Source organism: Emys orbicularis, chromosome 6 (assembly GCF_028017835.1).
Source record: "Emys orbicularis isolate rEmyOrb1 chromosome 6, rEmyOrb1.hap1, whole genome shotgun sequence".
Lineage (NCBI taxonomy): Eukaryota > Metazoa > Chordata > Testudines > Emydidae > Emys > Emys orbicularis.
Genome location: NC_088688.1, coordinates 38,168,616 through 38,240,704, shown reverse-complemented (window position 1 = coordinate 38,240,704; position 72,089 = coordinate 38,168,616). Strand labels below are relative to the sequence as shown.

Below are 72,089 nucleotides of genomic sequence, written 5' to 3'. Positions count from 1 at the left end.
AGCAACTACCACTCTCCAACCACCTACCTCTGAAGGCAGTGCAGAAGTAAGTGTTGCAACACCATGGCCCCCCTAAAATAACCTTGCAATCTCCTTTTGGGTCAGGACTCCCAGTTTGAGAGATGCTGGTCTCCCCCATGAAATTTACATAGTATAGGATAAAAGCACACAAGGCCACATTTCATGGGGGGAGACCAGATTTCATGGTTTGATGCATTTTTCATAGCTGGGAATTTGGCAGGACCCAAGATATAGATAATCTTAGCAGGTTGCTGCCCTGGAACACCGCATATGTGTTCCATCTTTTACATATTTCATATCCCCCTGTCTAGTCACTAGACTCTAGTGGGTGTCTGATAAATTTGAAGCAACCACCCTCAGCTGCTGGATGAGAGAATCTTTCTTATGCTACTGCCATATAGTGTCCAAGATGCTGTGAGTAGGGGGGTATCTCCACAACACTATACCTCTCACGCTACCTTCCAGGTTACTGCTGAATATCTCCAGTGCTCAATTCCTCTTTCAGCCATTTAAAAAAATATTTCTATTTTATCCCTCCTACCCCACAAATAGCTCCAGTACATACCTCTCCTGCTCATCACTTTCCTAAATAGCAAGTACACATTACAATTGATTATTGTTTTAGTGCTGTCCACAGGGCTTCAAATAGCATAGAAAACAGTGAACACCCTAGGGTGCTCACAAGCTACTTAAAGGAATACTACCATATTCCTGTATACTACAGTTAGCTGAAGTAGCTAGTGTTTTTAGTGTTGCTATGAGACTCGTACAGTGGCAGTGTGGCTTGGTACACTTTAATGGTGTGGCGAACTCTGCTTGTGGCTAGAATATCTCCACCTCCTTTCTGTTTTAATTCCAAAACTCCATCACAGACATGCCAGCCCTCAGTTTGACCAAGGGTGTGGAAACATACAAAATGGTTCCTAATGTTGTATGTTATTGCAAAAACTTTATACCTATAATGGCAACACCTTTGCTTTAATAAACTCTAGTGATTATGCCAATAATGTTGATGATCTTAATTGCACTAATTAATATTTGAAACATTATTTTAAATATTAATGCTATGTTAAATTTACTTGGAAAAGAGCTACAGAAAGGGCACAAGAAAGATTTTTCTGAGGTAGAGGCATTTCCTTTTTGTTTTGAATAGTCAGTGAATGGTATTTGAAAAGATGCAGATTATTACTTTTGAGATGCATCCACCAAAATGTGTCTCGTTTTCTTTCAACTTTCTTACTGTCATGCACAGAAATCTCTGATGGAAATAGCAAAGGGTCGAATGTTTGAATCTTTCTGTGATCCGACTTAACTGCAAGTGTAATGAGTAAGATTCACCATTAATGAAATGATGTGTACTCAATTGACAATCGTTCGCACTTGTTCACTTTGACACTGTAATAGAAACTTTACTTATTTTACAATTTCAGTGTTTTAATTGAGCAATTGTTGCTATTAATGCTGATCACTGACACCTATATTTAAGCATTTGTATGACCCTGTTTTGCACAGAAAGGGAGTTTCTTTGTAATTTGGTGCTGTCTCTTTCCATAAAGAGGTTTTTATGGTCTGTATTCCAAACACAATTAACTACTGCACCAAACATCCCCATGGAGGGGAAAGCTTTGACAAAGATGTGTGCAGAAGGGCCAGTAAACAGGGCTTCATAGATTGAAGGACTTTCAGGCTAGACAGAAACATTAGATAATCTAGTTTGATGTCCTGTACATCACCATACAATTTCATTCAGTTACCCCTGTCCTGAGCCCAATAACAAATTGTCTATGACTAAAATGTATATTCAAGAATGGCATCCACTCTTGATTTGAAGACATGAAGAATCTACCATTTCCCTTGGTAGTTTGCTCCAGTGGTTGATCACTCTCATTAGAAATTGGGCACAAATTTTTAATTTAAATTTGTCTGGATTCAGCTTCCAGACATTGATTCTTGTTTCACCTTTCTCTGCTAGATTAAAGATCCCTTTAATGCCTAGTATTTTGGCCTCGTGAAGGTGCTCACACATCCTAATCAAGTCAAATCTCAGTCTTCTTTTTGATAACTAAACAGAGAGCACTCTTGAACTTGCTCACTGTAAGGCATTTTCTCAAGCCCTTGGATCTGTGCCCTCTCCAATTTTTGATAATCCTTTACAAAATGTGGACACCAGAACTGGATGCAGTATTTCATATTGGTCTCACCACTGCCATAAATAGAGGTAAAATCACCTCCGTGCTCTTACTCATTTTTCCTGTTTAAATATCCAACAATCACATTAGCCCCTTTTTTTGCCCCTGCATTGCACTGGGAGCTAGTGTTCAGTTACTTGTCCACTTTGTTAATGACTTGGATACCAGAGAGGAAGATGGGGAGTATGCTTATACAATTTGTGGATGACACCAAACTGGGGGAGGTTGCAAGCACATTGGAAGACAGGATTAGAATTGAAAAGGGCCTTGATAAATTGGAGAATTCATCTGCAATCAAGATGAAAATCAGTAAAGACCAGTGCAAAGTACTACACTTAGGAAGGAAAAATCAAATGCCCAACTACAAAATGGGGAATAACTGGCTAGACAGTACTACTGCAGAAAAGGATCTGGGGATAATAATGGATCACAAACTGAATGAGCTAACAATGTGATGCAATGGCAAAAAAGACAAATATCCTTCTGGGGTGTATTAACAAAAGCATCATATATAAGCTATGGGAGGTATTGGCCCATTCTACTGGGCATTGCTGAGGCCTCAGCTGGAGTAAGGTGTTCAATTCTAGGTGCCACACTTTAGATAAGATGTGGACAAACTGGAGAGAGGTGCGGGGTGGAACCTTATAACAGCCTTCAAATATATTAAGGGCTGCTACGAAGAGGATAGTGTTCGGTTGTACTCCATGTCCACTGAAGGTAGGTCAAGAAATAATGGGTTTAATCTATGGCAAGGGAGACTTAGGTTAGTGTCCCTATGTAAGCCACCACTACTCCCTGGCTCTAAGCACATGCTGCCACATTCAGTCTGGAGGTTTAGTTAATTGTTTTGTAACAAAGGATAACAAAACAAACAGAAGGCAGTCTTAACTCATTACCCAGGCTTCAGGGCCACCCCTCCCAGGGGACTCTGGTACTCTAGCTCCTGGCAGCTTCCTCACCTCTGTCAGCTCAGCTCCTCTCTTGGAGCTGCAGCCACAGGATTGTTTCCTTGAGCTCCTGGCCACCTTGCTCCAGGGACCCACCGCCAGCATTAGCTCTACTCCAACATGACTTTGCTCCCCAGCCCTCTTGAATTAGCTGGATTAGGGTCTGCTATTCCAGTGCAGAGGTGCTAGGCTCAGTCTATCCCCAGAGAGCAGTTACCCTGTGACTGTTAGCTATTACAAAAAACTTTCTATCAGGATAGTTAAATACTAGAGTAGGTTACTAAGGGAAGTTGTGGAATCCCCATCATTGGAGGTTTTTAAGAACAGGTTGGACAAACCACTGTCAAGGAGGGTCTAGGTGTACTCACTTCTGCGTTAGCAGGAGGGCTAGACCTTTCCAGCCCTATATTTCTATCCTTCTATGCTCCTATATTGGGGGTATATATACCCCACATTGGGATAGAACTGGGTTAAGCAGTTTTGGACTCCCACACCACTGCAAAGCCTGCACTACCTAGAAGAGTTTAAAAGAGAGCCAGGTAGCTCAGTTAGGGGAGGAAATAGCACAGAGCCTAGTGGAATAGCCCAACAGTTCATGTGCAAGTGTACAGCAGAAGGTGGGTCCACAAGCAGCAGCTACCCCAAATCCCAGAGCAGGGATTAATTTATCCCTAAGGATTAAGGAAACCTTCACTTGGATTGTTTGGTACTGCGATCATGCCCTGGGAAAGTAAGTAGTAGGAAGTGTCCCGTGAGACAGCCTTGGAGCACCCTGGGTGCTTGATATTGCTGCCACTTGTAGAGCCCTTGGTCAGCGCCTAGTGGAGAGGGAGGACCCAGGTTCCTCTGCCAAACATCTCTCATGAAACAAGAACAAACCCTTCTCCAGAGTACAGGGGAATACAGATGTTGTGAGATCTGAGGCAAGGGCACACAGCCCACAGGAACCTGGAGGTGGGCTGAAGGCTCTTTGTTTTGTGGGGACATTGGCCAGCTATATCTCGTTGGATTCTGTTATTCTGGAAGAGAGTCAGCTCAACTGGTGACCTGGCTGTAGCGCCAAGTTATTACCTATTGGAAGAGGGACTGCCACAGAGCTGGAGTGAGTGCTGGCAAGGGATACGTGAGACGGGGAGAGCTGGGACCCTGTGACCTAAGTGCTACACAGCACAACAGTAAGTCAGACCCCTAAATCCTTTTCAGAGTCACTGTTTTCCAGTCTCCCATTTGGTAGGTATGGCCTGGATTCCTTGTTCCTAAACATGTTTTGTTTGAATCCAGATCTCTCTGTAAGACTGCTCTCTCCTAATCATTATTTACCACTCCGCCAAGCATTGGGTGATCCACAAATGTGATCAACCGTGAGTTTATATTTACTACCCAGTCATTGGTGAAAATGTTAAATAGTGTTGGACCTAGTACCGATCCCTGCAGAACCCCCACTAGAAAGACCTCCATTCGGTGATGACTTCCCATTGAAAACTAAATTGCTAATTAGCTATTTCTTAAACCTTTTAATGTGTACTTTAATAATGATGTATAGAGTGGTCACGTTTCAATCAGAATGTCACATGGTACTGTGTCAAATGCCTCACAGTAGTCTAAATATATTACATCTATTATATAGTCCTATATCAAACTGATCACTGCAGTATCTGAGTGCCTTCCAATAGTGCATTAAGCAAAGTGACTATACATCTGTCACATGGTGTTTGTTCTTTCATCCTCTCCACAAGGATTGAAGAGTGAGCAGTGGAGTGTCTAGTTCTGGCTGGGTTTTAGGACTTTTTAAATTATTTGAATACACATGTTGCTATGTGTTTATATTTGAGTATACATAGGTCAAAGACAGAGGCCTTGCACTTGGAGCAGAAGGTGGTGAGGTTTATATGGGTCCTTAATTCTTGGGGGCATTCAGTCACAGCCCCTCAAAGTTCTGTCTACTGCACAGACCAGCTTCATCCTTATTGTAGAGAGTTGCTCTGTTGTGCCTGAGGAGTGGAGCTGCTGAACATGATCTTTGTTCAGTTACGTAGGAAATCTTTTAGATATTGTAATGCTGGCAGACTAGATGCCAGCTCATGCCAAGGCCCCTAGGCCTCACTGAACACTGATAGATGAATAGCTGGAAACCAATCTGGCTGACCTGTGTGTTAGCATTGTTAAAATAGGTATTAAGTTTATGAAAATGTTTTTAATGTTTAGACTTTATGAAATGCTTGTAAACTGCTGCAAGCCGTAATCTCACTTATAATAGCCGTATCCCATGTTATAAAGTAATATTGAAGTGTTTGCCCTGAAACCTGTACTCCCTCAGTCAGAGTAGTATTTCACACTTGGTAATGCTTGTTTGCCACAGGAAATGTCATTGCCTGTCCAACAAAAGAAGGACTTGGACATGGCAAGATTTCTAAGAATAAGCAAGGGATCCACAGCTACTTAGTGTGGGTTAGGCCTAAAGGACTTAGCGCTTGCATATTACAGCAGCCTCTAATCTTTTGGAACCAAAGACTGTAACTCATTGTGTGTGTATTGCCTGCTTTGTCCCACTACCCACCTCCAGCTGGGAACTTTGTAAACTCTTATTTCCTTTTCCTAGTTAATAAATCTTCAGATAGTTTATTACAGGATTGGCTACAGGTGTTGTCTTTGGTGTGAGATCAAAGGTGCAATTTACCTGGGGTAAGTGCCGGTACTTTGGGATTGGGAGTAACCTGAATATTTTGTGTGTAAGGGACCACCTACAGCAAAGGCAAGCTTACCTGGATACTCTTAATGGATTACACTGGTCAAGTGCTGAAAGAAAGACTAACTATCTGGAAAACTAGCCCTATGTAAAAACTCGTGTAGCTCCAATGGTATGTTACTGTCACTGAGTCTGATACCATCCTGAGCTCTGTGTGCTTGACTCCAACCCAGGACAGATATCTGCTTCAGTCTGCCTCTGTCAAAGTGTGGTTTTTTTTTTTAATTTTGGGAAATTATAATCTGAAAAGCAAACACTTGCTGGGAGAGGATGATTGCGATGCAAGAGTAGGGGAGAATAGTGGGAAAGGGTTGTGGATCCAGGTGATGAGGAGGGGAGAATTAGGACACCAGGAAGAGGGACAGAATTTTGTTGCCATTTAATTTCCTAGGTTTTTAAACAGAGAAATGTTTGTTGGTAGGAGTTAGTGGCCATTTAGACAGTTGTAGCTCTCACTTAAGTTGCCAGTTGATATGCTACTGTAATGCTTTTCATCTGTAGATCTCAAACACCTTTACATCATTATCCCCATTTTACAGATGGGGAAACTGAAGCACAGAGAGGTAACGTGACTTGCCCAAGGTCACCCAGCAAACCAGTGGTAGAGATAGGAATAGTCCCAGTCCAGTGATCTTTCCACTAGGCTACACAGTTGCTATGTAATTCCTCAGTGCTTCTCTCCCCTGTATATTTTGTTATAGTGGGATGGGAATCATGGTCATACTTTGAAATGTTCACAGTTGCTAACAGGGCCAATGAGAAAAATCTCAACCATGGTCTATGTCCTAAAACACTGACAATTTTTTATTACATGATTGTTACAGTAACTTTATGCGTGTGAGAGGGGACTGGTGTGTCTCTCTTCTCCGCCACCATTTCTCACATATAGCTCCCCCGACCAACATTTCTAGTTCCGCCTCTTCTTCTCATCCTAGTAACCTACTGGTTGGTACTATAGAAGCCATTAACGTGTAAGAGGTTGCTCCTTGCTCTTTCCTGCCCTAAGATGCTGTGTGTAAAAATCACTGTTAGCAATTTACTGGAGGGCTGCATACTACCTTGGTTAGGTAGCCTGAACTGCACACTGAGCTGGGCCCCTCACTCCCACTATCCACCTCCAGCTGGGACTCCTGCCCCTGCTGAAGCCAGGCTTCCCCAGATGTACCCAGTCTACCCCTCCTCCAAACCAAGACCTATTTTTCCATAAAACCATGTTGACTGGAATTAATTATGTTCCTATTCTTTAATTCTTTAGTTACTGAATCCTGTATCAGCTTTTCCAATATTTTACTTGGGATTAATGTCAGGCTAACTGGCCTATAGTTACCTAGCTGATACCTCTTCCATTTTTTTGAATATTGGCACAACATTAGTACTCTTCCAGTCTTCTGGAATTTCCCTGGTATTCCAAAATGTATTAAAAATTAGCATTGATGGGCCAGAGATTTCCTTAACCAACTCTTTTAGGACTTTTGGGTGCAAGTTATTAGGGTCTGCTGATGGGCTGGAAAGAAATTCACTGGCATCATGTGATACAAATACATGTGACACAAAGCACCCCTGTATTCACACCTTATCCACTAGTATAATCTTTGTACAACATATGCCTTGGGAGATATCATTTGACAACTAATAACTCACTGACAATTAATATTCTTGTGATGTATATGCATGACCGGCATTAGGAGTTACGAATATATGCTCGAATGATAACTAAAAGGTGTTCAAACCACATATGGCAGGGGGAGTTGTTAAACAGGCGTATGCTAAACAAAGGAACGTGTATTACCTCAGTTTACATATAAACTGTAAATAGACCCATCAAGCTAACAAGAGGTGGAAGCAAACCATACACTAACAAGTGGGGAAGATGACCAAATAGTGTCTACACCTTGCAAGAGAAGCTTGCTCTGGGTTTCACTTTGCAGAAGAATCCATTTCAAAGGTTTACTGGCCTATAAAGACAGGGAGCTGAACCTGAATTGATTGTATACAATATTACTGTATTAGAAAAGTGTACAGTTTGAGTTCTTTTCTGAATGCTAATGACACACTGTTTAATATAATTGAGAAATGTATGTATTAACACTACATACAAAATCATGGATACTCCTTGATATTAGGCTGTATAGTCCAGACAGGAGGGAAAAATCACAGGAGGACAGGAATGGCTACCTATCTCATATGTAAATTAAGCAGGATGGAAGCCCCATTTACATAGAAATCATACAGGTGCATAGGAAGCCCACAGGAAGGGAAGAACATCATGAGGTTCTTACCTCTTGCAACAAGTTAATTCTTCTTTGGAAGATACAAAGAAGGGCAGGAGCCATCTTTGGCATACATCACTAGACAGGCACAAGAGGCCAGAGCTCTTGCAACCTGAGAAAGATGGGTCCTTCAACCAATGGGGGTTGAAGTCTCTGGAACTGAATATAGGTGAGAAACCTGAGTAGGCAAAGTTCTTTCACACAGGAAGACAAGGGAAGCCAACACCTTGTACTTTTGTGGAAGATCTTGACTGAGGGAAAGTCAGCCATGGCGGGAAGAATGATGATTTTCTCTCACCAATCTTGAATAAAGCCTGTATCTTCCTAGATTAAGTTGCAAACTTTTAGAAGTGTATTTTGTTTTACTTGTAACTCTTTCTAACTTCATTCCTTATAATTGAATTCACTTAATTGTATATATTTTTGTTAATAAATTTATTTCATTTTTACAATAAACCAGCTCAGTGCTGTTTTGCAAGGGAAGGGTGTATTTACTCAGTTAAGTTAATAAGCTGTGGTGTATTTTTGTGTCTTTAGAGGAACAAATCAACCAAATTATATCTCTGAACTGCCCAGAAGAGAGCTGGACATTGCAGAGCACGTGGTTTTGGAAAAATCTGGGACTGGGATTATGTCAGGGTCACACAGCAAGTAGTATCCAAGGCTGGTGGAAGCCAGAGTGGGGCTGTTGACAGGCTGCTGGGGTCAGAGCTGCTGAACCAGGGCTGGGAGCACACAGACACTCAGGGTGCGACCTGCATGCTGGTAGGCTGGTTGTGAGCAGCCCAGCTTGGAAGCTACAACACAGCAAAGCCTTGGGAGGCACCCAAATTACAGGGCAGACAGTGACACAACTCTTCATGGTCTGGATTGCCACCCAGAATGTGACCATACATTATACTGCTTCTTTCCAAACACAAAATGGAAATATTTATTGAATACTTTCTGAATCATTAACTATTTGACAATCTCCATCTGGTAATGTGCTTATATCCCTATACCATTTCTAGAACTTCTTTAGTTTCTAATATTCTTTAAAAAGGTTTTGTTTTTTTTATTGTGCTTAGCCCTCCCAACTATGGATTTTTCCCTGTCTTCCCTTCCCTTATCACTTTTCTACACTTCATAACTTCTAATTTCTATTAAAAATAACAGGAGTACTTGTGGCACCTTAGAGACTAACAAATTTATTAGAGCATAAGCTTTCGTGGGTTGTAGCCCACGAAAGCTTATGCTCTAATAAATTTGTTAGTCTCTAAGGTGCCACAAGTACTCCTGTTATTTTTGCGGATACAGACTAACACGGCTGCTACTCTGAAACCTCTAATTTCTATTGTTATCTATCCATTTCTAATTGCCTACTCCACTTCGACACTGAATCAGGATGGACTTTTAACCAAAGTTTTCTTCTTTCTTGATTGTGGAATCTTTTTGTTCATCCAATAAACTCTTCTTAAAGAACTCCCAGTTTCTCTTTCATTTTTCCCCCCCCTCCCAATTAACATCACTCATAATTTTCCTCATCTTGGTCCCTAGGCAAATACCAACATCCAGTCCAGTGATTAATTTTTTTTATCTGTCATAATGAGGATCAAAATAGCATTCCCTAATGTTGGATGAAAATGTTCTAGAAAATAAATAAATAATATATAATTATATACACAAAACTTCAGTCCAGTTACTACTTGTATATAATTATTAGTAGTAACTGGACTGAAGTTTTGTTACTGGCAGTGTGAGACCTCTAGCATGTCTCCCAAATCCATCTTCCCCCCATAACATCACCATTTCTTTTAACACCTTAAGCATCTGTATGTAATGAGTAACTCATGTTGTGGGCATGCCACCTCCCACACCTACCCACTCTATTTTTCCTGAAGAGGTTATAGTGAATGGTTTCAGTCATGCCAAGTATATATCCGCCTGGAAAAGAGGTGACTAGGGGGGATATAGATCATGAGTGGCATAGGGAAAATAAATAAATAAGGAAGTGTTATTTACTCCTCATAATACAAGAACAAGGGGCCACCAAATGAAATTAATAGGTAGCAGGTTTAAAACACTTTTTTTTTTTTAATGCACTGTCAACCTCTGGAACTCCTTGCCAGAGGGTGTTGTGAAGGCCAATACTATAACAGGGTTCAAAAGGGAGCTAGATAGGTCCATCAATGGCTATCTTCCATGAATCTATTAGCCAGGATGGGCAGGAATGGTGTCCCTAGCCTCTGTTTGCCAGAAGCTGGGATTGGGTGACAAGGCATGGATCACTTGATGATAACCTGTTCATTCCCTTTGGGGCACCTGCCATTGGCCACTGTCAGAGGACAGGATACTCAGCTAGATGGACCTTTGGTCTGACCCAGTATGGCCGTTATATTTTTTCCTCATCAAGGAGAATCTACAATTCCTCTTGTTACCCAGACTGCTAGCATTGATATAAGCAACAGAAAAATTTCTCCTCTTGGCATTCTTTGCCATACCAATACAATTTGTTCTTTTGATGCTTTGAGTTTGGGAGAGTGTTAAGGAGACAAAACTCAATGTGGTGGTAATTTAATACCCTCCTAGCTACTCCAGCTAATCTCACTAGTTGAGAAATTTAGTCCCTACTTGTAAGAGGAGACCTGAGACTGACTTTGTCATATACAGCCAGTCAAAACCCAGCTCTTTGTGTTTTGTTTCATTAATCATAAAGAAATAAGTAATTTAAAGTTGATCACATTACTTTTTTTGGAAATGTCATCAAATTAATCTTACACTGTTGTGTATAAATAATTTTGGCCATTGAATAAGGAGCTGGGAACAACCAAGAAGGAGCTGGCACCGTGAATAATGTACTGGGTATAAGGAACCACCTTCAGCCTCATTTGTTTTAAGTTATTGTAAAACTTTACAAACTTTTGTCCACTTTCCCACAGTTAAGCTCATAAGTGGGGTAAATCTGTAGGCCCAATTATAACATACCCAAGCTTTAACAGGAACAGCCCAGCACATGTTAGATTTTGTCAGTGTCTGATATAACATAGACCAGGCAATGTGTGAGCAGCTGTTAGCACCTTTCTAACCTGTGTGAGACAACCTGAGGGTATGTCATTTGGGTGGGCGGGGGGAGTGTGCTTTTAACACAGGTTAAATTAAAATACCCTTACCAGAAGACTCAGCAACTGGGCTTCTAACTCAGATGAGCAGCTTGAGTTCAAACTCATGCTCTGCCATGCCTTGGACTCGAGCTGCTACCCTGAGGCTACATTTATACTTATGATAGTACACTGTTACATGTGATTTGTTGTTCCATAACCCCCCTATTATGCCAGCTTCCACAGGGCACCCTCCCAAAGTCCCTTCCAAGGACTCCCGCTCCAGTACCCCCCATGTCCCCTTCCAGTAGCCCCTCCATCTCCCAATGCCCTTCCCCAGCCCCCAACCCCTCAAGGTCCGCTCCCAGTACCCCCTCCATCACCCCCCAGTATACTTCCCCCCCCCCCCCCGCTGCACAGGTGTTGTGCTGGGAGCCAAGGCGATGTATCGGCCTCTACGTCCTGCCCTTCCCCCTCCAATCAGGGAGCGATGAGGTGTCACGTGCTCACTCTGCAGCCCAATGAGAGGGTAGCACCGTGGGGGCCCTAATTCAAACTCTTCTTCAGCTCCGCCTTCTCCTGTGTATTGTCGGGTTTCCGTGGAGACAGCGGGGCCTACCGGGCCATGGAGCCGCGACTGGTGGGCCCCGGGCCCTACCGGGCAACCCGGCTGGTAAGTCCCCGGCCGGGTCCCGCAGCGTCTGGTCGTGCCAGGGCATCGAGCTCGGCACAGCCTCCCCCACAGCTCCACTCCGGCCTCGCGCCCCCCGGTCCTCCTGCCTCGGACTGGTCCCCAGAGCCCCCCGATCCCGCCAGCTTCGCGCCCCTCGACCCCCCCGAGCGGTCCCCGGAGCTCCCCTCGGCCTCGCCCCCCCGCCCCCGGGCGGTCCCCGGAGACTGCCCCCCCCGTCCTCGCGCTCCCCGGCCTCGCCCCCCTGCCCCCGAGCGGTCCCCGGAGACTGGCCCTCCGTACTTGCGCTCCCCGGACTCTCTCAGCCCCCTTGCGGTCCCCGGAATCCCGCTGTCTGACCCCCCAAGGGGTTCCCGGAGGCCCCCGCCCCAGCGGTCCGCAGTTGCAGAGACCTCCTGAGGGAGCCCCCCACCCCCAGTTCTTCGGTTTGGTCCCCGAAGCCCTCTCTAGCCCCCCCCCCCATCTGCCTCTTTCCCCCTCCAGTCGCCCCGCTTCTGCCATATCCTGGCCACCTCCCCAGGGCTGCTATTTGGTCCTTTCCTCTACGTGGAGCCTTATTTCTGCCCCTGCTAGCCCAGCCCCCAAATGGCAACTCATGGCTAGCTGGATCATAGCCCAGTAGCTTCACCTCCTGGCACCTTGCCCCAAAATACTGACACACACTTGTACACTCACACCCTGCTTTGCTGCCTAGATCACTGCCCATACCCATTCCTCTTCAACGGGGTCTGTTGGACTGTGAGCTCTTACAGGAGAGAAAAGGAAGAGTGACACGAAGAAGGATGTTCAAGGTTTTATAAAAGCAGACATGACATATAGTGAGCTCTTCCTTACACACAAACTTACACCAGTTTAACTAATGCTGCGTCTACAACAACACAACTGCAGTGCTGCAGCTATGCTGCTGTAGTGCTTCAGTGTAGACTACAGTGATCGGAGTCGCTTTAGTTAATCCACCTCCCTGAGAGGTGGTAGCTAGGTCGATGGAGTTCTTCCAACATTGCGGAGTCTATGCTGGGGGTTAGGTCAGTTTAACTGTTACACAGGCGTGTGAATTTTTCACACCCCTGTGTGACATAGCTTGGTCAACCTAACTTTTTAGAGTAGACCTGGCCTTAGGGCTAGTGTACACTACAGCAATTGAAAGAGCACAGAGTCTGTCACTGTAGTAGCTCACCTCTCCCAGGACATAGTAGCTAGGGTGATAGAAGAATGTCTATGTTGGGGGGGTTTAGGTGGGCATAGCTGTGATGCTCAGGATTTTTGATGACCCGAGTGTCATAGCTACGTCACCCAAAGTTTTAAGTGTAGACTGGGCCTAAAAATGCGTGTGTGTGTTGTTTTAAACTGATTTACTTAAACCAGTGCAAATGCCTCTGCTCCTATTTCAGTTTAAGGGCTGTTTATATTGGATTTTAGTTTAAACCAGCCTGGAATAAGTTACTCTGAAACTGAGTGCCTTCATAGGCTTTTACATTGGTTTCACTACATGGGTTTTTTAACTGATTTTAAGTTAAGCTGGTGTAGCTTTCTCATGTAGATGTACCCTAAGGTATAACTTTCAGAATGTATTAAATGAGGAGTTGATAGAGAATATTTGTTAAATAGAGCATGGAGTAAACTATGTTCAGCAGATTTATTTAACTTGCTTGGGGCATGGCATTGGAGACATAGCAGTGTAGGTATTTTTCATTCTGTCTTTTGCTGTTAGCCTGAGGACTAAAACCACTACTTTGGCAATAGTTGTAACATGATTGATAACCCTGGTATCTGAATATTTGCAGTTTTATTTTGTATCCATTGAAATGAATGCCTGCAAAATGCTCTAACTGTATTGGTATTGATTTCACATACAACATCGTTTCACCCTTAAAGATTATTTTTAGAGCTCCTGTAATTGTATCTTTCTCCCCCCCCCCCCCCTCTCTTTTCCAGTGGAATGAGACCATTGAACTCTTTCGTGAAGGGATGCCATTACGGAGGCATCGTAGTCTTTTCAAAAACTATGAGTGTTGCTTCAAAGCCTCAGAGGCAGTAGACTGGTTACATGAACTGCTCAGATGTAACCAAAACTTTGGCCCAGAAGTGACACGTAATCAAACAATTCAGCTGCTTAAAAAATTTCTGAAGAATCATGTTGTTGAAGATATCAAAGGAAGATGGGGCAAGGAAGACTTTGAGGACGACAGTCATTTATATAGGTAAATCATTTTATGATGTATCCTGGGTGAATGTTTAGTTCTTGTGAAAGTAAGTGATTAATGACATTAGTTAGGGGTTTTGCAAACCCACTTACTTTGTGCATCTACTTATCTCTAAGCATGCTCACCTGTTATCTTTTATTACAGTCCTTCTCTTCAGTAGACCCAGAGATACTATGTTATTCTAATATTGGGAATGTTACTTGAAGCACCCTTGTATCTGAAGTTTTATTTTTTGAGCAACGTATATAAACAGTTTCTAGTCACTCCCAAATAATCTGTAGTATACAAACCTGGTTTTTGCTTACTGCGACCAATATTTTTACTAAATAAATCAAAACATACACTAAAGTCCCCAACTGACTAACACTTATGCATGCATAATTAATCACATGCTTGAGTACTTCCCCTGGTGGACTCCTGACTACACTTCTAGGAAATTTTGGTCCTCATTTGTCATGAGCATCTGGGAAAATCAACTCCAGAGGTAACTCCATTGAGTTTCTTCTGGGTCTCTTGGCCTTCAGCCCCCTGAATGGGGGCCATTTTTTCCAGCACCTTAGGGAGAGAAGAAACAGGTGCTTTCTGAATCCGAATCCTTCTTGCACTGTTAGATATAGCTTAGCATGTGAACAAGACTCCACCATTCCTGTTTATCCTGAACTGCTCTTTGTGTGGCCTCTTTATTAAGTCCCATAAGTTTTTCCCTTTCTGAGTAGTGTTCAATGGAGGGATTCGTTCAGTTGGTCCATTTATGTGTTCCTCCAGCTGCCCAATAGCATACCAGCCCTGTTGGTAGTTCTGGCTTCATTCCTAAGCCATGTACCAAATATTTTGATTGTCTTTTTTAGATAACTTTAGACATAGAGGGTTGATGAAATCTGATGATTTTCAGCATTTGTTACAAATTAATTCCATTTATTACCTTGTATTTTTCTAAGGCATTTGCTTTTGAAGGCATTTAGATGTCTGTCTGTACCTTTCATGGGCTTCCAGCTTTCACATTCATGGGTTAAGATGGAAATAACATTGGAATTGAAGGTTTGTAGTTTGGGGTGTAAATTGTAGATTTTCATTGACCAATTCTTGTTTAAACTGGAAAATGCAGCTGCAAGCTTGCTCATCATGATATTATTTCCTTCTGGACAACCCCCATTGACTTTCACGTTCCTGCCAAGGTGTGTGAATTAATTCACTTCTTGTATTCCTTTGCCTTCTAAAGTAATGCTTGAGTGGGAGTTTCTGGAGTTCTTATTACACTTGTTTTTCATAACTGATTAGTAACTTTTGTCGTCTTTGCTATGCTGGACAGACTTGCAGTCCCTGATTGCATGTTAGTAGAACTATGGCTTAGAAGAGCTACGACCGTCCAAACACTGGGTAAAACTCAAACAAGCCTGGAGATTATTTATTGTTGGGTTAAAAAGAAATTTAGGTCACCAAAAATTAAAAATCACCCTTTCATTGAGACCATTTTAGGAGGATGGGACAATTTTTTTTAAAATTCCTGTTATTGAGGCCCACTTCCTTAGCTACTTGAATTAATAACCAGGGATTTATCTCTAGGAAATATCAAAATGTCTATTTGTTGTGTGGAAGGGCTGAGATTACTCAATGTGGACAGCTGTTCCTTGGTATGATTTCAAACCAGGACCAAGAGACCTACAATATACAGATCCCATGTTTTCATTGTTTACAAATAAAATATTTTATTGTGAAATTTGGATATAAGACTGCTCTATCTTGACCTTTAACCACATTTGAGGCGATCCAGAGCAAGCTGGAAGATCACAAAATATTTAATTTCTAAGACGTATATAATTTTGATTGATAGGACAATAACCTAGATGAAAAGATGGGAGAGGGTTTGGACAAATTGATCTAGATGTGCAGGTCTCTGTATGGCAAAGGGGATATACATCTTCAATTAGTTTAGCTCACAAATGAAATTTTTATAAATTACTGTGTAGATGGCATTTGACTCCAGTTAAGATGCATCATATTTTTGCTACTAGGGATGCACTCTGTTTGAGGGATTGCAGGGAAAGGGGAACATACTTGCACATGTGGTGGTTGTGTCTAGGAATTAGATGGCTTGGGAGGAAATTATTAAAGAGATTCACCTTATAGCAAAATGCCAGCTTCTGAGAGATTCCCCTGACCAGTTTCCTTAATGCTCCAATAAGGTTCTACATTTTAAACAGAAATGACAAATTAATTTCTTTTTTATTGTTAGCAGCAAGACTTTGTATTGCTTGTTATTGGAAAAATGTGACTTCTGTGGAAGTAAAATATGGACTGTCCTTGTAATGGAGAAATTTTCATGCCCAGTACATACACAAGAGAAGCGCCCCCAAAAGTTATTTAGAAATTTGGTCAACTTTTTTAGAGTACTCTGAGGAGGAGGACTCCTCAGCCACCAAGCCAGAATTGCTAGCTAGGTACTTTTGAATATTAACCTGATCCTGATTAACATATTACATCATACTTTACTTATTACTTAATGTTTTATTGTAACTTCACCTTAATAAAGTTTCAAAAAAGGAAGGGAAAATAAAGAGCAACATCATCAGCAAAATCTTGATCTTCTAGTGTACTGCTTTTGAACAATATGATGGTTGTGTTGTATCCATTTATACTTTTTCTCATAATGAAGTTCATGGCAATACCCAACAGTAGATTTTATTCCTGCTATTTCTTGGTGTACCAATGTCCAGCAGGATTCCATCTAACTCTGGACTTCCAGAGCTTGATCACCATCTCTGGAAGAAAAAGTTCTGGATGAAAACACCTTCCAGATTGCGCTCTTTCTTTCTCCCACCCCTCCGTCCCTCCCTCCCATGGTAATGCTATATTATCTTGTCAGCCTGAAGGACACCTACTTTCATGCCTCATTTTATCCCAGGCATTGGCATTCCTTCCCTTTGACTTAGGGTAATCTTTATTTCAGTTTGTCTCCCTCTTCTTCCCACTTTTTTACTTTTCAGGCTTCCACCAAGACCCTGGTAGCATTGCAAGGGCATATATCTATACCCTTATTTTGATAATATTCTCATCCATGCCTTCTCTGAGTCCCAGGAGATTCACTCTCAGGACAGTGTTCTTCAATATCTTTGTTTCCATGGCTTCCTGATGAATCTGCAAAGCTCTCTCCCCCACCCTTGTAATATGGCACCGGGGAGTGATGGTATATATTTAAATGTGGGAAAGCAGGTTGGGAGCCCTGTTCCAGGTTCTTATTTCCTCCCTTGTCTTGGTAAAGGCTATTTTTAATCTGCCAGGCCACTTCATAACCTGTGTGGACATAGTCTCTTGGGCTTGCTGCTTGCCTTCACCTTGTTGGTTTGGTCAGGTCCTCTCCTTCACTAGTCCTTCTCAGACTGAGTGGAGCTTGGCAGGCAATCTCCTTTTGTAACGCTGGTGCCGTGTAGTGCAGTTCATTTCAGGATCAAGGAAAAGCTGATAGAAAGATAGCAGGAGATGAAAAGGGATACTGGAGGGAGAGGAAGACAGACCAGGATCTCGCATGTATCAGGCTGGAGTCCTCACTAGTGCAGCGCTGATGATCAAAAGTTGTCCCCACTTGGTGTCATGATGAAAACCCTTCTGTTATGTGTGTAGTCGGGTGGTAGAAGTTCCTTTCTTGCCTCCCCCAAGTCTTTTTTTTAAGGGCCCCCAAAAGAGGCAATTGGCAGATTCGTCCATCCTTTTCTTATTTTGTCCACCAATTAGACCTAATTTTTTAAGCACCAAGTTTGGTCCATTGATTTCTGAGTCCCCATCTCCTCTTGTTTACTAGTCATATCTTAAAAGTCCTTGGGTAGCATCAGTAGATCCTCTCTGTTTTTAAATTAATTATTTCTTTTTTGTCTCCTTCTTGCATCTTTTCTTAAACAGTCTTATAAAACAGATCATTGTGACAATTCATTAACCTTCACCTACTTTTCACCTGTTAGGCTCATAATTAAAGTAAGCCTGCTAGGTCCCAATTATTACATCATTATCTGCTGAGCCATTTTGTAACCTGCATGGACCTAATGCGTGGGGCCTGCTTTCACCTTTGGCTATTTCAACCATACCCAACTAATCTAGTGCTATTCTCTGAGCTCTCTGGAGAGAATCACTTTGTTCCTCCAGTCTTCCCTTTTGACAGCTTACATCTCCTCAAGAGGGTCTCTATTTCCTACTTTCCTACCGTTATTTCCTTATCACCATTATTATTAAATATTTTATATTGCTCCTTTTCAGGTTGGGGTGCCTATATTGGGCTACTTTTCCATTCAAGAGGTTTGGTCTTTAGCCAAACAAAGGCCAAATATCACTCTTCTATAGCTCAGGGTCTTTTTCTTAGTCCTTTAGGCCTGAGAACTCCATGTTACGAACAGACATGTCTTGATTTGATGTGGCACCAGGGCTGCTGTTGCCTACATGAATAGATGGATATACTAAAAGCCACCTTCCCCTAGTAGAGGTTCATATTTTCTCTTGGTGTGCAGTGTCTCCAGGGCAAGAGCACTACTGTTGCACAATGGCTCAGCTGTGATTCACTCACGCCTGGGGGTGGATCTTTTTTGCCTCTCAGGATGCATAGTTTAGGGTGTGCAGTCCTACAATCATCACACTGATGTAAATCTTCTTTCAATAATGGTTGCTACATCCACAGCCTGTCTGAAATCTTTCTTCCTAGCATGTAAGAGATGTTTGAGAAGGGAAAATTATACACCAATAATTCCCTTTCTCCCTCCCAGCTTGCTCAGAGGTGTGTCTCTTGCATATCTCTTCTAGTCTATCTTGTCTACTAACATCTCTTAGCCCAGGAAGTCACTAGTTGATTAGAAGAAGGCTGATTAGGTGCTCAGATGACTTGATTGCCTGCACTTCTGGTAAATGGAGCCAGAATGTCATCTATTTAGAATCTTCTTTCCTAGGATGAGAGATGAGGAGGAACAAAAGGCATTCATGTTAGTAACTTCTCCTGTCTTCAACTTTTGCTAGTTGATAACTGGCTGGGGTCATCAGAGTAGGTAAAATTCATTTAAGTGTGGTCTGGGGTTTTGTGTCCACGTATTCCCATGGTGGTAACCGCCATTAAAATATTTGTAACATTTTTATTAAAGTTAGAGAAAAGAAGGAAAAAAGTAACATTTGAAACACAAAGAATTAAGACTTTTATTTTAACAATTTCCCTTAATTCCTTTCCTTTAACTCAACAGAATCTTTCATTTGAAAAATCCCTGTTTGACAGTGCTTTTACATAGTATTAATTGTCCTATTTTGGGGGGGGTCAGGGGGGAGGAAAAAAGTTAGTTTATGGTCTTGAGCTGTTGTTGCTGAAGCCTGATCTTGTTTCCTTTAACACAAAACAAATATACACAAACAAAAGGAGAGAGAAAACAGAACAGCAGAGGTAGAAGATGCTGACTTGTTTGCAACTCACTAATGGAGAAATACAAACAGCACATGGTCTTGATAGCCACTCTGAGATCTAACTTTTACCAGCTTTAAGGCATTGCTTTTAACTTGCTTCTCTGGTTCAGGCTTACAGCAGTGTTGCAAAGGTGGCTAAGCCCAGACTCTTATTAGACAGAAGGGAAAAAAGAAAGCTAGGACAGAGAAGAAATAAGCTAGAGAAAGGAAACGACACATGAGGGAAGGATGATAGTAGTAGGAATTTAAGGCTCACATCCTGTGTGGTGTTTAGGGTTTAGCAGAAGCTAGTAGATGTGGTCAGTGGTGCAAGTAAAATTAATTTCTTACCAGTATGCTGCACCAGCTAAAGAGGGGGGCACGTGACCTCCCCACGTGACTCCTCACATGACCCTGTGCTCTCCCCCCTCTCCTCTCCATGATCCATCTCACGTTACTGGGGTGGGGGTCCTCTGTCCTCCTTCCACTGCGCTGGAGACTTCTGAACTGCAGGGCTCTCCGAAACTGCAGCAGCGAAAGGAACAGAACATGGGGCTGCCCAGTGGCCCCACCCCGGCAGCTCCTCTGGCGTGGCTGTACTGCCCCCAGCCATGCCCCCAGCCCTTCCACGCAGCAGCATCTCCTGTCTGTGGTCTGTACAGCCCCACTGGAGGACAGGGCTGGGTGTGTGGGTGTGTGTGAGGCTAGGGGCAGTACAGCCATGCCAGAGGAGCTGCCAGTGTGGGGTTCTCCTTTAGCTGCTGCGGTTCCCGAGAGAGCCCTGAACCGCAGGGCTCTCCCAGGAACCGCAGTGGCAAAAGGAGCAGAATGTGCAGCTCCTCTGGTGCGGCTGTACCCCCCCCTGGGCCCCGCAGCCAGCCCTGTCCTCCAGCGGGGCTGCCTACAGACCCCAGACAGGGGATGCTAGACGCAGCTGTGTGGAAGGGCTGGGGGCGGTACAGCAGCTCCATGTTCTGCTCCTCCTGTGTCTTTCCAGTACAGCGTACCGGCTATAAATATCTTACTGGTACGGTATAGCATACCGTATCTCCCTACTTGCACCACTGGATGTGGTGAGATGATTTAGTTGGCCCTCCCTACAGGCCAACCTCTCTTCAGCAGCAGCAGCAGCAGCATATGCTCTGCACACTGCAAGAGCTCACTCCCCATGTCCCTACCCTAGTCCTAAAGGGGCAGCTCCTGTTTCTGTTATATAATTTATATCACTATTAACAAAAACGACAAATAAAACAATAAACAATATTCAAAACTATTACTAAATATAAACAATATTAACCTATTTCTAAAACGTCCCTTCTAGGGAGCTCACTCACGTATGTTCTTGATGGATTCATTGATATTCCTTTTGAAGACCCATCTTTCTCTGGTATCTTTACCACAGTTCTTTGCTCAAGGGAAGCAATTTCATGGCGCTAATATGGGCTTTTTCTTTTTCAGTTCTGATGTATGTGGCTGGAACCTGTGATGGGTCTACAAGTATTTTGGTCAGGGTGTGCTCTGTGACTGGTCCATGACACACTTTTTTGAGAATAAAGATGCTTACGGATTTGTTCCACATGCTGTCTGCTTTGCTTTGGTGCGTTGTGCAACTATCTTGAGAGCTAAAGCTTGACAAGTTCTGCATGTGCCATCTTATTATTTGCTGTTCATTGTTGTGAAACTTCAACTCTAAGTAACCATGAATCAGTGTGAATGTGGTGGTGGTGTTTCTTATGTTGGAATGAATCTCTGCTTGGGCAATAAGCATTGCACTCCAGTTGGGCAGTAAGGAACGCTAACTCTCTCTAGTTTTCATGCCACTTTTCCCCCTTCCTCCCGCATCTTGAGAGAACTTTTTGAAGTATTTTTGTATGCATTTCTTTAATGCATTTATATAGATTTTAATCTTTGGCAGATTATATGTTTTACCAGTAGCTTTTAATTGGCATAGCCTTCATTCATTTTCTGGTTTATTTTTATGATCTTAACTAGTCTATTTTAGTAAGAATTTCAAAACTCTTTTGAAAGATTAAACCAGGTCAATAGATCTTTGATCTACAGGTGCAACTGCTTACTATAATTTTCATTTTCTTTATGGACCTTGAATACTGTGTGCAGTTCTGATTGTCCCATCTTTTTTTTTTTTTTTTTTTTTTTTTTTTTAAGATATATTAGAACTGGAAAAGGTACAGGGAAGGGCAACAAAAATGATTAGCATTATGGAACAGCTTCCATATGAGGAGAGAGGAAAAAGACTGGCACCGTTCAGCTTGCAAAAGAGACATTTAAGGGGAGATATGATAGAGATCTATAAAATCATGACTGGTGTGGAGAAAGTAAATAAGGAAGTGTTATTTACTCCTTCTCATAACACAAGAACTAGGGGTCACCAAATGAGATTAATAGGCAGCAGCAATGTTCCCTCTAATTTTTTCCACCCATGTGCAGAATGAATTTTATGTGCACCAATATGTGCAGATGTGCGCCACCAGTAGAAACAAAAAAACCTAGCTATAATATATATTTTTAAAAAGTTACCATAAGGATAATTACTCCAGCCAGGAGAGGTTAGGCATTTTAGAAGTCACTACTCAGAGTTAAATTTAAGTGTAAGAGAGAAATAAAAATGCATAAACCAGTCAAAAAAATAAAATAGCACTTTGAAAGAATAAAATTACAGAGAATACTTGCAATGCACATATATCAAGAAGTAACAACAACAATTCAAGTATGTGTTGGGCGCTGAGTGTGAAAGACTGTATGTGTGAGACAGACTCCGTGTGTGTGAGCGAGAGAGACAGAGACATGTCTCTCCCCTCTGCGGCCCTGAGGGTGGTGGGGAGAGGCGCCTCTCCCGTCCCCACCACTGCCTTGGCCGGAGCTGGGGGAGAGAGGCGCCTTTCCCATCCCCTATCTCCTAGAGCTGGAAGGGACCTTGGAAGGTCATAGAGTCCAGCCCCCTGCCTTCACTAGTAGGACCAAGTACTGATTTTGCCCGAGATCCCTAAGTGGCCCCCTCAAGGATTGAACTCACAACCCTGGGTTTAGCAGGCCAATGCTCAAACCACTGAGTTCTCCCTCCCTCCATTTGGAGGTGGGGGAGAGAGGCGACTCTCTTCTCTCCCCCCCCCCCCCCCCAAACCCATATCACCTCACCCCACTGCCCCCAACCTCCACATTCTCCATGCTCACCTGTGTGCGTGCCTGCCCGGCTGGTGCGTAGCCCTTGATGACCTCATGTGTGGCCACGAAGGCGCGCACCTTAGAGGGAACACAGCAGGTTTAAAACAAACATAAGAAAGTACTGAACTTCTTCACACAACACACAGTCAATCTGCAGAACTTGTTGTCAGGGGATGTTGTGAAGGCCAAAACTATAATTGGGATAAAAAAAGAATTAGATAATATCATGGAGGATAGCCACTGATGGACCTATTAGCCAAGATGGTCAGGGACACAACCCTATGCTCTGGGTGTCACCAAGGTTCTGACTGCCAGATGCTGGGACTGGCTGACAGAGGATGGATCACTTGATAATTGCCTTGTTCTGTTCAGTCCCTCTGAAGCATCTGGCATTGGCCACTATTGGAAGACAGGACACTGGGCTAGATGGACCATTGGTCTGACCCAGTATGGCTATTCTTAAGTAGTTATGAACTTGGAATACTTTTTATTTTATTTTAAAGTATGCTGTAAGATTGTGACTCCTTCACAGCTTGTTTCTTCTTATTGCATGAAAACTCAGCTATCCTGAGATGTCTTTTCTACATTGTATCTTATAATATACAAGATAATGGTTCAGGTTAACTAACACTGCATGTTTCAACGTATGATTATATTGATTGATCCATGTTATAGTTAGAGCCCTGCATGGGTACAAAAATGTGGATCTGCATCTGATCCACAAGAATCAACTTGTATCCGACCCATGATCCACAGTCCATCTTTTATCTGCATCCGCACAATACCCGCAGCAGCACGCTATCTCACGGTGCCTCTATGGCTTAATAATTGTGCATACTATTATTGTTTTGTTTTAAACATCAATCTTATTATACAACAGGCATCAGAACAAATAGCCTTTTACATTAAAAATAATAAAATAAGTGTCTCAAGTCAATACTGCTCAAAATCACAAACTGAACTATAAAATAAAAAAGTCTGCCGCCTATTTAGAGTGATTTATAAAGTCATAACACTTAGAGCTCAGTAAGCCCAGTTTCTTTGCACTAGCCACTGTTCTCCCTGTGGAAGCATGAAAGGGGAATACTATCGCAGGGCTACAGTACTTAATTTTTGCTGGGACTTCCTGGGGCTGAGCCCTGGCACCTCTCAGCTTGGCACATCCTCCTCCTAGAGGGGTTGTGAGGGGGCAGTGAGGAGCAATGACAGGCGCTCTGTGATTCCATGACAGTTTTCCCATGTAGGTGCAGGGGTGTATGTGCAAGGTTTAGGAGTGAAGGGGGCACAGGAGGGGGAGTAGGGGAATAGGAGGGGGGTGAAGGTGCTCTCTGGCTGCCCAAACAGTGCTTAATTTGTGCCGTATCAGGTCAGTTGGAGAGGGAGGCAGCTGTTTCTGCAAAGTAAGTCAGTATAGCTTCCCTCTCTGACCTGATATGACTATGAAGTCGGAAGAGGTTTTCTAAATTGCTTGGCTGCTTAAACTGCGGTAATAGGAGCATGTCTTGATCTATCACCTCCCCTTTTTCTAAAAAAAGAACAGGAGTACTTGTGGCACCTTAGAGACTAACACATTTATTAGAGTATAAGCTTTCGTGGGCTACAGCCCACTTCTTCGGATGCAGCCCACGAAAGCTTATGCTCTAATAAATTTGTTAGTCTCTAAGGTGCCACAAGTACTCCTGTTCTTTTTGTGGATACAGACTAACACGGCTGCTACTCTGAAACCTGTCCCCTTTCTCTGTATATGGAGGGTGAGGGAATATGGGATCTGAAAGATGGGAAAGCAGCCTCATAGTCTATGAGATGCAGACAGTTGTTTCACTGCCTTTTGAGACCCTATATTTAGAACTCTGCATAGAGACAAAATTTGTATTTGTGTCCGGTCCGCGATATGCAAAAATGGTCGGCGGATATAAAGTGGATATCCGTGGATTTGCAGGGCTCTCGTTATAGTATAATCACTTTATTTGTATATACTTCTGCCACGTTTCGCTCGTTACAAGAGTATCTCCACTCAACTCATTTCTTAATTAAATCTAATTTATCTTGTGACATTTTGTGACCTAAGGATTTTTTTCCCTGTTGAAAAGACTTTCTTTTGAGTGCTGAAAATTGTCCTTTCACATTCATGTCCTCTTTTCAAATATCTTAAAGTAGTTTTGATTCTGTCTGTAGTTGGATTTTTTTTTAAACAGGATTATAGGTCTCCTTGATAAATGCAATTCTGTTGATATAGTATACTTGGATTTCTCCAAGGCATTTGACTTGATACATCATGGCATTCCAATTAAAAAAATCTTGCATTATATGGATTTAATAGTGGACACATTAGAGGGATTAAAAACTGACTTGCTGACAAATCTGTGTCGATGAGGGGGCCATTTCTAGAAGGCTTTCTTCTTGGTCCAACACTTTTTAATTTTTTTTTAATCAACTGTCTAGATGATGGTATAAAATCTTTGCTGATAAAGTGTGCGCATAACACTGATTAGTGGGATAGTAAAGGAGGACAGATTACTGTAGCAGAGTGATCTGAATCACCTGGTAAAATGGTCACAATCTAACAAAATGCATATTTAGTACAGATAAATGCAAGGTAATATATCTGGGATCCAAGAATGCAGGTTATGCTTAAGGGGTGCAAGACACTGTATTAGAAAGCAGTGACTCATGGCCTGTCTTCACTACAGCACTGCTGGATTGATGCAGCAGCATTGATTTAGCGGGTCTGGTGAAGATGCTATAAGTTGACAGGAGAGCGTCTCCAGCTGACACAGCGCAGTGTAGACACTGTGTTAAGTCAATGTAAGTTACATCGCTCAGGGGGATGGGTTTTTTTTACACCCCGAGTGATGTAACTTACGTCCACTTAAGCAGTAGTGTAGACAAGGCCTCAGAGAAAAACTTAGGGGTCATTGTAGAAAATTGCCTCAGCATGAGTTCCCAGTGTGGTGTCATGGATCAGTTTAGTCCTTTTTGCCTTGCGTGTATAGAGGGGAGTATCAAGTAGAAGAAGGGAAGTGATATTTTGTCTCCGTATGCAGCATTGGTAAGATAGTATCCTAGCAGCAATGTCCTGTTCTGGTTTCTGGGCTTCAAGAAGGATGTGGAAATGTTGGAGAGAGTTCAAAGGAGGGGCCACAAAAATGATCCTAGAGCTGGAAAACCTATTATTTGAGCCTTAAGGAGTCCAACTTATTCAGCTTATTGAAGAAAAAAATTTGAGGTTACCTCATTGCTATGTTTTCGGTACTTACACATGGAAAACATTTGGTAGTGAGGGGTTTTAAATCTTGCTGACAGAGGCATAAGAAAAATTAATGTCTGGAAGCTGAACAAATTTAGTCTTGAAATAAGATGCAATTTCCTAACTATTAGGGCAATCAGACATTGGAAGACCTTACCAGTGGAAGTGGTTGTCATCATTTGGAGTCTTTTGTTGGGGTGGGGGCGGGGCGGCATGTCTACACTGCAATTAAACACTTGTCAGCTGATTTGGGCTTGCGGGGCTCAGGCTACAGGGCTGTAAAATTGTGGTGTAGATGTTAAGGCTGGAGCCCAAGCTCTGGGAGCCCAAGCTCTGGGACCCCACAACGGTGGAGGGTCACAGAACCTGGACTCCAGCTGTAGCCTGAAATTCTACACTGCAATTTTACAGCCCCATAGCCCAAGCCAGAGTCAGCTGACATGGGCCAGCTGGGGGTGTTTAATTGTAGACATACCCTTAGACAAGATTAGGAATCTTTTAAAAAGATGAACTCTAATGCATTTTATTGGGGAAATTCCTCAGCCTGTGTGTGCAAGCAGTTGAGCCAGATAGTCCTGATGGTCTCCTCTGGCCTTGGAATCTGTAACTCTATGAATTCCCCCAGTTCATCTCCTTCCTTGCTGAGCCTCCTCTTCATGGGGAGTACAGGAATGCTTGCATTGCCCTCAGCATGCTCATAACCCTTGCAGCTCTGCATTAAAGACCATGACTGTCATAAAGTTTTATGCTTCAGGGCTTCAACTGGCCACCTGCAGTGGGTAGGAAGGAATTTTATTTCCTGCAATTGACCAGATGTATTCATCAGATTTGGGGTTGGGGAGAAATTTTTCCCAGGTCAGATTGGCAGGGACCTTGGATTTTTTCCACCTTCCCCTGTAGCATGGGGCGTGGATCACCTGGCTTGGGTAGGGGTAGTCAATAGGCGGAATGCAGGCCAAATCCGGTCTGCCAGATGTTTTTGAATTGATCCCCAAATCTTTTTATGTACTACTTATTATTATTTTTATTTTCTTCTCTGGACTCTGGACCTTGACCAAGAAATTTGGACCTTTAAAAAAAAAAAAAAAATTGATTACCCTTGTGCAATGGTCATCTGGTCATATCTCAGCTAATCAATTCCGTGCCATTGTGAAGGCCTCATGATTGATGGCAACTTAGTCTGTTCTGTTTTCTGCTTGTGATACACAACAACTCAGGGCAGATCCGCCACGTAGTGATCGATCTATCGGGGGTCAATTCCTTGCGTCTATTGTAGACGCGATAAAATTCATCCCCGATCGCGCTCTCCATTGACTCTGGAACTCCAGCTCACAAGAGGCGGAAGCAGAGTCGACAGGAGAGCAACAGCGGTCGATTTGCCGCTGTCCTCACCGCCAGGTAGGTTGACCTAAGATACGCTGACTTCAGCTACGTAGTTCGCGTAGCTGAAGTTGCATATCTTAGGTCGACACCCCCCCCAGTGTAGACCTGGGCTTAGTCTCCCGAGGACTGAAATGCTTTGCTCTAACTAAAGTCTTTGGGCTCAGTATAGGGGTATTTGGGTGAAATGTGATGGCTTGTGATACGTGGTAGGTCAGCCTAGTTAAACTAGTGGTCCCTTCTGGCCTTAAACTCTGTGAAATATTGGTGGCAATCTCTTGGCTCTAGTGGGTATTCGGTTCTTACCCTTAAATACCCAATATATTTTGTGTTTTCTGCTTAATATTTGCAGAGACAGAAAGTCAGCTAGGCAATTTTTTGAGTGAAATCAAGAATTTTGCATGATTTCTTCTTGAATAGACACAATCTTTCTTCAGATATGCTTGATATATTTTTTGACTTGTTTAAGCCATTTATGATGTGGAGTTTGGATTTCGAGTACCCAACCATGCTCAGTATGCACTAAACCAACTTTAGCTTTCCATCTTTATTTTTCAGTATATTTAATATCCTGGGAGCTCCCTCTGGTGGACTTGTCTTAATGCTACTTTGCAACTATATATCTTCAGCTATAATGGTGTAGGTAGGGGTGAAAAAGAGGTGGATGTAGGTATGTTCCTTTTTTTAATTGAATTAACAAATACTACACAAATTTTGGGGGCAGTAGTCACCTTTATACTTTTTATATAAACTGTTAAATCAATCCTTTTTATGGTGACTTTCAATGATACAGTACGTAAGACCATTATGGAAAGATGTAAAGGGTAGTCTTCCATTTCTGTTTTATAGGAGTGGAGAAAATAAGTGAGTAAACTCTGACTAAAACTTCCAGGCACATGGTCAAATGCCTAAATTGCTCATGAAATTAAGCCACCAAAAATATGAAAATATTAAGTACAGCCTAATGCAAGAGAATACTTATCATTCTATAATGGCAAATACCCTATGGTTTATACATCAGTATGTCCTCACTGATTGGCACAATTTGAGGCTTCAGTGCTGTTGGGTGTTATAGTTCAGTGTGGTGTGTAAAAGCATTGACACCTGTAGGTTTTGATGTTTCTGGAATCTGAGCAGTTGCATTTAAAGCTGCTCAGAAAAAAAGACCAGCACCTCAGATGGCTGGCTGGCATCTGGGAGGATTGTGGCAGCTCTTTCACTACTGGTGGCAGTGTGGGTGGCACTGTCCCCAGTCACCACTTCAGCCATAAACTGCTCTGGGGTGCTGTCTCCCTCTTTCCCACCCCCTCCCCCATCCATTATTCTCAGCTGAAGGCTTCACTAGCCCCAAAGGTCAGCCTTGGTTTGCTGTATCTAGGGTGCTTGCTATGAATAATTAATCAGATTAGCCTTAACCATCTCAAAGCCTGAGGTGGTCCATCCGTTGGCTCCACGACCCCAAAGGGTGACTTTGCCTGAAGCTGATCTCAGTGCTATCAGGAGGAAGTGAACAAGCCCACTAATACCTCTTACTGTGAGAGAGGTATGATAGCCTACTTTACCCTCCTTCTAGTGGGGAAGAGGGTAGAGCTGGGGTGTGACAAGCTTCCCTCACTGTACAAAATGGTGGTACTGTTGTTTATTCATAGACTGCCAGGAGTTGGCTCTATCATTTTCATTTTCTCCTAGCCAGTGCTTCTGCTTGTTGATCACTCTTCCTGAATCTATGGCTTCAGCAGGGAGGGCAGAAGTGGGAATGCTGAAACAATGGAGATGAAATTGAGGTTGCTTGGAAGAAAGGAGGGAGAGAATTATAGACAGACAGTAAGAAAAGCACCACAGACATGGTAATTTAAAACTCTAAAAATGATGTAGTAGTTGAAATACCAAAATGTTACATTAGTAGTGAGGGTATTAACTATATTGCTTATAAGTCATACAACTAGAGTTGTGAAATTTGTGTAGAGGAGCCTTTTGTTGTCTGTAGTGAGAGTTCGTGCCCTTCTTCTGATACTGCTAAACCATCCCTGCCAAGGCTTTGCCATGTCTCTGGATCATAAAGATTCTTTTGAAGAGGGATTCTGGTGATGGTGGTTGTGACGTTAAACCCCATATTCTTCATGGAAATATGGTTGTGATATGAATATGGTATGACTAAGATATACTTTATGCAAGATGGCTCATGTAAGGTATCATTGGAAAGGTTATTTACTGAATGTGTTTATCCAATTTGTATGCATGTATCATTTTTGTATCTGAAGCTGGGAATATTGACCATGTCTTTGTATTTCAAATGTGCTACATTGGATGAGGCCAAACAATGTTAGTGGCTTATTAAAGAAATGCACACAAGCATAAGGATTATCCCGGGAACTGTGTGCAATAGAAACCTCACAGAGATAGCTCTATACAATGGGAATGTTTGACAGAGGTCCCTGCAAAAAAGTTTTCCAGCAGGTAGTGGGAAGATATAAAAGAGGGACAATGACAACATGAAGAGTCCTTACTCTCCCTACAACAACAACACCTGAAATACCTGAGGAAAAAAGACAGAACGGTGAGAAGTGATGGTCCCAGGCTAAGATCTTTAGCCTGTGTATGAAAACCTGGGAAAGACAAGGCAACTTGTGCCTTAAGAATCTGCCAGCCCGTTTATCACTCAGGGTGAGAATTTATTAATTTGTATCTTTCCTATGTAATGTGTTAAGCTCAGTCTGCGGCTTTTGTTTATTGACAAAGGTAATCTGCTTTGTTCTTTTTGCCATCTCTTTAACCACTTAAAATTCACCTTTTGTAGTTATTAAACTTATTTCTTGTTTATAATTAAACCCAGTTTATGTAATTTCTAACTGGGATGGCAAGAAGTCGTGCACATCTCTCTTCACATTGAGGAAGAGGTTGGATTTTTATGAGCTTGTGCTGTGCGGATTATTCTATACAGTGCAAGACAGTATTATTTTGGGTTTATCTCCCAAAAGGGGTGTGCACATGAGCGCTGGGCGAGTCCTCTCACACAGAAGTGACTTCAGTCTGTGACTACAGCAGGATGTTGTTCTACCTGTGTGTGTGCGCGTGCGCGGCTGGAGAGCCTAATTTGGCAACGCAGGGAGAGAGAACCCTGGCTGGTTGAGCAAGAGAGGCTTAGTGAAATCCCAGTACATCAGGTGGCACCCCAGAAGGGGGATCCAACCTGTTACAGTGGTGGTTTGGGAGTGGGGTGTGCTTGTTCATTTGTTTGGGGAAGCATTTTTGAACATGTAGGATAATCCGTACCCTGAAAGGACTTTTATCTCGCATACTGCTCTTCCACCCCCAGAAGCAGGTGCAGAGAACCTGCAATCTACTCAGCATTGGTGGAGTCACTTGCACTAGCTAGTTGAGCTTTGAAGAAAGCCTTGTCAACAAAACTGAAGGGAAGTGTGTGTGTGTGTGTGTGTGTGTGTGAGAAAGAGAAAATCCCTTTGAAAATCAATGAAAATGTTTGATCAGTTGGAGGAGAGGGTAGTGAATTTTGGAGAAAATTTCTCAGTCCCTCTAGTTAAAATGTCTCCTTCCTGTAGGGGGCAGGCCTAAGTTCCTTGTTAGCTGACACTTCTGTGGGAGCTTCCCCTTGGTTGTAGGGACTGTGCATGGGTGGTCAGGCTTACTGGTTAGTCAGGTTCCAAGCCAAAGGTGAGAGACAGTCGGATGTCAAACCAGAGGTCGAAGTGTTGGGTAGGATGTAGGAGCAGGACCTGGAGTGAGGCAGGTACCAGGAATAGATGGCAATCTGGGTTAAGGAGGACAAGAACCAAGAACAGCCAGGGAGGCAGCAAAGCAGGGCTCAGGAATCATGTAAATAGGCAGAGTCTATAGTAGCAGCCAGCCAGGGATTCCTTTAGTTGCTTGGACAGCTTCCTGTGACTTTCTGGTTTAAATAGAGCTTTCCAGCTAATTGGTGGTGCTGGATGTTTCTCCCAGTGAGGAACGTTGAGGGTGGGGATCTGTATGAGCTAGTTGGCTCCCTTCTCTAGTTGTTCAAGTGAGCTGCTGGGTGGTGGCCATGTGCTGAGCACTGCCTGGGGACCCGTAGGCCTGGGTTCAAGCCCATGATCCCTCACATTAGCTGGACACATCCTTCCAGGGTCCAGTTCCTCACCTACGCTGGCCAGGGAATTGAGTCCCTACTTCCTAGGGACTCTTGAGTTAGCCCTTCTGGGGGTTCTAGGCCCATATTAACTCCACCCCCTATTTCTGAGAGTACTCCCAATTCTGTCCCAAGATAATGGGATAGGCCAGTGTTGAGACCAGCCCCACTACAAGGATCATAAGAATGGCCATAGTGGGTCAGACCAAAGGTCCATCTAGCCCAGTATCCAGTCTTCTGACAGTGGCCAATGTCAGGTGCCTCGGAGGGAATGAACAGAACAGGTAATCATCAAGTGATCCATCTCCCTGTCCCGCATTCCCAGCTTCTGGCAAACAGAGGCTAGGAACATCATCCCTGCCCATCCTGGCTAATAGCCATTGATGGACCTATCCTCCATGAACTTATCTAGTTCTTTTTTGAACCCTGTTATAGTCTTCACAGCATCCTCTGGCAAGGAGTTCCACAGGTTGACTGTGCATTGTGTGAAGAAATACTTTCTTTTGTTTGTTTTTAAACCTGCTGCCTATTAATTTTACTTGGTGACCCCTAGTTCTTGTGCTATCAGGAGTAAATAACACTTCCTTATTTACTTTCTCCACACCAGTCATGATTTTATAGGCCTCTATCATATCCCCCCTTAGTCGTCTCTTTTCCAAGCTGAAAAGTCCCAGTCTTGTTAATCTTTCCTCCTATGGCAGCCGTTCATACCCCTAATCACTTTTGTTGCTCTTTTCGGAACCTTTTCCAATTCCAATATATCTTTTTTGAGATGGGGCGATCACCTCTGCATGCAGTATTCAAGATGAGGGCGTATCATGGATTTATATAGAGGCAATATGATATTTTCTGTCTTACTATCTATCCCTTTCTTAATGAATCCCAACATTCTGTTTGCTTTTTTGACTGCCACTGCACATTGAATGGATGTTTTCAGAGAATTATCCACAATGACTCCAAAATCTCTCTTGGGTGGTAACAGCTAATTTAGACCCCATCATCTTATATGTATAGTTGGAATTATGTTTTCCAATGTGCATTACTTTACATTTATGAACATTGAACTTCAGCTTTCATTTTGTTGCCCAGTACCCAGTTTTGTGTAGTCCCCTACAGTTAATTGTGCATGTGTACTAAGATAGTGCTTAACACCTTCACAAATACATTGTAAGAAAATAGTTTCTCTCAAGGTTCGGGACCACACCTGGAATCCACCAGGCTCATCACCTCTGTCCCATTTACACTGATAGGGACAGTTAGTTTAGCTGGCGTTAGCTTATGGGCTTGGCTTTCCACTATAGGGGCATTCATGATACGGGTGTCATGGCTGCCCATGTGAAAAGCAGACTCCCACAGCTAGCCTGTGGCCTAATGCTCAAGGTAGCCTCTCCCTGTGCAGTTCACCAGCTCCCACTCTGTGGTTTTCCTGGCAAGGGGACTTCAGGTTTATCTGAGTCTGGGCCTAGAGTGTCTGGATTTTCCAATGGGGACCAGCCTGGGGCCCTTAGAGGCTGGTGCCTCAGGTCCTGAACCAGGCCGTCAGGCCTCTGATCCTTCCAGTTAGGTTCTCTTTCAACTCGAGAGCCGCCTTTTATCTTAGGTGGCCCTCATGTGACATTGCTGAAGCTTCTGCAGTCAGATGGTACTCCAGAAGCTGGACTGCATTGGCTATGGTTTAAGTACCTAATCCTGACCCCCGAGACAGGAGTATATGGATGAATTGTACCACCAAAATGAGCTCAGCAATTTGGACTCTAAGTCTCTGGGTTCAACCATTGCCAACAAAAGTCTCTCAATCTCTGGACTGCTACTTGGAGCCTGGCTCCCTGCAGGTATTGTCCTCACAGAACCACAATTAAAAGTTCTCCACTGTGATATCAAGTTAGTCCAATATAGCTGCTTTCTCCTGGGTGTAGTCTTGTGCTGCTGCTGAGTTTAGCCCATGGTACATAATCTGTGCTGGCCTGGTCAGTAAGGCGCTAACAAGATGGCCCACTGCTCAGGTGGCCACTGGGCTGCCATTGCCTGTTTCTTGAATGTCCCCAGGAATACGTCCAAGTTATTGCAAGTCTCATTGGCACAGCCACACCTCCAGGGGCTGTCAGTCAGGCCCTAGAGGCTACATCAGAGCCACTATCTGTTGGACCAACTGCTGCTGCTGTTGTGCCCCTAAATCCTGGATTAGCTGTTGCTGATGGGCAGCCATCTGTTGCAGACGCTGCTTCTGCTGGGCCCACTGTTGCTGGTTCTTGGTCATCCACTTCAGAAGATGTTCCAGATCCATGTCATGTTACATCTTTAGGTCTACTGTATTTGGCAGTCCTGGTCACTCAAGCCTCCCCCAGGAGTGAGAAGATAATGTCCCTATTCTTCATCACGTTGTCACCAGGTTCCTTCCCCAGAGTGCCCCCTGGACTAGGCCCCTGCACTCACCAAGGCCTCTGCTCTGCAGAGCTGGGCATTCCATCACACTAGTCTAGTTGTAAGGGACTCTGCCTCTGGCTGAGCCCTGGACAGTCTGCCCCTTCCGGGGTTGTCAATGAACACAAAAAAGAAACACAAATGAATAGTCCCACAGTCTGAAGAAAGAGCACCTTACCAAACATGTTCCTGTTAAGCTATGGTCCCATAGATTAATATAGGGAAAATAGTCCCCTCAAATAGGTGGATCAGCATCAAGCCCTCTCTTCCTCTAGAGAGGGGCTGCTGGGCAGTGGTCATCTGAAAAGCTCTTGCCTTCAGTCAACCCTTTTTCCAGGAGCTGGAGACTGGAGTTCTGGTCTGCCGTCAACAATACTATGTCCTTTTCCTTTTTAAGTTCCTCCAAATCTGAGGTGTGATGGGATGGCATATCTATATCTATAAAAAATGGAGATATACCTATCTCATAGAACTGGGAGGGATCTTGAAAGGTCATTGAGTCCAGTCCCCTGCCTTCACTAGCAGGACCAACTACTGTCCCTGGCAGTGTCCCCCCCGTATCCCTCAATGGCCCCCTTAAGGATTGAACTCACAACCCTGGGTTTAGCAGGCCAATGCTCAAACCACTGAGCTATCCCTCCCCCCCCGCAACCCATATTAGCTCATTAACCCTGTGTTGCCCAGAGTGGGATTTGTTATACCCCATCACAGTTCACAATTATTGGATCGCTTTTTTTGTATTGGCTACAGCTTTCCTTCTGCTTACCGGAAGGAGTTGGAATCTAGACTTTCTTCCTAAATGCTTCAAGTTTCTCCAGCTCTTTTACCCTCAGGAGAAAGTCCTCCACAGAGAACTAGTCTTACCTCTTAGGCTCTTCTCTTTCTTTTTATATGGGTTTCATGTTTTAAGATTTGATTTATTTGATCATTACTGTAACAAGCCTTTTTTAAATTCAGATTTCCAGATGTTATGAACAGCTCATTGTTTAGTTGCATGGTTGTGACACAAGCGGTAAATCATACAGTCGACTTAATTTATTATTTTTTCTTTAATCTTTATTTGGTTTTTGAAAGTAAAACACATCCAGACTGGACAAGCAGGCACCTTTCCCAAACTCTGTAAAACAAAGTGCATACACTATAGCAGGGGTGGGCAAACTTTTTGGCCTGAGGGGCACATCTGGGTATGGAAATTGTATGGCGGGCCATGAATGCTCATGAAATTGGGGGCTGGGGTGTGGGAGGGGCTGTGGGCTCCGGCTGGGGGTGCAGGCTCCAGGCAGCACTTACCTCAAGCAGCTCCCGGAAGCAGTGGCATGTCCCCTCTCCGGCTCCTACGTGGAGGGGCGCAGCCAGGCGGCTCTGCACGCTGCCCCATCTGCAGGCACCACCCCTTCAGCTCCCATTGTCCGCAGGGCCACAGTACAAGTGAAGTGGAGGGCCGGCGGGGCCCTTGCCGAGCATGGGCCTGTCGCCATTATAAACACGGTACTGTTCGGGCTGGGTTGGGGCCGGGGGGGGGGCGCCTCTCCCCACCGTGGCAGGTCCAGCGCTGGGGGAGAGGCATCTCTCTCCGCTGCAGCCCTGAATGCCTGCACGGTGCTTAATAGGCTGCTGCGCAGGAACGTAGGTGATCAGCAGCTGTGTCTGAGCACTTGGGTTACCCTAGCTCAGGTGTGAGCAGCCACTGCAAGGTCACACTCGAGTTACTGTGTTCTGACTGGTGCTTCGTTGAGCTGTGTGTATCACTAGGATCACTGGGAACATAATCCATGGTTCTTTGTACTGCTGTATGATGAGCTGCTCTGATTGTTTTCCAGTGAATTGTGGGAAAACTTGTCTTTCCTTATGGGAACACAGAGGGATTTGGGAAATAATTGGAGGACTGTCAGCATTCAAATGACTTGCCTTGTGTCCTCACTGCAAAGGGAGTGGGTTACCAGCTCACGTGAAATCCTTACTTGGAGTTTTAGACTATAGCCCAGTGATTCTCAAACATTTTTACTGGTGACCCCTTTCACATAGCAAGCCTCTGAGTGTGACCCTCCCAACAATTAAAAATGCTTTTTTATATATTTAACACCATTATAAATGCTGGAGGTAAAGCGGGGTTTGGGATGAAGGCTAACAGCTCGTGACCACCCATGTAAGAACCATGTGACCGCCTGAGGGGTCCTGAACCCTTGCTATAGCCCCAGATAGCCAGCTAGCTAGTGATGAAAGCACCACTAACCTAGAGAGAAAGTGTTTTGTATGTGAATGAGAAGGATCTGAGGGATAACATCCAAGAAGGAGCCCAAATGATCTCTTCAGTGAAGATGTAATCTAAGAGGTCCAAATGAGTGACAACCCACCTGATTCAGTGAGAAAGCAGAATCCACTTAAACCTTTCCTAGCAGGATCAACATCTCCTAATGTGGAGAAGTATTCAGGCATACTAGATTTATATATGTGTATCCACATACTAAGTAATATAGAAAGACAGGTTGAAAATAGTAAATATAAAATTACCCAATATTTAGAAGCTTTTTTTTTTTTTTTTTTTGAAGTGTTATCTTTCATGTTATTTAGGTTTCCTCCTTCCTCACCACTGAAACCATATCCAACAAGGCCTCCATATAGAAAGGAAGTAATTAAATTTCCAGACTGGAATGTTCCTGAAGCAGGCACTTCCCAAGAACACATCCCAGTGAAGCCTCTCATGATGGTAAGATTTCTTGTTTCCAGTTTCTAAAATATTTGATATTCTGAAAGGAAAATAGGTAATGGGAAGGGATAAAATAAACTAATGTTCTCTTCTTTTCTGATGTATAGTGTTTGGCTGTAGAAAAATTAAAAGAAATAGATTTTTGTATGTTGAGTTTTTGCTTAGAGGAAGCCATTGTTCTTTCCTTTTTAATTATAGTTCATTGGTTGTTTTGATTTTCTCTCTCAAATGGGTTACTTTTCTCCTTTGATTATTTTTATGTTCACAAATTACATTAAATTCTGTACTTGGTAAATTCTGTAAAGGATAAATTCATAAATTTGAGAGGGTTCAGAGAAGAGCTACAAGAATGATTAAAGGAGTAGAAAACATGCCTTATAGTGATAGACTCAAAGAGCTCAGTCTTTTTAGCTTAAAAAGACAGGTGAGTCCATAAGTATCTACATCAGAAACAAATAGTTAATAATGGGCTCTTCAGTCTAGCAGAGAAAGGTATAACACGATCCAATGGCTGGAAGTTGAAGCTAGACAAATTCAGACTGGAAATATGGCATACATTTTTAATGGCGAGAGTAATTAACCATTGTAACAATTTACCAAGGGTCGTGGTGGATTCTCTATCACTGACAACTTTAAAATAAAGAGTGGATGTTTTTCTAAATGATATGCTAGGAATTATTTTGTGGAAGTTCTATGGCCTGTGTTATACAGGACACAATAGTCCCTTCTGGCTTTGGAATGTATGAATCTATATATTTGACATTTAACTTGCATACCAATGTATTGTAAAACAAGAACAAATTTACTTCATTCCAGGATAAAATGGTCATTTTATTGGAATTGTATTGCATGATTGTTTCACTTGAATGTTGCACGTGGTCCCTACCATTTTTTTAACTCTTATAAAGCTACAGTTTTTACGGCTTCCACTTACTTGCTCACAATAAATGTTACTCCTGGGGGAATTCTGCACCACTGTGAAATGCAGAATTTTGCAGAATTCTTTGTTTTCCCCGAAGAATTTCTGGCCACCATTAGGGGCCACTGGACTCTGTGGATCCCAGCTTGCAGTGAGTGGAGCACCCAGACTGGATGGGCTGGAGGCTCTGCACGCTCTTTGATCCTTATTCTCCCAGGGACGGGAGAGGGCCTGGGAGACCCAGCCAGCTCTGGCAAAGGAAGGGCAGCTCTGGCAAAGGAAGGGCAGGGCTGCACCACACCATGTCCCCTGGCGGGACAGTAAAGAAGTTGTGGGGGAGTAAAAGCTCTGGGGGTCCTGCTGTCTAGGCCAGGGGCTGCCCTGCAGCTGGGCTCTGGGGTGGATGGGAGTGCAGGTGTCTGGGCTCTGGAGGCCCCACACAGCTCCCTCCAGCACCCCCCAACTGGAACTGGGTGGTTGTAGGGGTTTCTATAACTCTCTACTCCTGGGGGAATCTCTGTTGCTGTTGTCTGTATTCTTGACATACTTGTTGACCGGTATCTTGAAATAAATTACCAAAATAATTCAAACTGGAGTGATTATATTGTGTTATTTTGACAAATAAAATATGCAGAATTTTCCAGAATTTTAAAATATTATGCGCAGAATTCCCCCAGGAGTAAAATGTGCTGCAGCCATAGAGAAAGGTTGTGTTGGATTGTTTTGCTGTGTGAACTTGGAGGATCTCTGTTTTAATCCTTACCTGATCCCAGCATTTCCCAAACTGCCTCCTCCCCCCCCCCACATCATAAACATGAAACCAATTGTGCTCCCGCTTGCATTTCTGACATATGTTGTTTAAAGGCCTGGGAATTTTAATTTATACATCTTCATATCTCCAACCCTCCTCTGGGCTAATCCTGTGTGTTTGCTAAAGCACACACTCCCCATGCCCACTTTGGAAATGGGTGTAGATTCTGATATGATAATGTCTTTCTTACGTGCTTTGATCAGTGAAATTGTTAACACTGTTGATATTTCAACTATCGTTGGCATCTAAATTATCATCCCTTGAAATTAATGGCACAGTTCAGACCTTATATATAATATAGCAGTCTGAGGTCTGAACTGTACTTACTTGTACTTCCTTAAAATCTGTCCCTCTGTAGTAAATAAACTTGTCATATTGTTTTTATCTAATCCAGTGTGTTCAATTTGAAGGGTCTGGGCAATTCCATCTGGTGAAACAAGTTGTATGCATATTATTCCCTTAATGGAATAATGGACTCTCTATTTGTACTGTCCAGAAGAGGATGGATCGTACAGGACATAGGTTTCTGGGGGGAAATCTGGGACTGGGAATGTGGTGGGGGTAATCCTGTGGTAGTCTTTAAAGCTGGTAAGAGCCAAATTATGGCTTGCTGGTTGGCTGCAGCACACACGGACAAATTTGGGAGTGACTTACATGCTAGAGCAGGGGTGGGCAAACTTTTTTGGCCTGAGGGCCACATCTGTGAATAGAAATTGTACGGCGGGCCATGAATGCTCACAAAATTGGGGTTGGGGTGCAGGAGGGGGTGAGGGCTCAGGTTGGGGGTGCGGGCTCTGGGGTGGGGCCAGAAATGAGGGATTCAGGGTGCAGGAGGGGGCTCTGGGCTGGGGTGGGGGAGTGAGGTGCAGGGGTGAGGGCTTCGGCTGGGGGTGCGGGCTCTGGGGTAGGGCTGGGGATGAGGGGTTTGGGGTGCAGGAGGGTGCTTCGAGCAGGATCAGGGCTGGGGCAGGGGGTTGGGGTATGGGGAGAGGCTCAGGGGTGCAGGTTCCGGGCAGCACTTACCTCAAGCGGCTTCTGGAAGCAGCGGCATGTCCCTTCTCCAGCTCATATGCGGAGGCCTGGCCAGGCAGCTCTGCACGCTGCCCTGTCCACAGGCACTGCCCATGCAGCTCCCATTGGAGTGCTGGAGGGAGCCATTGGAGCACGTAGGAGCCGGGGGGGGGGGCCATGCCGCTCCTTCTGGGAGCCACGTGAAGTGGCCCCTGACCCTGCGCCCCAGCTGGAGCGCCGGAGCACTGGAGTAGGGCAAGCCCCAGACTCTGCTCCCCAGCGGGAGCTCGAGGGCCAGCTTAAAACGACTGGTGGGCCAGATGTGGCCCGCGGGCCATAGTTTGCTCACCCCTGTGCTAGAGGCTGTTTGTGGGCAGTCTAGGTTGGAGGCTATAGCAGCAAGCTATTGTAAAGGGCACCCCAGGTTACAGAGTAGGGGTGACACAGATACTCATTGGTCTGGATTGTACCTGAGTATGTCACAAAGTATATTTGTACTGGGTTTAGAACCGCAGAGAGGTGTTGTTTAACAACATGCACATAGGGATGGGGATTAATGACTCCTGAACTGCAAGCACTGCTCTGACATGGGCTCCTTCTGCAGCTTTGGTCAAATCACTTAACTGAGGCAAAGATGCTTCCCATCTATAAAATCTAAATAATATTTAAGTAGTTACTGCTCACAGATTTTATGAGCATTTGTTAATGTTCATAAAGTGCTTGGAAGAGGAAGCATGCTACACTGTATAAGTGCTATACTATTTTATCATTGAAAAAATTGGTAGGTAAAGGAATGTGCTTTTTTTTTTTTTTTTTTTTTTTTTTCCCTTTTGTAATCCAGAATTCTGAAATGTGGTTCAAACGTCACAGTATAGCAATAGGAGAAGTACCAGCTTGCAGACTTGTGCACCGCCAAGAGTTAACACAGTCAAATATAGAAGAGAGATGGAAATCCATGACGCTATCACAGTAAGTGTATTTGTGAGTCCTCCACCTTTAGGCTAATGTGTATACTGGGTAATAGTCTCACCTTCTCTGCTACTTCTCATAATTTCACCCATTCTTTACTGCCATTAGGCCTATGCTTGCTAGACTAATTAGACTTGCTTATTATTTGACTATCAGCCTGTGATTTGTGAATAATCTCTTTTGTATTTAGCAGCTTTAACAATTCCTCTTTCTATGACACTATATAGCTAATTTTTCTATATGGGTTTGTGTTGTGTAGTGTGGTGAAATCTTTTTCCTCCCTTCTCTTTCCACAATGGTAAAATTCAAACAGCTCTTCTGGGAGCATGAAGTCCTACAAACCTTTAATAAAAAGTGAAGTATTTAGTTTGAGGACACAGAAAATGGAAGATCTGATCAGCTGGGTGAAAACAATTCTACAAGCTTCCTATATATAGAAATACGCTGTAAAATTTTAACAGTGAGGGTAATTAACCATTGGAACAGTTTATCAAGGGTTGTGGTGGATTCTCCATCACTGGCAATGTTAATATCAGTATTGGATTTTTCTTTTTAAAATGATATGCTCTAGTTCAGTAGTCCCCAAACTTTTTACCTTGTGCCCCCCTTACAACCTGTCTCTGCCCTGTGCCCCACAGGAGCCAGGGCCGAGGGTGGGGGGACAGCTGGGGTTAGACGGAGGTATGGGGGCTAAGGCTGGGGCCACAGCTGGGGCTGGGGGTCGGGCCCCGGGTGCGGGGCCAGGAGCAAAGCTGAATGGTGCTCACAGTGGTCCCTTCTGACCTTGGAATCTATTAATCAGTATTCTTTTATGATCGGTAATCCAACATTAATATCCTGCACAATGTAGGGGGCTGTCTATTTTGTATATATGTGTGAATTTTTTATATATATATAATTTTTCCCCTCTGATTAAAAAATATACTGGCTGTTTGACAATGCAGGTGGAACCTAACCGATAATGTTTACAGTGTAAACTGTTAAAATGGCATGTTATTTGTATAAAATGAACTGGATCTACATCAATGAAATGTGCAGAATGAAAATATTAATGATCAAATAATGTACTTGAAATTGCCTCAAGCTTCCATACCCCAAAGACGACAAAAACAAACAGAAAGGGATTAATTTGACCAAGTGAATCGTTCCCCGTATCAGTTTGTTTTTTAATATATACAAAAATCAGATGATGTAAACTATTTATTTTAACAGTTTGCAAAAAGTTTTGGGTCTGGATTCTCTGGATGAAGTATTGGATACAAAACTTGTGAACCCAAAGCATATCATCCACAATGTGTACAATGTCAATGAACAGGGCATCGTCATTTTGGAAGACAAAACAAGTGAGTGGGCTGGAGATTTTTATTATGTTTTTAAGCCTTCCTATGTTGATTATAGCTCTTCTAAGTGATTTTTTTCTTTTAAGGCTGTATTGTTGGCTGTCTTGGGGTCTTTTAAGGCTTGTCTACACTAGAAAGTTTTGTTTTGTTTTGTTTTGTTTTGTTTTTTTTGCTTTTTTTGCTTTAACTACACCTGTATTGTTAAAGTGGAAATCCCTCCCCTAGTGTGGACACATTTATACCTGTAGAAAAGTGCTTATACTAGTATTGATTATTCCAGTTCAGGAAGCGAAATAGGCTATGTTGATATAAGGCACCTTTATATCAGCGTAACTGCATCCACACTAGGGCTTATACCAGTATAAATATATTGGTTAAAAAGACAACCCTAACCAGCGTCTTTATACTGGTGTATCTTTTCTAGTGTTGACCAGGATTAAGTCAGCTTTTGAAGAGCCCTACCAGTGTGAATCAGTCTCTTTTTTTTTTTTTTCCCCCCCCCGATCTACCCACAGGCAGTGCAAGGTTTCAAGATGCAAAGGTACTTGAGAGTAAAGGTGGAAGATTTTCTCACTAACCCATTTTCATTCATCAAGGTCAGCGCTCCCTCATCCTTCTTCTCCCTTCACTCTAGGTGTCAGAGGAGTTTATGCCTTTTCCTACTGACACATCAGTCCCCTACAGTACTTGGGCTTCCCTCTGAAGCACCTGGCATTTGCCACTGTTGGAAGACTAGATACTGGGCTAGATGGACCTTTGGTCTGACCCAGTATGGCCGTTATGTTCTTACAATGTCTCTGAAGCATCAAGACAGTATATTCTTAAATCTTCCACAATTTCCCTGTTTTCGACTGAAACCTCCAGCCAAACCTTATATTTTAAAATTACTGTTAAAATATATATTTTGATGTACTGGGGGAAATGTCTCAGTTGAAATTTAGATATGTTTGCCACTGATTCATAAACTACTTTATTGCTATGTTTCTCCATAAGATTGGAGTAGTATAACTGGTATAAAATTTGGTCAATGGCATCTAAGATAGTGTGTCCTTGGAGTAACCCAATCAACAGTATTTTAAGGTGTTGGAGAACTGTAATCCAAAGTCTTTCAGTAAATGTGGTTTAAACTTCTCTTGTATTATGCCAGACTGTTAATGTATTAACTGTTTTAAATTCTCATCTCTTCTCCACAACCCCCCTTCTGAGCAGAAGAGCTACCTCATTGGGTACTGTCAGCAATGAAGTGTCTAGCAAACTGTAAGTATATCAAATTCTAATAAAAACAAAATTGAAGTAACTCCAGTCTCACTTCAAATTCATTTTATTTAAAGGGTCAGAATTATGTCCTCCGATTCATATCCTAGAAAGTAGAAATGGAAAAGATCTTTAGGATCATCTGGTAAATACTCTTGCCAATGCAACATATTTCCTGGAGTATATGAAGCTGTTTTGCTTTTAACTATTTAGCTTTCATTTGTGACAAATCTCTGCAAAATGGTCCAATGACCTTTTTGTAGGCATGTGGCTAAAATATATATAATTTGTTATAGCAGGTGTTTATGCATATTGAGATTCAGGAACCATGTTATTCATGGATGACTCAGCCCCTAGTAAATTAAAGCAGCAGTTGGAGTGAAAATAAATCGTTACAAAAAAACCCCAAAACAAACAAAACTGACTAAGATGGTGATGGTGATTGTTAAATGCTCAGGGAGAATAGGGAGGCTACGGAAACAGAAATCGCAATAATAATGGGGGATTTCCGCTCTCCCTATATTGGCTGTATATATATCACATCAGGATGGGATGCAGAGATAAAATTTCTAGACACCGTTAATGACTGCTTCTTGGAGCAGCTAGTCCTAGAACCCACAAGGGAAGAGGCAATACTTGTTTTGGTCCTAAGTGGAGCACAGCATCTGGTCCAAGAGGTGAATGTAGTGGAACCGCTCAGTAATAGTGACCATAATGCAATTAAATTTAACATACTTGTAGGGTGGAAAATACCAAAGAAATCAGCACTCTAGCATTTAACTTCAAAAAGGGGAACTACACAAAAATGAGGAAGCTAGTTAATTGGAAATTAAAGAGAACAGTCACAAGTGCAATGCCTGTAAACTGCATGGAAATTATTTAAAAACACCATAAAAGAGGCTAAAAGAAAATGTATGCCCCAAATAAAAATAAATAAATAATTACATAAACAATAAGAGGACCAAAAAGGAAAAAAAGAGCCATGGCTAAACAATAGAGAAAAAGAGTCGTCCGAGACAAAAAGGCATCCTTTAAAAATTGGAAGTCAAATCCTACTAAGGAAAATAGCACAAACTCTGGCAAGTAAAGTGTAAAAGTATAATTAGGCAGGCCAAAAAAGAATTTGAAGAGCAACTAGCAAAAAGCAAATGGCAAAAAATGTTTTAAGGACATCAGAAGCCGAAGCCTGCCAAACAGTCGGAGCAGCCACTGGACGATCAAGGAAGACAAGGCCATTGCAGAGAAGCTAAATGAATTCTTTGCATCAGTCTTCACTGCATCTACCCCCTTTATGCCGGCTGAACATCTGAGCTTTATCAGGAAGATAGAGAAGCAGATAAGAAAGGATATGTGCTGTGAGATCCTCCCTTCCTCTGTGGCCTCTGACCATGAACATGGCTTGGAGGAGCCTTATGACCTGACCATGGAAAAGGACTGAGAATGGAGAGAGCAGTTGTTGCAGGAGAGGGAAAAAGGACTGAGAGGTGCATTTGGAAATGCACCAGGACATCATGGGTTTGTTCAGGTAACAAACTCAGATGTTGCAAAGCATTATTGACCTTTGTGCCCAAAGATTCATGATTCAGTAGCCTTTCCAAAATCATGGTTGGTGCTCCCTACACACCCAACATAAAAGATGATAGCATGGTGTACATCCTTACCGCTATTACTCCACGCCAGCAGACAACAAGGAGAACCATAGCTATACATCAACTGTGAAAATCCCAGGATCAGCCACAGTGTTTTATGCTGAAATAATTTTTATGTATATGAACATAAATGTTCATTGTTTACTTGTGGTTTTTTTTTTTTTTTTTTTTTTTACTAGCGGTTTTAAAGGTTGGTTCATCCTGTTAGCGTTGCTTAAAGGTTTGTACCTTATATGTTTGCACTTCAATTTTGTTGCCTGTTTTCTGCACACAATAAAGTTTTGTTTTTGGAAACTTACTGTATATTAGCTTATATCAAGCATTATAGACGCATTACAGAATTTGATAATGGGAGGCAATAACTGACCAGTATTTAAGCTTTGTTACAAGACAGATTATTTCATAAAAGTGTCACACAACTTTTCCTTGGCTGACAAAATGTTTTTTTAAGACCACCCTCAGATGTATAGCTGTTGGCTCTTCTAATAGCCCTTGTGTCTGGCTATTTAAATTCAGCAGACAGCTAGTCCACCTTGCCCCTCCATCCTTGTGGTAGGTTTCCCCCCTTCACTTCACAGCAGTATTCAACATGCAGCTATACTGCTGGTCATGTTTTCCTCACTGAGATCCAGTCTAGTGAGTAAAAAATGTCACTGACCCTTCAGTCTGCCAAAGGCACATTCAATAGCCATTCTCCATTAGCTGAGCTGGTAGTTGAATCTTTCTCTGGTGTATCAAGGTATTCTTTGTATGACTTCATGAGACAGGGGAACAAGGAGTAGGCTGGGTCCCCCAGAATCACTATTGGCATTTCAACATCACTAATGTGAATGTGCTTGCTAGGGAAGAATGTCTCTGCCTGCAGCTTTTGGAAAAGTTCTGTGTTCTTAGCGATGTGAGCATCATGTGCCTTCCCTGACAGCTCACATTGATATCTGTGAAGTGTCCATGGTCATCCACTTGTGTTTGTACAACCACAGAAAAAGATCTCTTTCTCTTGATATGCTCACTGGCAAGGTAGGCTCGTGCCAGAATAGGGCTGTGCTTGCCATCTATTGCCCCATTGCAGTTTGGAACCCCACAGCTGCAAATCTTATCTACCATTTCCTGCACATTTGTGAGAGTCAGTCAGTGTCCTGTGCAGCAGCGTACACTTCATAGCCCTATACACTTGGATGACAACAGCCTCCAATGTGGATTTTCCAACTCCATTCCGGAACGTGATCACCTTTTGCTTCTCCACTGTCAACGCAGCTCTCATTTGGTGTCCCTGCGGTGGAGATCTGGAGTGAGCTTAGCATGCAGATCCAGGAATGTGGACTTTGTCACATCCCAAACCTGCCTTACAATGTGATTCCACTAATCAGTGCTTGTTTCTTGGGCTCAGAAGCAGTGATTCACTGTGAGGAGCTGCTCCATGAATGCCGTCAGCAACCTGGCATTTTATTTGCTGTGTCCATCAGCATCCAGTTGTTGTTGTGCTTGAACATCTCCATATTTTCCTCATTGCATACTCAGTTGTAGTAGTACTCATTTAAGTTCTGCAAATACAGGAGAATCATGTGTCCTGTATTAGCAAAGGTCATTATAACTGCACTGAGCTCTGCAGGATCCATGCTTCTTCCAGAGAGATGGCAAAAACCAAAAAGCGGTGTGTGGGACTGTGCAAGTTTTTTTTTTTTTTTTTTTTTTTTTTTTTTTTTTTTTTTAAAGAAGGGTGCATAACTGATGGGATGGAGAAAGTGGCATAGATGGAAACTTGACCCCTAGCTGCCAGAAATTGCTGGTATCCCACAAAATACTGTGAAAATGTCCTGCAAGACATAGAGCTAGATGGCAGCACATAGGAGGGCACACTAGGTTATGCTGTATTTTACATCAGTGCAACCATTCGGGGTGAGTATTCACGAGCGCCAGTGCAAGCAGTCAAGTTGGTACTTGCACAAAGGTTGGTGGCATATGCTGATGTAACTTGTGTCAACTGAACTTTATAGTGTAGACATGGCCTTAGTTTGGTAAAGTTTATAAGCAAGAGAAAATGAGGGGATTATGATTAGGAGTGTACTTAAATTGCAAAGAAATCACATTTTTCACGGATTGGTCACCACATAAATAGCAAAATTTGCAAATGTGTTATGCCATGACCAACCCATGAAAAATGTGTGATTTCTTAGCAGCATTTCTCAAACTGGGGGTCGTAATTCAAAAGGGGGTTGCAAGCCTATCGTAGCGGGGTTGAGGTATTGCCACCCATACTTCTGGGCTGCCTTCAGAGCTGGGCGGATGGAGAGTGGCAGCTGCTGGCTAGGTACCCAGCTCTGAAGGCAGCACTACCTCCAGCAGCAGCACGGAAGTAAGGGTGGCAATACCATACCATGCCACCCTTCTGTGCTGCTGCTGGCGGCGGCGCTGCCTGAAGCTGGACAGTGGGAGAGCAGTGGCTGCTGGCTAGGTGCCCAGCTCTTAAGGCAGCGCTGCTGCCAGCAGCAGTGCAGAGGTAAGGGTGGCATAGTATGATATTGCCACCCTTACTTCTATGCTGCAGGTGGTGGCAGTGCTACCTTCAGAGCTGGGCGCCTGGCCAGCAGCCGCCGCTCTACGCTCTGCCTTCAGAGCTGGGATTTCACAGGGGAGACCAAATTTCACGGTCAGCGACGTGATTTTCATGACAACGAATTTGGTAGACGCTTAATTATGATAAGTGTTAGGCAAGCTGAGCTACAGGATGGCTTTATAGCTCTGTCTATTATATATACATGAGGTTTGATGACTATCTCTTTTATATATATTTTTTTGAAAGCAGAATATCTTGTTTTGAAAGTGGCGCTTTGAAATGAATACTATGTAAGATGCTGACAGTTTGTATGGATGACATATGTCTGAGGTTCAAATTTAGTGACAGCTGTGGGAATTACGTAGTCATTGTAACCCATCAAGGATCAATTAAATGTCTGTCAATTCACTGTTTGAGAACTAAGGCTTAGAAAAGTCTGCTGCTTTGAATGTGTGTGTACTGATTGCTAAAGTGTTTCTAGCCATGGAGAGTAACAAAACATTGAATCATAAAGCAGGGAACGTTACCTATTGTAGTAAAATATTTTTGCTATGTGTTTGAATATTACCCATCTAGATGTTTCAGTACCTTCATAAAAAAAAACTTTAAAAGCAGAATTGGTATTTTTACCTCTGATGTGGTTCCTTTTCCTAGCAAAGACTAAGAAGCCATTTTGAATCCCATATTTTTGCAGATGTCTGTCATAAGCAGTCCCTGTTTGTATGTTCAAGAAGCACTACTACAGCCAACTAAATTTAGTGAAGAAAATATCAACTTTTTGTTTTCTGTTTCTTAAATCAGATAATTTCCCCCCCTTCATTTCTGTTAATTGGCTGTAGTAGTACCTGACATATGCCATTTCTGTTTGAACTTTCATCAGCAAAAGCCTGGGAGAGGAAACCACAGCCGAGGTACAAATATTAACTGTGCTTTAACTTTTGTGTGTGAAACTACTAAGTGCGTTTACATAGGTAACAGCTATTAATGAATTTATTTTGAAAATAAAAATCATATCAGTTGTAGTTAGATGATACTGATTAATGTCTTGCTCTTTCCTTCAATTCCAGAATGATCTTAGTAAGCTATGTCTACACTAGCACTTTTTGTTGGTATAACTTCCGTCGTTCAGAGGTGTGAAAAAAACACACACCGAGCGACATAAGTTACACCGAAGAACACACTGATTTGGACAGTGCTATGTCGACAGGAGAGTGTCTCCTGGCAACATAGCTACCGCTGCTTGTTGGAGGTGGTTTAGTTATGTCAACAGGAGAACTCTCTCTTGATGGCATAGAGCAGTTACATGGGAGATTTTACAGGGGCACAGCTGCATTGGCCATAGTTAGTATTCCTATGAACACATAGTATTTGGAGATAAATGCTTATACTATCTGAAACCTAATTAAGTAACAACTTCAAACATTCATCTCTCATCGCATATCATTCTAGTACTACTGCATTTCAAACAAGGGATGTAAAACTTGAGAGTAATATTTTGATTAAAAGAAGGTATTGTGTAGAGCAGTGGTTCTCAACCAGGGGTCCGAGGCCCGCTGGGGGGCCGCGAGCAGGTTTCAGGGGGTCCACCAAGCAGGGCCGGTGTTAAACTCGCTGGGGCCCAGTGCAGAAAGCCGAAGTCCCACTGCATGGGGCTGAAGCCAGGGGCCCTGAGCCCTTCCACTTAGGACTGAAGTTGAAGCCAGAGCAACTTAGCTTCCTGGGGCCCCCAGGCAATTGCACTGCTTGCTACCCCCTAATGCTGGCAGTGGCTTTTATATGCAGAAAACTAGTTGTGGCACAGGTGGGCTGTGGAGTTTTTTATAGCGTGTTGGAAAAATGTTGAGAATGCCTGGTGTAGAGCAGTAAATAGCAAGGAGTGGACTCATTTTAAGGACATTATGGGTGGGTATTTTTTCGTGTATTATGTTTGTTTTCACTAGATTAATTGCAATGTGTGTAACTACTACTTTGAATAATTAGTTTACATTTTTCCCTTTTGAAACTTTCCTTGTATTGGCTAGAAATGAAAATAGATAACCCTGTTTGTGGTTTCATTTCTTCTCTTAGGGCCCAGTTGTTCAGATTTGAAGCAACCTACATACATAGGATTTGAAAGAGATGTCTTCAAAACGATTGCAGACTACTATGGCCAGATGAAGGAACCTCTACTCACATTTCATCTTTTTGATGTTTTCGTCAGTGTGTTAGGTAAGTTGGCTTGTAATATAATAAATAGAAGAATTGTGAACTATTGTGACTCTTCCCCCACATTGCCACAAATTATCTTAACTTTTATAAGGATTTAACAAGTCTCTCAATTTTTTTTTACCTGTTTCTTCCACTGTAACTATAAATAGAATATTCTAATACGTAAATATATTTTGATAACTAAGACAACACAGTGCCATTGTTGCATACCTTAAGTTGTGTTATGAGGCTGAAGGTCTTGGACCAGGTTTTTAAAGGTATTGAGGTGTGGCTCCAGTCAGCAATGCAAGGCCTGAATGACTTAGATAGCTAAATCTTATTTTCAAAAGGGACTCAGCTCTTAAGTTCTATTATTGACTTTCTCTCTGTGCACTCTGTATACATTTTATTCTTGCATGCTTTTACTAGCTAGTATTAAATTATCTGTTTAAAAAATCCTATTCAATTAAAATCTTTCCCTGTTCTTTCACACACTTTTTATTTGTGTGTTACTTTCCATTGTACATTGTATTTCATTTCACACAGCATTGACAGGGTTTTATTTCACAGCTGCAGTAATCTTCACAAATAGAAAACAAAAACCCCACTTCACCACCTATAGCAAAGTTTATGTGGAAATGAAAAAAGTTTTGCACACTTTCAGTTAAAAGTGGCTTATGCACTTTTGAAAATAGGAATTAGGCAGTACTGAAAATTTTTACTCCAAGAGCATAAACACTAGTAGCTGGCCTTTGGTGAATCTGTGTTCTATATGTAACATTGAGGAGGTTTCATTTCCATCTTCTAAAGAGAACCTGATCTGTAGTAAAATACATGGTTATGTAGCATAAGAAAAATGCTGTCTTGTGGCAGAAATTTATAGTGTGGTTTTTAAAAGTTTATTAGGAATATTGTTTTCTACACATCATAGTACTGGAGCTAATCTTAAAGCTTGTTGTTACTAAGGATATCTAGATAAATAGGCTTCAAACCTTATGCCTCCTGCGGAAAGCCCATGCCTGTGAGTGACCTGCACCCCAGCTGTCTAAAATGCTTGGGTGAGACTTACATATGAGATCACTATCAGATCTGCCGCCAGTTCAACCTGCATACGAAGGAGGACTGGGAGGCCAGTTTCAACTCCCTCCTGATGGAAGCGGTGCTCAGACTGGCTTCGGAGCTAAGCCGGTCGGACTTGGCACAGTACTTTGGTGTCGATACGGAGTGCTCCTCTTGCTGCATGGGACTCTTGGCACCACTCCCCATCACCGGTGCTGAGAAAGAAGCATAAGCAGCAGCGGTGCAAGAGAGGGCATTCCCTGGATCTAAGAGAGGACAAGCACAGGGAGTGGAGTGCAACCTGTGTCTGGCCACTCCTCTGCCCCTGCTCCACAGATTGCACCATCGACTCCGCCCTGTTGGCAGGCTCCGTTGAATCTGCTGTGGGACCAGCTGTTGGCACTGGGGAACATCGTGGCACCAGCAGGATCGTGGTGCCATCCACCATGGAGGCATTCGTTGTGGTCAAGGACTTACTGGCACTTTCGGTACCATCATCACCGGCAGTGCAAGAGTCACCAGTGGTGAGGGTGAACAGAAGGAAGCATGCTGCCTTGAGCTCTCATTCAGTACTGGAGCCCTGTACAGTACTGTTACCATCTAGAGCAGGGGTTGGCAACCTGCGGCACGCGAGCCAATTCCGCTGCCGCCTGCCAGGGTCCCGGCCCCACTCAGCCCCCGCCCACAGCTCTCTCCTGCAGGGGCAGGAGGCAGAAGCTTGGTCCTGCTGGCAGCCAAACTTCCCCCTCCCCCGCTCTTCCCCCAGCGTGCTGCTTTCCTGCCCCATCTCCTCTCCTTCCCTGCACTGATCAGCTGATCGCCCTTGCGACGGGGAGGGGGAGAAGCGGAGCCGCAGCATGCTTGCTGCTCCAGGGAGGAGGCAGAGAAGAGGTGGGGATGGGGCCTTGGGGAAAGGGGGAGAATCGGGGCATATCCCCTCCAGCCCCTGCCCGTGAGCCGCTCATGGCAGGGGGCTGGGAGCACCCCCACGAGCCGACCACCCCAGCCCTCTGCCCTGACCCCTGCACCCCCTCCACACACACACCCAGCCCTCTCCCACATTCCCAGCCATCCCACACCCCATGCCCTGACTCTTGCACCCGCACCCTGAGCATCAAACGGGAGCTCCTGCACCCCCCCACATTCCCAGCTGTACCCCTCACACCAAATGGGAGCTGTCCCTTGTAAGCACTCCACACCCAAACCTCCTGCCCCAACCCTGAGCCCCCTCCCTCATTCTAGCTCCTGGCCAGACCCTGCTCCTTCACCCCCAACCCTGTGCTCTGTGCACGCCCACCCTCAGCTCAGTGCAGAGAGAGGAAGAGAATGGGCTCGAACCAGGGAGAAGGTAGGTACCCACTCTATGTGGGCAGGGCTGGGACCCCAGACCAGCAGTGGGCTGAGCGGGGCTGGCAGCCGGGACCCCAGCTGGCAGGAGCCAGCGGACAGAACCCCCAGACCGGCAGCGGGCTGAGCTGCTCAGCCCGCTACTGGTCTGGGGTCCCGGCCACCGGCCCCGCTCAGCCCGCTGCTGAACTAGGTGAACGGAACCCCAGGCCGGCAGCGGGCTGAGCGGGCCGGCGGCATAAGATCAGCATTTTAATTTAATTTTAAATGAAGCTTTTTAAACATTATTACTGGCACGTGAAACCTTAAGTTAAAGTGAATTAGTGAAGACTCAGCACCCCACTTCTGAAAGCTTGCCGACCCCTGATTTAGAGAGAAGCTGGCCCTGCTGATGTTGACATGGGCTTCCCTGCTTCAGCACCAATCCCTGGATACTCTGCACTGGCCCTTGGAGCTGATGCATACCGCACTTCCGTGGTTCCCGAAGATGACTCATCATCAGAGTCTGAGGCGGAATTGTGCACCCAGCAGAGGGGCTGTTTACCAGTGCCTCACCAGACAGCCCTACATGGTGGTGGATCACAGTGTGGGGGTTCCTACCAGACCAGTGGGCATTGGCCTGTGCAAATGCAATGGCCTTTTTGGAACCCGTGGGGTTTTCCCCCGAGGCCTGGCCCTCCTTCTAGCTGTTCCTACTCCGTGGTGTCAGAATGACTCCTCTGTCACACCGAGCAGTGCCCGACCCAGACTTCAGTACTGAGCCCGGTACTGATCCTCAGGAGCTGGAATTGTGGGTTCCAGTCTGTGCAGAAGGAAAGAACGAGGGCCCACTCCCTTGGGGTCTCTATTGTTATTGTTCTGTAGAAAGCATGTACGTTGCTTGTAACTTGAAAAGATAACCTTCCCCTCCCCCCCCCCCCCCCCCTTCAGTTGATAATGTTTCAGTTGAACAGAAAATCAAGGAAAATTGCATTTGCAGAAATACATGAAAAAATCACAGTTTGCAGTTAGCCATTACAACCACAGAGAGACAGGAGATTCACTCATTGCAATTCCTGAAAAGATTAACATTATCCAGAAATTATTCCTTTGTTTTTGTGGGATTTTTTTTTTCATTAGGAAGAAAGATGTGGCTAAACTTGAAGATGTTGTGCAGGATAATTTTCAAACTGCAGAGGAGCTAAGGTCCCAAGCTACAGTGATCTTTATGCATTGCTTAAATTTACATTCTGCCTAATTCAGTGATTGTTTTCATAGGGATTCTTCTCTACCTAGTTGGTATTATTCAATCACCAGTGATAGAAGCATGCTGTGAGTTAACCCAGCGAGACACTTTTTGAGTGTGTGCGCACCAATGTAACAATATGCCAAATAAGCAATTTTTGTGCTTTAAAGATTTATCTTTGATGTGTTAACTTGGAATCATATTTAAAGGTGTGGGGAAGAGGGTAGCTTTGGTGTTGCATGAATATATTTGCCATTGAGCTTAGCAAAAACTATTTTCAGTAAAGTGAAATTGGGTGATCAGTACTGTAATTTATCTTGAATATTCTGGTCTCAATTTTGGGTGCTATGCTTGGACTAGAGTAATGTAATAGTAGATTTCTTTTGTTGTCTTTGTTTTATTAGCAAATAACTTTCACCTAATGCAGTGTGCAGAGTTTTTAAATGCAAGTTTGAAATGCACGTGTTCTCTTCTTTCTGATCCTTCTTCCTAAAAGAAATAAGTTCAGGAGGACTATCAGAAAATCATCTTACCATGCAATATATTTGTGGGTATTGAGTACTCCCTTCAGTTCTTATACCTCTCTTAATTAGGTGACTGTGTAATTGTTATATATTTCCCCTCTTTGAACCTTAGAAATATAATATAAAAAGGTCTGAATTCACTGCAGAGTTAACTGGGTAAACATCACCAAGGTCTGAACATCTGGGTTATCCTAGCCTGCAAAGCCATACTTGAGTTATTGGGTCCTTGTTAATGCTGTGATTATGTGTGTGTGGCTAAGACTTCTGGGAGCATGTCTCATGCTTCTTACTGCTGCAATAAGATGACCCACTCTAATTCTTTCTCAATGAATTGTAGAAGATCTTGTCTATCCTTCTGGTCATACGGAGGGGGGAATTGTGGGAAGATATTGGGGGACTATCAGCAATCAAGTGATTTAGCCTGTATCTCACTGCAAAGGTGGTGGGTTACTAGGGTGACCAGATAGCAAATGTGAAAAATCGGGATGGGGATGGGGGTAATAGGAGCCTATATAAGAAAAAGACCCAAAAATCAGCACTGTCCCTGTAAAATCGGGACCTCTGGTCACCCTATGGGTTACCAGCTCATGTGAAAGTGGCACCCAAGCTCTAGCCTATAGCCCTATGCAAGCTATGGGATTGAAAGAATCAGTAAACCTGAGTGAGAGGCTTTTGCATGTGGAATGGTGTGGGATTAGGGTAACTCCCAAGTAAGAGTCCAGAATAACTCTGCACTGAAGATATACCTAAGGAGAGAAGATGTAGACTATTGATTCTTTGTCAGTATCTGTTCGATTCTTTTTGTAAGTGTTATTAATTTGGTAGTACTACGTATACCTCTGGTACTTCAATTTAAATTTCCAAATTGGCTCTTTGTGAAGAGCTCCTCATAATTTGACCCCAAATGTTAGGTTAGAGCACCTTCTCTACTCCTCTCTTTTTGTGCCACTTAAACTTGGACTTTGTTTATGCTAGGTGCTTTACAAACATACATGAGGCATGGTCTCTGCCCCAATGATTTTTCAGTCTAAGAACTTGTCTTTTAACTGCATCCCCATATCTGCTAATGTTCTCAGTCTCATTTGCCTTGAGTCTCAGACAACTAGCCCTCATTCATGTCTCTGTCTTATACAAGCACTGTATCACTTGTTCCAGTGCACCAGACTATAGGCCGTTTTTGTCATCTGCATATAGATGCATAACAGGGAATATATAACCTGGAAAATTCCAGAATGGGTAGAGCTTGTCACTATATTACAGGTTTCTAGATAGATTTCCCCAAACTGTTTAACAGCCTCATTTCTGGGAAACGTTTATGCCATTTCTGGGTTCTTTCATAGTATCCAAGAACTCTTGCTCTTTTAGGAAGAATATATTCCACCCATGATCTACTTAGTTTTCTCAGTTCAAATGGTATACCTACATGCTCTGGGTTTTCAAGCTTGAGTTAAATTGTCAGAATCCAAGGATTGACTTCAGTAGAGGCAGGATTTCACCTATAGTCTGTTCTCTTCTGCAAGTTCCCTAATTCTTGTTCCTAAACCCTTTAACTGTCCCTGTGTAGTAAAGCAGAGTGGCTTCCCTCCAGTATAGAGGGGATTAACTCCCCTGGTGGGCACAGCTAACCCTGCTCCCCCCCCCACCTCCCCGCAGGAAGTGCAAGGGCAGGACAGGGCAAGGCAGGAAGTATAAGAGCCGGGCCCTGCAGCTCAGTTGGGCTGGACCAGGGAAGGAGGCAGATGTCCTTCCCAGAGAGCCGAGCCTTTGCCTGCTGCTGAAAATGTCAGCGGGGAGAAAAGGCAAACCACTGTCCTAGGAGATGGAAGACCCCAGGGAGAGACTGGAGGAAGGTTCACATGACCATGAGACTGAGAGCCAGGTCCCAGTGGCGACACAGCAGTGCCAGTAGTAGCTGGCAGGAAGTAGCCCAGGGAAGCAAGACTTTGGTCCGGTTGTACTGCCGGGACGTGAAGCAGCGACTGCATGTTTCCTCACTGACCCTGTGGCGGGATTGCCAGTCACTTCTATGGACCTGGGTCTCCCTATCTCTGGCCCCGTACGCAAGGCTGGTTGCCCACTAACCTTTAGGCCAGAAATGTTGGCTGTTTGCTCAGCCCTCACTTTAGTGTAGGCCTGGACCATAGACTCTTGTTGGTTGCTCCAGCCAGGAGGCTGGAACCCAAGACTGCTTAAGTTCTCAGCCCCATGATATTAGACTACCTCTTAACTTTCTGGACCCACACCCAGCAGGTTGAATTGGGAATTGCGCAGTTGTGCAACCGCAAGCCAGGCCGGCGACTGCTTCACCTGGCAGGCATACCAGTCCCCCACTGCTGCTGCCACAGGGGGTGCCCTATCCCAGAGGTGCGGAAAGCTTACACCCTGATTTCAAAGGACATCATTTATTTTTTAGTCCCAAAATTAACTGTGGCACACAAATTAGTTATTCCGTCATTTTTTTTATTTGAAAATTATTTGCATCAGAAATAAAGAATCATAAAACTGAAGTTAGAAGGTTATTTATACTAAAAATAATCCACAGCATTTAAAGGCTTTCTTTTTTTTTTTTTTTTGTATTAATAGCATTTTGTGTTGCTATGCTTTGTGTTCATTATTTGGGCCTTGGCAGCTTGAGAAGCCAGCTTGTTCTCACCTTTTAAGAATTTAGTATGTGTGATTGCACCAATATTTGTCACAGAATACCTGAAACTGAATCTAGTGATGCTGTCATACCTTCCTGTCTGGGATCTACCACCTCTGCTTTATGTTAGCAATTCCCTCCAGGAAGTATCTGAGTCTCAGCTTCTGACAGGCAAATATTGCCCCCTCTAATTGGAACTTGTGGGTAGTGCAAGGCAGAAGGAAAGCTCTGGGGATGTGCCAGAGGCCAGGGCCTTTGTATGGACATCATATGTTCACTTGGATGTATAGGGTGAGGACCTTTGTGGGTCTCTAATGATTCCTTGTCAGAGAGAATGCCTAACTTCACATTACCCTGCTCTTGGCAGGGATGACTGATCTCCCATTTCTAGATGGAAAGCAACTATATGGGGAGTGCGGGGGAAGCTGCATGGTGCGGCAAGGTTATTGAATTTCAAACACTCTTGCGTGGTATCTGTACCAATACATTAATTTTTCATAATGAGAGAGTTCAAGCTACTTGCTATTTTGTTTCTATCAGCATTTCTTTGTTTTCATTTACAAGGCTGAATTCTAAACCACTCTTACACTGCTGCTATCTAACCTTTTTGTAGCTGTTTGCTGAATTTGTCAAGCTGGGTTTATAGTACCTAACTAAAAAGTGTTGCCAATATATTACAAAAATATTTCAAGCTATACATAAGAACAGATTGTCTTCTGTAGACTTTCAATTGCTTTGTTATGGTGGCTCTTTAATCACATTGCTATTAGATACAATTGCATATAGATTCACTTTCAGTCAAAGGTTTTTATGTGGTATAATAAAGCAAGAAGTTATATGAAGGAACGTGGGTATAAGGAGATAAAGTAACATTTTATTTTATGAGGTAGCATACATTAAAGTAAACCTTTCTATGGGTAATCCACTATCTTGTTGACAGCTCATTAAGGGTTAAAATTATTTCTTGTCACACATTGTTCTGTTACAGCTATTGAGAAATACATTGAAAATTTGGTCAGAAAGCAGCCTGATTATTATACTAAATGATATTTTTAGAATGAATATGACATGCACATATATATTATCTTTCTAAAAGATTATACTTTCTAATTTTGGGTTTTTAGAAGAACTCTAGAACTGTCTTTGGACAGGCTAGATGTCATGACCCTAGGTTTCCTCTGACCGAGTCTCGGATACCTGTTGCCACCAGCCTTTCACTGGGAAATTTTACCTCAGGGTACCTCTCCCTCTGCTTGCTTGTAACAAGGACCATGTCCCCAGGAGTGGTGGCACCTCGATAGGTATAGTAGATGTTCTTCATAGCTGCTGCAGAAATCCCCATTCACCACAGCTCCACTCCAGACTGAATTAGCAAACTTGCAATTAAAACCTATGAATGAACTCTGGTACTGAACATCTCTCAGTGCCCAGTGTCCTTTTCAAGCCTTGGAAAATATTATTTCATACCCCAGTTCAGGCTTCCTTTTCATAAGCAACAGAGTTTGACATTCTCTCAATCTGGTCTCACCGCCATAGTCTCAGCAGTCTGACCCTCTATCATCGCTGATGGACCAGTCTCTGGAGTTTGAGGAGACTTTTCTTGGCAATTTCAGCAAGCCTGCACCAAACCACCTCCAGCTGGCCACTCTCCACACTTCTGCCTCAGTGGTCCCCCTCCGATTGCTGGCTTTCAAATAAGCATTCCAGGGTGGCTTCTAGCAATCCAATGGGCCCTCACAGAGTCCTAAGGTTTCAAATCACTAGCTCACTTCCACCCACATAGCTCATACCTGACATAATATAAAAACAATATGTAGCCTAATGTTCCCCATGCCAAGTGGCAGTTTATTCAAAATATCTAAAATTGTTGACATGTGAGTCAGGGCTGGTCTACTCTGGGAACTTACATGACCTTAGCTATGGCTCTCAGGGATGTGAAAAATCCACACCCCAAGAGACGTAGTTATGCCGACCTGACCCCCAGTGTAGGCAGCACTAGGTTGACAGAAGAAGTCTTCTGTTGACCTAGCTACTGACTCCTGGGAAGTGGATTACCAATGCCAGTGGGAGAACTTCTGTCTGCATAGGTAGTGTCTACACTGAAGCAGTGCAGCCGCAGCACTACAGCGGCATAACTGCAGCAGTTTAAGTGTAGACATACCCTACGAATGGCTTTTCCCAAAATATTTCTTGCCAAGTTGGTTCAATAATGAATGTTTTATCCTTGCACTCCTTGTCTTTCAGGAGTTTTTTACTCTGGCTGGACTGACCTTAAATCGGTTTGTCTGTAGTTTTAGAGGGTATAATCCATGTTCCAGTGCTGACTCTTCTAGCTGTTATCAATTGATTTGGGCATGCTGTTTTTGGTTTGGAGCAATATCTGGAAAACCTATCTTCACTTTTTCATTTTGATGTCTGCTGTTTTTAAATCGCAAACATGCCTGGGGCTGATGGCTATGAAGAGGCAAAGTATTAGATGTACTGTGACTGCTCTTTTCATAGCCACAAATACCATAAAGTGACTTTTCCCCTCTCTCACATCACCAGGCTGTGATGGTGGTAATGTTTAAATTTTTCATTTTCAAATTTACTGGAAGGAAGTTACGTGAATTCCTGAACTAGTACACAAGGGGGAAATATATAAGTTCAAATTGTATTATTGCTCAACTTTCTGTGATGGAATTCTGCTAGGGGGTCAGAGGAGTAGGTAGGAAAATTTGGAAAATAGGTTTTAGATGTGTGTTAAGATTTTGGGGGGGAATCTGTAACTAGGAAAGGTAATTAATTTAAATAAATCTCTCAAATCTTGTTTAAACCAGGTCTGCTGCAGAAAAACAAAAAGGCCATTGAAGCACTTCGGGTTTCCTGTCTTCTGCTGCCACCAGAAAATCGGAAAAAGCTGCAACTGCTGATGAAGATGATGGCAAAGATCAGCCTCAACAAAAATCTGCCACCTCTTTGTGACACAGCTGGGACCAGAACACTAGTATGCATATTTCTGATGTGAAAAACCTAGCAAGGCTTATGAAACCTTGAAACAGCATAGATGAAAGATTCTTGTTAATACATACAAAATACAGTGTACTTTGGAGTTGATAGCAAACAAAGTTCAGTTGATTATTTCAATCCTATAGATAGCGATTGATGAGAGCACCATTTAGAAGTTGGAATTTCTCCCTGTTTTCATAAAAATGGATAACAGTCATGAGTTGTAGCCTAAATACTTGGTCTCCCACAGTATCAAATTTGTTTAAACTGAATAGGCTGCTGTACTTTGAGAATCTTTGGTGCCTTCAGGGTGAAACTTTGACAAACAATTTATTTGTAAAAGATTCCAGTGAGATATCGTATTTCTTTTTTTTTTTTTTTTTATATTCGAACAGTTGAGGAAAAACTCCATGGCTATGCTACCGCTGTTTGAAAGAACAATTAGGGGCCATTTAAAGATTATTATGGTTTTAATATGGAGTATCAGATACATAGAAGATGGTTTTGGCCATGAGGCTTTACTGCAGCAGAGTTCTTCAGGGAAGGGAAGGGATGGCTAGTTTCCCACTCCCCCAGATAGTAGCCCATCCGAAATCCTGCTATAGAGGGAGGTAGTGTGTGGGGAAGGGATGGTGTGTGATGGGAGATGCTTCAGGTGGACTGCAGGCACTGCCTTTTTCAGGCATAGATTAAAGGTTAAAGAGAGATTGTTGTATATACCGAGCCCAGAATTTGATTTACTTGGTGCTCATCCATTGGAAAATGTCTTCCAGACTCAATATTTTTGTTCACCACTCTGCTATAAAAATGTTGGCTTTAAATGCCATTTTTATTAGATTTTGACAAAGCCATGGTTTATGCTCAGATCCTCTCTCCAACCTGGTTTCCATGTTGTGTTGCTGCTAACGCCAATGACAGTAGAGCGTAAACAAGGAAGTACAGTAAGCAGTGCAAAGTCACATTGCCATTTGTTCTATTAGACATAAATGGCAAAGATTCCATATGACAGAGAACCAAGGGGATAGTGAAAATGTGGTTTTTTTTGCCTTTAAGAGTATATTGCAAATAAAAGCACAAAAGAAAATTAATCATGTCCGTTTCACTGTAAAATGAAACCAGAGTGTATGCACCTATATTTATTTTTTTAGCCATTAAGATTTTAATTAACTATACATGATAACTTGATTAAAACCTCCTAAGTGCCATTATTTTTAGCAGTGTAATCTATCCCATGTGTGTACTCTATACAGTGTTTTAATGTAGCAGTTGAAAAGTTAGTCTGTTGCATGTGGCAGAGAAGTAGAACTCCATTTGTCTGCTGTGCTAACAATGGCAAGTAGTGACTGGAAAATTAGACAAAAGCTGATTGCAATTAATTATTACAATTTATTAAAACTAATGTTGTAGCTTACACCTGTGTTTAACCAGCTGCGGTAGTTTGGGTTCAGAGCTGCATGAAAATGAGCTGGACAGCTTTCTGGAATCTACTTAGAATTACGGAAACATTTTCTTTGTTTAATAATAAGGAAATCCAGATAACCTTGTGACTTTCCACTACATAACAGTCCATGATTTATTATAATGAACTACTACTCTTATTTTCTATTTGGTTTGATATCCCATGTGAAATGGCTATCTTTTCAAGTCTTAACAATAACAGAGTTTATTTCCAGTAGTCTAGGTCTGAAATAAAGGCTAGACTACGTAACTGCACCACTGGAACAATCTAACATATAGTGCAAACAATACATTCATCAGTCTGGTTTAACAGTTTCACTTACACCAATATTTAAAGAAGTATTGTGTATTGGAAACATGTTGCTGCTGTTGAAGTCTGCACTTGGACACCATTTACAATTTTTCCTGCAAACAGGGAAAAATATATACAATGTCATTTCTTGATTTTTATTTCAGATGGTTCAAGCGTTTTCTCATTGCATCCTCTGCTCTAGAGATGAAGTGGATTTGGATGAACTGCTTGCTGCTAAACTAGTAACATTCCTGATGGACAATTGCCAAGAGATCTTGAATGTTCCCTCCTCCTTACAGAGGGTCATAGAGGAGCATGTAGTACATCTCCGAAGAGTCCAGGTGGGGCTAATAGAAGTGTTTCTTCTGTCATCACATGAAATTTCTCCCTTCTGTTCCTAAAAACAAGACAAGTCTTACAGCTTTTGCTGTCTCTCTGATATCTTAGGCATTGCATATAGCATGTATGAATTGCTGTTGTCAGCAACACATTATATACATTGTATATTTATACAAACACAAAGTAGATCTCGGGTAGTTAAGTCAAAGTAATAGTGCAGGGGGAGACTATACCCATTGCATGTCATGAAGCATTGCTTTTTTGTGGCTGACTAATGAAACCTGGTGGGGGCAGGGGTTTGTGACCTGATTTAAGGTAACATTTTCAAAAGCTCCTAACTGACTTGAATTTCTAAATCCCAGTTGCATTTATGAAAGTTTTATCTAAAATTTAATTCAGTGACAAAACACCAACCTGCACATGAGGAAGGCTGGAGGTTGTAGCAGTGGCTGAGCTAGTGATTCATGACTTGAGGGAGAACATTTTATTCTTCTTGATCTCCATGGAGATTCCAATTCTAAAAGGATGAAGAGGAAAACAAAGTAAAAAATCTAAGAGAAATAAGAACCCTAGTTCTAGATAGCATGTAAGCTATTTTCAGTCGTACTAAAATGAACCTTCTTGAGAAGGCACTCAGTCAAATTTAAATGAATCCTTAACTGCTTCTTCTGTCAGGGATTAAAATCCCTATCCACTTACTGCAGGTGAACTCTCAGAATGTATTCAGTCATACCTAACCTGCAATACTAATTGCTATCTTGTTCACCTAGAGCCTGGAAGTATTTTTTCCAGTTTGGCAGGACAGAGGTCAACACAGATCCTCATTCAGCAACTCCAGCAGATGATCTAAATTAGCTGGCTCACAAATTTTGAAGCTTAAAGAGGAAACTTAATTCTTTCCTTTTTCTCCTCCTGGGCTGGTTCTGCTTCAGAAGTAACGGCTTAAAATGTCATATAGAAGGGAAGCCTTGTGGAATTTGAAGGGATGTCTTCTCTTCTAACATGTCTGCCAATATATTTATATTTAAAAAATCTGGATATTAGATGCCATAATCACAGTGCCACCCTTGTAGTCTTGTGGAGGAATTTATTTTTAATTCTTTTTTAGTCCCTCCCAGAGAGAAGGTGTTTGACTCTTTTTGGTAAATCTGTTAAGGGAAGTCAAGCTTCACATGGCTTAGCTCCACTCAACCTTTTTATACTCGATAGTTCTTCATAATCCTAATTTCATTTTCCCATCAGTCCTGGTTATTGGAGTTTCCTGCAACTCAGGAAAAAATTTTTGCTTTATAGAAAAATGAGATTCTTTGTCTCAAGACCTCCACCTTCCCTTAATAACCTTGCCCCTTGTATTAAAGGACTTGCATTACCCATTCTGCCATGTTCCCAAACCTCACCCTTTACCCCAGCCCTCCCCAAGTATGGACAGTGGACAATATCCTCTTTGCCCTCTTCCAATCCTGCATGATCCTTCATTAGTCTTTGTGAGAGAGGATTTAGTTCCCCTGATAACTCCCAGTGCAGCTTCTGAGAATATCTGTAGAGGCATGTTAAGTTAGGCAAACCTTTGTGAGTCATTTGCCCCAAAACCATCAGTACAATTTATTCATATAGAAAGTACATAAAGGATCAGAAGGCTAAAACAATGGGGAGAAGCAAGGTCAACTCCTTACTGGGGCTGTTTTACAAACTATTAGCTGACACTGTGTTTCTCTGACTTAGCAGAACCTCTCAACTGTTTGTTTTGTTGTTTGTTTGTTTGTGTTTTACCCAAGTCATTCACTGATTATTTGAAGGTAGGATAGGAGGGAGTTTAATGTAGTCCACTCTGCTTTACTTATTTTTTCAGACTGATTTTGCGACTAAATTTAAAATTATGACTTCAAAGTTTGAGTCCTTTTTGTGACTGATTTAGCCAGAGTTAGATTTATCTTGTAAAATCTTCACAGTAACACACTGTAGAACTGCAGCCTTAAGTGTCACACTTTCTAATACTTTTCTGCTCTGTCCTTCAAAGCTTTGTTGTCCCTGAAGAGCTGAGAAGTTTGCTATTCATAGAATCATAGAATATCAGGGTTGGAAGGGACCTCAGGAGGTCATCTAGTCCAACCCCCTGCTCAAAGCAGGACCAATTCCCAACTAAATCATCCCAGCCAGGGCTTTGTCAAGCCGGGCCTTAAAAACCTCCAAGGAAGGAGATTCCACCACCTCCCTAGGTAAAGCATTCCAGTGCTTCACCACCCTCCTAGTGAAATAGTGTTTCCTAATATCCAACCTAGACCTCCCCCACTGCAACTTGAGACCATTGCTCCTTGTTCTGTCATCTGCCACCACTGAGAACAGCCGAGCTCCAATACAGTTGTATAACACTGTAACATGCCGGCTGCTGTTAGATTAATTTGGATTATGGTTTTGTTTACTGTGTTTCATAAATGAGTGGTTGAATGTTTTATTGTCAGTCATTTGGACTACATGCAAATCTTCCTCCCTCCCCCATACCAATACAGTTAGGTGTGTTTACTATGCCTATAGTGCCTTAGATTGTTTGATTAATCAATTACTATGTCGTCGTCTTTTTCTTTCGAATGGCTTGGGTAGGTAGCAACAACTACAAATTTATATCTAAGTTTGATAGCCAGCACGTTGCCACAGCAGTGAGCTGGTGAACGTCCTTCAGGCCCCCGGCAAAAGAATAAAGGAGACATTCATATGATGTGCTCTATCGTTTGTGCCTGTTGACTGCAGTCGCATGCAGGTGTTTGCCACATTTTCCATATAAAGAGGGTTTGTCCACATCTCCCATGAGATGTCCTGATGCGATTCAATCTGCACCAGTCTTTCCGACATAAATCAAAACCTGGTGGTTCCTCAACAGGATCAACGACAAGCTGTTTGTTTTGAGTGGTCAAAGTGCTCCATGTGACTCTCCATTGAGCCTCCGCATCAAAGTTGGGTGTAAGGATCTTGATACGGTTCCATAGAGGGTTGCGGAATTTTAATCTAGTCTTTGGTGGGTTCTGCAAGTCATGGTGCAGTGGGATCCTCGTATTTGCATTGACATGATTAAGAAAGCGAGATGTCTGAGCAGTTCTTCTAATCTGTGGAGGCTGGATGTGCGATAGGATCGGGGGCCAGTCAACTGGAGTAGATTTGAGCATCCCCGACACTATGTGCATAGCATTATTGAGTTGAGTGTCAAGGAGTTTAGTGTGAGTGCTATGAGACCACACTGGTGCACAATATTCAGCTGCAGAATATACCAAGGCAATGTTGTGGTTTGTAAGGTCCCTGGACTGGAGCCCCAGGATGTTCCGGCCAATTTTCTGATAAGCGCAACACGGGACCTGACCTTATTGTTGGGGTTCTCAAGATGTTGTCGAAAGGTCAAACTCTGGTCCAGTGTAACGCCAAGATACTTTGGATTAGCTTCGTGGCTGATGCTCTCACTGCAGAACTGCACATCAAGTTTGGTATTAGCCATTTTATTGTTCAGATGAAAAGCAGTTACCATGGGTTTTTTGCATTAGGCCTAAGTTTCCAGCATTGGAAATAATCCACCATTGTGCTACGATCTCGGGTTAGGGTGCAGCTGATGGTATGGAGGCTTGTATGCTGAACAGCTAGGGCAATGTCATCCGCATACATGAATTTCCTTGACTCCGTAGCTGGTATATCCGCGGTGTATAGATTTAAAAAATATTGGGGCCAGGACAGAGCCCTGAGGGCTGCCCGAGTTAAGAGTTCTTGATCTCCTGACTCAATGTGTCTGGTAAGTGAAGCTACTTGGTCACAGCAGCTCCTCTTCAGGCGAAATTCTGCCTTCTCCGCTGGGAGGATGTCTTCAATAATATCAGCCAGATGGTGGAGCAGCACTTATTCCACGAGTTTGCTGGTGGTTGAGAGGAGAGAGATGGGGCGGTAGCTAGTTGTGTCCTCTGGGGGGTTCCCAGGCTTCAGTAGGGCAAACACTGTTGCCTGTCACCAGCTTGTTGGCACTTCTCCGGTTCTATGCACGACAGTAAAAAGCTCCGCCAGCCATTCCCGTCCCTGTCTCCCCAGATTCTTGAGAAACTCTGGAGTAATGCCATCAACCCCTGCAGCTTCCCGGCTTTTGGTTTCCAACAGCGCAACATTGATCTCCTTGACAGAATATGGGGAAGAGAGTGGGGATTCCTCTGGGTATTGTTGAAGGTTTCTGCAGAGTTCCTGCTGCACCTCCTGGCATGTAATCTTGTCTGACGGAGTCTTGCTGTTAGAAAGAAGATGAGGCAACAGCATTTGCGGTCACCTTTGCTAAGCGTTGTGTTTTGGCTGGGATCCTCCAAGTTGCTGAAAAAGAGCTCATGCCTTACGGCTTGAATGGGTGAAGTCAAGACTTTCAATGGTTGCTTTCCAGGCACGCCAAATTCAAGGACTCAAGCAGTGCAGTGGCTTTATCTGGGTTGCCGCTCTTTTCATATTCCCCCAGGAGAGACTCAGATTCTTTTGTCCAGCAGGGGGTGAAAGCCTTGCAGTGACCACACGGGATGTACTTCTTGGGGGCCTATTTTAGGATGTTTATAAAATGACCAAAGTTTCTAGGTATTGGTTCAAGCCGTGGGATCCCAGATTCTATTTCTAAAGTGTAGGTGGGCCAGTCAGCCTTGCGGAAATTCCAACGCGGCTTTGGCACAGACTGCAGAAGAGGCACTTCCAGGCCAATCAGGAGGATGATTGGGCAATGTTGGCTATGCAGGAAGTGACTCAGGATGGTTCTTGTTGTGACCAGTGGGTTGTGATCTGTTGTCCACCTCACAGACCAAAAAGCTCCAGGTTGCTTTGGATCATAGAGCAGGTGGAGGTCTTCAAGGGTGGCCCATTCTGTGATCTGCTCCCCAGCTGTGTCATTTGAGCAGTATCCCCAGTCTTTGTGTTGGCTGTTAAAGTCACCTATGTAAATGGCTGGATGAGGAAGGTTAGGTAAGATGGAATCAGGCCACGTGATGTCGGGTGGCTTGTATATGTTTACTGTAACAATGTCCCTGATTCTAACCATATTGATCTCTTTCACTGGTCAATAATTCTTCCAAACTTCCACATCCTCTAATCCATTTCACATATACACTGCTAGCCCATGTTTTGGATGGTTGATGGTAGCGATTTTGGTGTAGCCATAGATTTTATGTCTGGCAGCTTTATCTTCTTCTTTCACATGTGTTTCTTGGAGGGCCACAATTTCAATGTGATGGTCTTTGACAGTCCTCGAGAGGTAATCCACTTTTCCCCTGGACATCCCTTCTACATTAAATTGGTATATTCGGAGGACTGGCCCAACTGTTCTTTATTGGTCCTGGAAAGGGTGATTTGGTGAAGTATAATCGTTGCTACGTTCACTGGGAGGTCGGTAAAACAACGTCCAGTGGCCAATTGACGACATTGGTGTGTTGGTGGATTAGCACAAAAAACGCCAGCACTTAACAGAAGCACCACGTGAAGGTTGTCCTCTTGCTCCCAATTACTACGTAATAATGTAGAACTGAGTAACAAGGAAAAAGTGTAAGATTAAATTCATTAATTTGGAGTAAATGCTTATTTATCTAAATCTGCACAGCAAATTCTATTGTGGTGTTCAGCAACTGAGTTAAGATTGCAGGGTGTCCTAGATATGAAACCATCCATGTTAAGATTCTGGGACATGTTTTGCATGGTTTCAAGGGGTTTTTTTGGTGGTCATAATAGTACTCTGCCCCTCTCTGACATCTTTCAACCAAGGATCTCGGTCAACTTTCTAATCTTTGCTTTACAGGGATTTGGGGAAATATAATCCACCCCTCCCCGCCAATAAAGTGGTGTTGGAAACAGTAGAGGACCAATCAAAGGGCTGTGGATTTCTGAGACTGCCAAATCCCTCTGTGCACGCACACACAGACTGCCCTTTTGGCAGACTCTGCAATTTCCCCATGGAGGGTGGTCTTGTATCCCTGGGGCAGTATGCGGGGCACAGGGGGGAGGGGAGAAGCCACATAATAGCTGGTCACTCTCCTTCTGCTAGCTAGCTGCTTCTTGGTGGTATCCTCACTTACCCAGACCCTATCACTGCACTCCCCCTGCCTCTCCTCCATGCTGTCTGTTTCCTAATACCTCTATTTATTTACCTTCTTTCCACAGGTGCCAGGGTTTTCTCTCCTCCTCCTCTCCTTAACTTATGATGAAGTGCTTTAGTGATTCTGTATTTCTACAAGAAATGGCCTGGGTGAACTGAAGCATCAACATGTTTCTTGATTTGATCAAGCTCACACAGTGGTCAGTGAATCACACAGGACCTCTCTTTAATCAAGCCAATTTTTCCAAATTTATTCTTGAAATTACAGTCCTTTTCCCCCCCTCTTTCTCCTTCAGATAAAATATGCAGACGCTGATACTGATACAACTCTTCCTGCTCCGTCGTTTTGTCGCCAAATCAGTACAGATGAATTTGAATACCAAAGAGTAAATGGCTCTCAAGAACCACTGTCAGCTCTGTTGGAAGAAATTACAATGAATAAAGAAATATCTGTCAAAGAGAAGAAGAAGAAGCTGAAGCAGGTAAGGAAAATTCTCAAAAATCATTGCTTGTGTTTTCTTTTCAACCTGTGTGTATGTGCAGGATTTGATATATTTGCTTCTCATCTTTTACATCTGTATAAAGACCAGTTTCATAGTTGTTTAATCCTTGAGGATTAAATCACAGTGAATGCGGGGGGGGGGGGGGCGAATAGGGGGAAGAGGGGAGGAAAGGGTGTCAACGTACTTTTATGTATGCAAATTGACTTTGCACTTTCAGTTGATTTCCTTTTACTTTCCTGAGTGTCCCTGTGTAGACATGGCTTTAGATTAATGAAGTTAAAAGACGGAAATGTTTTTCTGTGTACTTGGAGATTTTGAGACGTTTTCATAAAAAAGTCTGGATCAAATTGTAAGCTTCCGGTTCTCGAAAGGAAAAGGCGTCTGAGGTTCAGACTTAAACTGTAGACACTCTCTTGTAGATTGTATAACTGTAATTTATTTTACTTTAATTTCTCACAGTAGGGGCTTTGCAGTAAAACAAATCCTATTGGAAAAGACTACTACGTTTTAAATGCATAGTTCTAGACTGCGTGGCACAGGAAAGCATATTTTTACTGACCTGTGTAGCTGAGATTTGCTTTGTTTGTTTGTTTTTTAAGTAGTTGAATTAGTAATGTCAAGCTTTTGCTGTGAAGCTTTGTTTAAACTGTACTACTTTTTTAGTTTCAGAAATCCTACCCTGAAGTGTATAAAGAACGATTTCCTACTCCTGAAAGTGAGGCAGTGCTGTTTCCGGAAAAAAATAAACAGAAACCGCAACTGCTGATGTGGGCATTGAAAAAGCCTTTTCAACCATTTCAAAGAACCAGAAGCTTTCGAATGTAACATTTCCAGGGTCATTAGTGAACCGTATCTCAGTATATTAGTGATAGGATAGATCTTGTGCAAATGGAACCTAAACAGCATTTAACTACTGGAAAAACTTTAACTACTGAAACAGTGGGAAAAGGTTGTAATGGCAAAATGTTTTGGAGGGGATGTTATATTGAACCATTATCAGTATTTGTGTCACTGGTTATTTTTAATGATTTGTTATTTTTAAGTACAAGATGGGTAATCATTATAAATGATAATATGGAAAAAAATTCTTTGCTTTTATACTTCTAGTTGTCATTTTGAGTCTTAGATGTATTTTTATGTGTATATTTCACTGTCTTGTTTGTCACTGGTCAACAGCATTTTTCCTGAAAAGGAGACTGTATTATATTTGTTTATAGCTGGCACGCCTGAGGAATAAAACATTGTACATACTTGAGTGAACTTGAAACACTGGATCTTGTACTGCCCTGCTGACTGTGCCTCAGGTAGTAGCCTTGATATATTTTATAATGCTGATTTCAGCAGTGCCCTTGGTTTCCTCATTCATATGCTGCATTGGGGCCTGATCCAGCTCCTATTGAAGTTCCATTGACTTCATTGGTGCATGGCCAGGCCTTTGAAAACTCACATGATCTTGCTAAGTATTGCTGTACAAAATTAGTTACTAACTGGATGGAAGTTACACATTTTTATATGAAAATCAAATGCCTTATTTTCTGTGAAAAGGGAGGTATTTATGGCAAGGTCAAAAATTAAATAACTATAGATTTTATTTTTAATGAGGATGCATTTGTTCTCCATAATGAATTCTACTGTTCTTCTGTATACATTTTGGTTGTACTTGAACTGCAGCACTTCTAATTTTTTTCAGTTATTAAAACAAAACTTTTAAAGGTAATTCTCTGGAGGCAGTGGGTTTCATCATAGTCTTCATATCTGTAATGAGCCACAGTTCTGAAACATTTCAGAGTGAAAGAGTTGTGTCTGAGTCTCCACAGTGGACTCTATTGCAGGTTTGAGGGTGGTTTAAAAACCTTGATCAATTTCCCACTTTGAAGTTGCAAGGAATATAAACTGGTTGGCTGTAATCTAACCTTCACAACACTCTTGCTTTGCAAATGTGCTAATTAATCAAATTCATACCAGGATGTGCATTGAAAGGTTATTGGTTTAACAGAGTCAAAAAAATTTTTTTCTGGCTTTGTTTTTGCTTCAACAGTATGTGATCCCACAAGCTCGCTCTTTCCCTTCTCCTTTGTCTCATGCATTAATCATTCTTGGACAGGAACTGAAACAACCACTCAGCCAACCTCCAAAGAGATAGGAAGATTTTTATCGTGAAAAGGCATGGTCACACATGGAGGAGAAAGGCCAGGATAAGAGAAGAATGGAAGACATGTTATGATTGGCACAATCTATATGAGGGCTGAAGGCCCGATCAATCAAGGTGATTTAGAGAGTGGGCTTTCCCTGTCCCAAGCAAAAATGTATCAGTTTTAGCTGTAGTTAAACTCGTTTTACTATTCAAGCATCTTGGAGTCATATCTTCTCCTTCCCCATAAACTTGGACAGATTAACATGTAACATTTTTAATTTGCCATAGTCTCTAAAGCTTACATGCACATGATGAACTTGGAAGATATGACTATAGTCTTTTATAAAATTTCCATTGGTCTGTTCTTCCCTCTTCAAATACTGAGTAATCCACTAAGTATAAGGCCCCAAGCCCAGGTGATTATTCCACTTATCAGGTTGGACAGAATACTTTTCAGGGATAGTAGAAACACGTTATAAGGGTTTGTGGGTAACTTTGGCAGAGCAGAAATCACTCTGAATGTAATGTAGAGACCTTATTCCCTTGGCAGCAGGGATAGCTCTGTGCCATTGTCCTATGGGTTTTCTTATAGAGCTGTGTATTGCTCCTGATTTTCCCCTTGGCATGAGCAGTCAGCCAATATTCAGGGCCTGTCAGGTTGTTTCCATTAGAAAGAGAAAATGAGGCTACAGGCCAGGATAAGAGAAGAATGGAAGACATGTTGTGATTGGCGCAGTCTTTTCAATTGAAAAGACTGCACATTAAGTCCTTTTTCCCTAAATACAGTAAAAACAAACACCACCAAGCAGGTTCCTTGCTCGTAATTCCAAGCCTGAATTTCCAACCAGTCCTGTGTCCCAAGGAACTTCTGTCTCCTCTCCCTCTCAGGGCCATGCTATTCACTCCTTGCTGTCTGCAGATTTTCTTCTTCTGACATACACAGTTGCAACCAATCAATGCCACAGCCCCCGCACTTGAAATCAGTTCCCACAGAAACACCTCACCCACATAGCTCAAACTTCAGCTCATGCTTTGCCATGGTGGCCAGTACCGTGGCATGGTGGTTTCTGTTTCATTTATCCCTGTACAAAGGAGCATGTAATAGTTCTTTCATTTATCCTGAATGCAGAGTGCTACTATTTGAGAGGTATGATGGACACAGAATATTCAAAGACCATTTCATATACTTTGTAAATGTTATATGCATCTTTATGGGCTAAGGGATTGTGTTATGGTTCCATAGGAAAGTTGTATGGGTTTCCTGCAGGAACTAAAATCACTGGAGGCAATTGATGCAAATCTGTAGGCTGGTAGCAAGCCTGGAGAAGCCTTTCCCCTTGGGGAAAATTGCACAGAGAGGTATGATGTGGTTTAAAAAAGCATAGCAAACAAAGAACTAAGAATTGTCTGACGTGACCAGCCTGCCAGAGGAAGGGAGGTTACTCTCACCTAATTCACGAACTGACGTGAGACTGTGATCCAGAGGGACTTAGCCTGCAAGACAACCTGAAATACTTTTAAGCCTGCCTCTCTATCCCTGTGAAAGATGATGACTGCCTGTTAAGTAAGACCTGCATATAAGCTGGTTTCAAGAAATATTTTCTCTGTAATGCTTTTGTTCTGAATAAATATTACTTTGCTTTATGAAGGCTGGCTGGTCACTGGCTAATCTTGTCATTGCCCCTGAGAGAGCAGAGCTGTAGCTGGTGAACTATAATCAGACCTGAGGGTGTTCTCTGTGAATTGTAGGAGCCTGCAGCCTAAGGGCTTGGCTACACTTGCGAGTTAGAGCGCATTAAAGCAGCCCCGGGCGCCCTAGCTTACTACCCGTCCACACTGGCAAGGCACGTAGAGTGTTCTGACTCCAGGGCTAGAGGACTCCTGGCACTCCACCTTGGTGAGAAGATTAACACTTGGTGCGCATTGGCTGAAACGCCCGGGTGTCAGTGTGAACGAGGTGTTGCATTACTGTGCTCTGATCAGCCTCCGGAAACGTCCCATAATCCCCTTAAGTCAAGTGGCCACTCTTGTCATTGTTTTGGAATCACTGCATGCTGATATGCCCTTTGAAAGCTCCATTTCTGACAGCCGGCATGCTTATCTGCTCCGAGACAAAGCAACCATTACTGTGGAAGGCTGTGTGTGGGAGAGAGAGAGAGAGGTCTGTTGCTGTCTGAACTTACAAGACAGC

The 72,089-nt window shown here is 43.0% G+C and overlaps 1 protein-coding gene across 2 annotated transcripts; it reads left to right on the top strand.

The window, feature by feature from the left end:
- The first annotated feature begins 11,875 nt into the window (after positions 1-11,875).
- On the top strand, positions 11,876-68,589 carry DEPDC1B (DEP domain containing 1B). 2 transcript variants are annotated; one of them, XM_065406495.1, is made up of 11 exons: positions 11,876-11,923; positions 13,877-14,142; positions 36,477-36,612; positions 40,195-40,322; positions 41,535-41,665; positions 42,872-42,919; positions 49,187-49,327; positions 58,922-59,088; positions 61,005-61,181; positions 67,558-67,743; positions 68,428-68,589. In XM_065406495.1, exons 1-11 carry the CDS (start codon positions 11,876-11,878, stop codon positions 68,587-68,589), a joined length of 1,590 nt encoding a protein of 529 aa, XP_065262567.1. The 2 variants fall into 2 exon arrangements, with proteins under 2 accessions (XP_065262567.1, XP_065262568.1); XM_065406496.1 differs by lacking the exon at positions 67,558-67,743.
- Positions 68,590-72,089: the final 3,500 nt, after the last annotated feature.

Excerpts from the sequence above, each read along its gene's own strand:
- DEPDC1B (XM_065406495.1), top strand. The coding sequence starts at position 11,876 with ATGGAGCCGCGACTGGTGGGCCCCGGGCCCTACCGGGCAACCCGGCTG. Across the intron at positions 36,613-40,194 it reads CAGTGAAGCCTCTCATGATG|AATTCTGAAATGTGGTTCAA; the intron begins GTAAGATTTCTT and ends TTTGTAATCCAG. Across the intron at positions 41,666-42,871 it reads CATTTTGGAAGACAAAACAA|AAGAGCTACCTCATTGGGTA; the intron begins GTGAGTGGGCTG and ends CCTTCTGAGCAG.